The sequence below is a fragment of the Arachis stenosperma genome, chromosome 4 (genome assembly GCF_014773155.1).
Source record: "Arachis stenosperma cultivar V10309 chromosome 4, arast.V10309.gnm1.PFL2, whole genome shotgun sequence".
In the NCBI taxonomy this organism is placed as follows: Eukaryota; Viridiplantae; Streptophyta; class Magnoliopsida; order Fabales; family Fabaceae; genus Arachis; species Arachis stenosperma.
Window position 1 is genome coordinate 64,408,575 of NC_080380.1, and position 72,089 is coordinate 64,480,663.

A 72,089-nucleotide genomic window follows, 5' to 3' on the forward strand; every position below is an offset into this window, starting at 1 on the left:
CAGCCCCTGAGGGGGATTTTTACACACTTAGGAACTTTTTGATCATTTTGCTACTTTTCATATTTTGTAATTGAATTCAGAGCTATGACTCACTAAACCCCTTTCATTGGGTTAGGGAGCTCTATTGTAATTCAATGAATCAATAATAGTTTTATCTTCTTCTTCAATCTTTTCTCTTGAATTTTGTTAGAAAGCTTCTCGATCTAATTCCATTGGGTAGTTGTCTTGGGAAAGAAACTACCCATAATTGGAATCCTTCGGAACCTTGGGAAAGGAATGGAGGATTCATGCTAGAGAAGCTTTCTCACAGTGAATTGGATTGGGGTTTGGATGGATATTGTGACATGTAATCCTACCAAATTGTGGTTCATGAAACTGTGTGGTATAATCAGTGATCGAGCATCATCTCTTCTTATGAACATTTAAACCAAGGGATTAGGAATTTTTTTGTTTTTAGAGAGAATTGGTGAGCCAAGGGATTGGGATCCAATCATATAAGATTGCCAAGCAAAATTCAATGAATGCATTGGTTGAGGAAGGGATAAAAGTTGTTTTGATTCGGAGATCTCAATATCTCCTAACACCCAATGAACTCCCCATTTCTGATCTACACTTTCTCTTTACATTCTGCAATTAAATTCATGCAATCACCCCCATCCCTTTTAATTTCAGCAATTTAGCTTCTCGCTCTTTAATTCATGCAATTTTACATTCCGTAAATTCTCATCTAAATCTTGATCCGCTCAACTAGAACACACTTCTAATCCGAATTGCTCATTCAACCAATCCTTGTGGGATTCGACCTCACTCTATTGTGAGTTTTTACTTGACGATAACCGGTGCACTTGCCGGAAGGAATTTTGCCGATCGTGCAATTTCCTAAATCGTAGCATAACAAGTTTATGCGCATCAAGTTTATGGCGCCGTTGCCGGGGATTGGTTTTCGATTGACAATTCTCCAATTGGAAGTTAACTAGATTGAGCAATTTTTCTTTTCTTTTGTTAATAGTTTTTGTTTCAGTTTATTACTGCTAATTTCTGCAAATTTTAATTTGTTTTCTTTGCTTATTCACTTGTTAGCATACTAACCACTAGCTGTTTGTGATATTGCCTCACTATGGAATTTCCACTATCTTTGGATGAGTATTGTTTGAGACTGAGCACATTGCAAAAAAGAAAGGAGTATCCATCATCTTTTGGTCAATCAAAATTCATGAGAAACTCTCCACCACCACAGAATGATTCATGTTATTATGCTCATGGTGGGTGGGAGTATCAGGAACAGGAAACGGGGTACTTCCCAGAGCCACAAAATGGTCCATGTTTTGGTGAATTTGATCACTACTCAAGTTGTGGCTGGGAAGATCAAAACCAAGGAGATTTCACTTATTCACACCCCATTCATCAAGAACCATCACCTCTGAATTATCCAACCTCACCTCCTAGTTTTACATATCCAAATTCTTCATCACTTGAGCATTTCTCAGCACAAAATTCCTTCTCAAATTCATACAATTCATTTCACTATCCACAAGACTCATTCCACTACACACAAGAGTCATACCACTACCAACACTCCAACCAAAGACCCTATCAGCCCACACAAAACACATACTCCCAGCCACCATATCACAGCCAAGATAATCAACCTCATCAACCCAATCCGAACCAACAATTTCAAGATCAATTAAACAGGATAGAAGGAATGCTTGCAACTATGAGCAGAGATGTGGCCGATTTGAAAGGCTTTAAGGAAGAAGTGATATCCAACTTACAAAATCAAGGTGCTGCCATTCAAAAGCTAGAAGCACAAATTGGATATCTATCAAGGCAAATCCCTACCCACAATTCTTCTAGTGATACCATGGCAAACCCAAGGGAGGAATCAGAAGAACAAGAAAGGGAGGAAGTCAATCAAGGGAGATCACACTCCAATGAAACAGAGAGTTGCAAAGAGGAAGGGTTCATTGAACCACAAATTCAGGAAGCTTTTGATGAACAGGATACTCCAACTGTCCAACAACAACCGAGTTCTGAGATCAAGGATGTGAAGGCAGTAGAAACAAGCACCAAAATGAGGATTGTGACCGAGAAACAAAGGACCATATCCATGAAGAAGAGAAGGTCAAAGAACAATCCAACTCCTGAGCCAACAAGCAAGTTCACTCAAGCCAATTACAAGGGAAAGCTTGCTGGAAAGAGGCATTCACAACAAGGGGCACTAACTAGCTCCTTTATCCACTTGAAGTCATTCCTCTTAACAAACTGGAGGAAGAGGAAGAAAGTCAGGAACAGCATGTCAAGCTAATGACAGTAAACGAGCGCTTGTTGGGAGGCAACCCAACCAAAGGTAGTTTTTCTTTTCCAGTTATTTCAATAAAAGAGTTAAGTAGATTTATCTGTATTGCAAGGAGCTAAGTTTGGTGTTGCACACCAAAACAATTCAAGGGTGAATGTGAGATTCTAAGTTTGGTGTTCCACCAAAAACTTCATTAAAAGTACATTTCTACCTCAGCATGACTAGTCACTAGCTCCAACCAATCAGGGAAACTACTTAAACAATAGTTTAATTTCTAGTTCATAGTTTCTTTTTCTAGTTCATAGTTATTTTCTTAATAAAAGCACATGAGGTTTTCTGCATATGATACAAATTGCTGCATATGGCAAGGAACTAAGTTTGGTGTTCACACACCAATCTAAGTTCAGAGGCCTACAAACATACATGCATGCTAACCAATTCTCAAAGTGCTTGGGGAACAAGCAACTTCTAATAGCTTTGCAGGAAGACAATCAATCTCATGGAAGGAATATACATCATCATCAAAGAGAACACCAAGGCTAGGAAGGATGATGAACAACAAAGAAGATGCTAAAAGGTTGTATTGTCACTTAATTGCTTGTACTTTGAATTGCTGATATTGGAAGTTTGCATGCACCCCTGCTTTAAGTTTGAGTCATTGCAGTTTTTGTTTGTCTGTTTGTTTAATTTCCAAATAAGTGATAGTCTAAGTGTCTGGATAAACTTCACTTGCTTAAATGCATGCTTGCCCTGCTTGTTCTGTTTCCAAAAATAAAAGAAATGTTTGAACAAAAGTAACTCAATTCCATTTGGTAAGAAATCAAATAAGATTAAGTGGTGGTATACATGTTTGATTGAATAGTCAGCTCACTAAGAAATAAAGTTAGAATTGTCACTTTTAGTGGAAATTAGGATGTTGTCTATGGATCTTGATGAATAAATGTCTTTGGCCATGAAAAAGAAAGAAAAAGAAGAAGAAAAAGCCACTGAAAAAGGGCAACCAAAAAAGCAAAAAAATTGAGAAAATAAGCTAGACACCAATGGTTTGAACTTTTGAGACATATGCCTGTGGTGTTTATGTACTAGGATCTGCTTGGATGAATAGGTTCTGTGGAGTGTTTCAACACTTGGTAACTTGGGTTAACTAACCCGGGATTATCAACCAAAAGTCCATTATCAAGAGCAACCTAAATACAAAACATTTAGTCACACAAAGAGGTGCTGGGCACCAATGTCTCAAGAAGAAATGTGAACTAAAATGCCTGTAGTGGATATGTGTAGTGCACTGATAAGAAAAAGAAAATGCCAAAGGCTTGTGCAACACATGACACTGAGCAACAAGGAGCAAATAAGCTCAAAGAAAAAGAAAAACAAAGAAAAGAAACTTGCCAAGGATATGTGAATAACAAGGGGCCATAGCAGTGTTTTAGTGGAAACATAAAAAGTGACATTCTTACCTAAGAAACAATAAAGTGATGCTACAACAACTTTCTGCATGAACACTCCATTAATCAATGTCAATTACTTACTGATATGGCTAATGAATTTACTTTCTGTTTCATTCTTTCTTCTCGAATAATTCAGAACTTGCTTGGGGACAAGCAAGGATTAAGTTTGGTGTTGTGATGCCAAGGCATCTTAGGCTAGTTTCACTAGCCTTTTTCTTTTATTTTTAGTTGTTTTATGCATTTTCTTGAGCCTTAAGTAATCATTTGGGCCAAATAGTCATGCTTGTCTTAAATCATTCAAACATGAAGATTTTGATGCAAATTCCATGAGTTTTAGTTATATTACTTGAATGCTATGAATGGATGATTTCTCATGAAATTTTGCAAGACTTTGATGCAATTGTTTGGATGATTTCAGGGAAGAAGAGGCTAGGCAAGGAGGCAACAAAATCAATAAAGGAAGCTTGAAATTCAAATGGGACGTTTAAGCTCCAGTTTAAGCCTAAACTGGAGCTTAAACGCCAAAATCATGAGAAGAAAGGAAATGCTGTAACTGGCGTTTAACCTCCAGTTTGACCTTAAACTGGAAGTTAAACGCCAGAATGAGAAAGGGCACTAAGAAGCATTCCACGTTTAACCTCCTGTTTAACCTTAAACTGGAGGTTAAACGCCAGAATGATGATTTGAACCAAGGGAGCATTCCACGTTTAACCTCCAGTTTGACCTCAAACTGGAGGTTAAACGTGTTCGACACTTTCTTTTCTCACCAAGAAGCATTCCACGTTTAACCTCCAGTTTGACCTCAAACTGGAGGTTAAACGCCAGAAGCAAGAGAGGCACCAGAAGAGTTCCACGTTTAACCTCCAGTTTAACCTCAAACTGGAGGTTAAACGTGTTCGATGGTTTTTCTCCTCCAGGGTGTGTTCTTCATTTCCAAGTTTAACCTCCAGTTTGACCTCAAACTGGAGGTTAAACGTGTTCGACCATTTCCTTCCTCCAGGGTGTTTTCTTCATTCCACGTTTAACCTCCAGTTTGACCTCAAACTGGAGGTTAAACGTGTTATATGGAACAGCTTGACCATGCCTTCTTCAAACATAAATAACTTGAGCTACAAAACTCCAAATGAGGTGATTCAAAATGCATTGGAAAGAAGACATCTAGAGCTTTCCAAGCATATATGGCATGCATGGTGGATACTAAAAATTGAGGGAGAAAACAGCCCCGTAATGTGCATAGAAGAGCATAGTACCAACATGCAATCAGGCCAGCTGACCTCTTCACCTTCCATGGAGTATAACTTGAGCTATAGAGATCCAATTGAGGTGCTTCCAGTTGCGTTAGAAAGCTGACATCCATAGCTTTCCAACGAGGTATAATAGTCTATATTTGGCATCAAATTGGCAAGGTTGACAAGAGAACAAAGTGACGACTCAAGAAAGGGGGGTGCAACGTTTGAGTGTAGTTTAATGGATCATTATCCTTTTTGGATCAATTATGTCACTCTACCCTTCAAGCAAGCAAGGCCCATCAACAACACCAAATCAAGGCCACAAGAATCATCTAGAATAGTTTATTTTCATTTGATTGTAATTTGCTTTTAATTTCATTTTCATTTTGTAATATAGGGAGCCTATTTAAAGGCCTTAGTTTCGGCATTTGAGAGGGGGGATTGAAGGGGAATCCAGCCCCTGAGGGGGATTTTTACACACTTAGGAACTTTTTGATCATTTTGCTACTTTTCATATTTTGTAATTGAATTCAGAGCTATGACTCACTAAACCCCTTTCATTGGGTTAGGGAGCTCTATTGTAATTCAATGAATCAATAATAGTTTTATCTTCTTCTTCAATCTTTTCTCTTGAATTTTGTTAGAAAGCTTCTCGATCTAATTCCATTGGGTAGTTGTCTTGGAAAAGAAACTACCCATAATTGGAATCCTTCGGAACCTTGGGAAAGGAATGGAGGATTCATGCTAGAGAAGCTTTCTCACAGTGAATTGGATTGGAGTTTGGATGGATATTGTGACATGTAATCCTACCAAATTGTGGTTCATGAAACTGTGTGGTATAATCAGTGATCGAGCATCATCTCTTCTTATGAACATTTAAACCAAGGGATTAGGAATTTGTTTGTTTTTAGAGAGAATTGGTGAGCCAAGGGATTGGGATCCAATCATATAAGATTGCCAAGCAAAATTCAATGAATGCATTGGTTGAGGAAGGGATAAAAGTTGTTTTGATTCGGAGATCTCAATATCTCCTAACACCCAATGAACTCCCCATTTCTGATCTACACTTTCTCTTTACATTCTGCAATTAAATTCATGCAATCACCCCCATCCCTTTTAATTTCAGCAATTTAGCTTCTCGCTCTTTAATTCATGCAATTTTACATTCCATAAATTCTCATCTAAATCTTGATCCGCTCAACTAGAACACACTTCTAATCCGAATTGCTCATTCAACCAATCCTTGTGGGATTCGACCTCACTCTATTGTGAGTTTTTACTTGACGATAACCGGTGCACTTGCCGGAAGGAATTTTGCCGATCGTGCAATTTCCTAAATCGTAGCATAACAAGTTTATGCGCATCATTAGGTACGTTATGCTTATGCCTTAATAACATGTTAATCCTTAATTGTCTAATTTTGTGCTCTACACATACTTAAAACTATTCATTTTGGCATAATACTTCATTTGTGAAATTGGATTATAAGCTCACCTAAGGACATCTTTTTGAAATTCTTAAGCTATAGGGATCATACTTGCTATGTGATCGATTTCACCTTATATCTCTCTTTTCCTAAGTGCATAGACGCTTCCCGGTTCATATCAATTAAGTGATGCAAACATACTTCAATGTGTGTCATTATTTGATGTGTGAGTTCCATACTTTATTTGGTCCGTTAGATTCTCTTGCACATCAACCAATGGCCATTCAATATCCATTTCACAATTGCTTGATTCTTGCTTGAATGCTTTCTTGCGTCTTTATTACTTTTTTGCTTGACTTAGCCAACAAGTTTCCTTAAAGCATTTTAAGCACACTAGAATGAGTGAAGTGAATGCTTCTTTTGTGTAATTATGACATTGCTTTTCATGCTAGCGCGTGTGTTCTAAGTTGTGCGCAAACTTAGAACTCACACACTTGTTTCATTCATGTCACAAATCGATTTACTCACTTCATTTTAGTGATCACCTTACTCCAACAATCTATGCTTCCTTACTTTTGTATTTACTAGTCTTACTATCCTGTTTTCTATCTTTCAGGATGATTTTCCATAAGTAAAAATGGAAACAGAAGAAAGAACATGCAGCAGCCGGTTGATCCACCAGCTGAAGGTGACAATCCGTGTACTCGCCTTACCCCCTTGCTCATCTTTGAATGCACCGAGGATGGTGCAAACTTTTAAGTGTGGGAGGTCGTCAGACCAATTGGCCGGTTTTTTGGTGAAAATTTTTAATCACAACACTTTCATATTTCATTTATTTTTCTTCTATCACTAGGTCTTTAAGAGTTCTTAGTTGCATTTTTTTGGTTTGCATATATATAATAAGCTTAGTCAAAATAATAAAATTTTTCAAGGATTTTGTCAATAGAGCATTGATATCCTAATTGACTTGAGTTGGAATATTTTTTATTGAAACTTGCTTGAATTATATATTGTGGAAAAATATTTTTGAGCTAAGAACATATAAGTATGTGAGTTTTGAGCCTAATTGTGTGGTTGCATCAAATAACCACTATTTTCATTCTTGTGTGTATTATTCTCTTTCTATGATCGTAATCTTTGATTAGTTTGATTCTTTATGTCCATTATTTTGTGTATGAATGCATTTATATGATTGAGGCCTTTATTTCATTAAAGCTCACTTAACCAAATGGCCTTACCCTTTTATCTACCATTGTTAACCAATTTTGAGCCTATGTTAATCCCCTTTTGTTCTTTATTTGAGCACATCACTACCCCTAAGTGAAAAATAACAAATGTCCCTTATTTAGATCTTTGATTAGCTTAGGCTAGTGAGAATGTGTATCAATCAAGTGTGAGGAAGTTTGGGAACATCGGTAGAAATAAAAGTGTATTTTGTATTTTTATTGAAGATCTTGGGAATTAAGTACATACTCATGCGATAAATGTTTAAACCATATGCATTGATACTTTTGTATATATCTTATTGTAAAAAAATGAATGAGAAAAAGAAAAGGAAAATAAAAGAAAAATAAAAAGAAAAGAAAAAGAAAGCAATAAAAGGGACAAAATTTTCCAAAGTAAAGTAATAACACAATGCCTATGTGTTGTGATAAGAAAGAGAATGCATGAGTATGGGAAAAAGTGAAGAATGGGTAGTTAGGTTTTCTTTGAATTGTATAGGTTGTTGTATGTATTAGGTGAGAGCTTAAGTTAGTCAAAGATTCAAATATCAAGCTCACTTGCCCAAATACAATCTTATCTTGACTCTAGCCCCATTACAACCTTTAGATAAGTCCTCATGATACTTGTATGCATACATTTAATAATTGTTGATTGTTAGATGAAAAAAAAATCTTGGAAAGCATGATTAGAGGAGAATTGAGTAAATCAACATTAAACACTTGAGCGATTAGAGTGTATACACATCCGGTGAGGGTTCGATTGCTCAAGTCTATGTTTGCACCGATTATTATCTCCCTCTTGCAAGTTGTTAAATTCTTTTCAATTGCGGATTTGATTTGATTATGATTGCCTTAGCCCTTGTGTTCATATATGTATTCTTGGAAATTGATTTATTTTGATCAAGTAGTTGCATGCATTCCATATAGATAGTTTGCATTTGGACATTTTTCATTGAATAAGTAATACCCCTTTCTTGTCATTCTTGAGTTTAGCATGAGGACATGCTTGGTTTAAGTCTGGAAAGGTTGATAAACCCTAATTTTAGGGTTTATCTTGTGTTAAATTTAGTAGATTTTAGGGTCTTATATTACATTTATTCAATAAAATAGCATGGTTTTGTAAATTCTCCCTATATTGTGTTTAAGAGTAAAAACATGCTTTTTAGGCCTATTTAATTCACTTTAATTCTATTCGATGTCTGATGTGTTTGTTAAGTGATTTTTGGTTGATAAGGCAAGGATTGGATTGAAGAAATGAAGAAAAAGCATGCAAAGTGGAGAATTGATGAAGAAATGTGGATTTGGGAATTTGCCATGTGACGCGTATGCATGACAAGCAGCATGTGACTTCATTAAAGAACATGCTGGGGGCGATTTCTGAGCTCATCCAGACCCAAATCCAACTCATTTTTGAAGCTATTAGTGGCCAAATTCAAGATGGATCAAGGGGAGAGCAATTAGGGATAGTTTAGAAAAATCCTTTAGGTCATGTTCTAGAGAGAGAAGTTCTCTCTCTTCTCTCTAAAATTAGGTTAGATTTAAGATAGGTTCCTCTTAGATTTAGGTTTAATTGGTGCTTTGATTTAGTTTCTCTTGCAATTTCTTGTTCTTACATCTTTACTTTCCTAGTTTTACTTATTTCTTCTATTTTGTTACTTTCATGTTTTGTGACACTCTTGTTGATTTTAATTTCATTTAATGAAATTTATGTTTCCATGTTTCTTATTGTTTAATTGAGTTTTTATTGTCATTTTCTTGCAATTGGTAGTTGTTAGATTTTATATTTCTTGTTATTTTATCATGATTTCATTTTATGCCTTCTAAGTGTTTGATAAAATGCTTGGTTGGATTTTAGAGTAGATTTTTATACTCTTGGCTTGTGATTGAGTAATTGGAGACTCTTGAGTTATCAAATTCTCTTATTGATTGGTAATTGAAGGTTGCTAGTTGGCTTGAATTTCACTAAATCTAGTCTTTCACTATGAGTTGACTAGAACTTGTGAACTCAAGTTAATTGTGCTCATTTGACTTTTCTTCAATTGTTAGACATTGACTAAGTGAGAGCAAAAGACAATTACCATCACAATTGAGGATGATAATGAGGATAGGAATTCCAATTCTTATCTCTTGCCAAGACTTTTCTTAGTTGTTAGCTTACTTTCTTGTCATTTACATTTCTTGTCTATCATTCTAAAAACCCCAAAATATACCCATAACCAATAATATGCACACTTCCCTAAAATTCTTTGAGAGATGATTTGAGGTTTAAATACTCTCAGTTTTTGTTGGTTTGACTTAAGTGACAAACAATTAAACTTTGATTGAGGGTTAATTGTTGGTTTTGAACTATACTTGCAATGTGATTATTCTAGTGAAAATTCCTAAACGACGATTTTCCTCCATCAAAGACTAGGGACTATTGTAACCAAAAGGCATGGTAGCACCGATTAAAACAAGAAAATGAATCTAAAACATGGTTGAACAAATTTTTTATGTTTGCATTCACACAAAACATTTTCTATAAGAATAAAACCCCTTTTTAACCCCTATCATTTTTCAATTTAGACAACTTACATATTAATTATTTGAAAATGATAATCCGCCCTTTATCCTTCCTTTTCATTAGATGCATGAGCCTTTCTGTGAGAAATTTTGGCAAACGATGATAGAAAATACTTACGTATAACATAACTTGTATGACCTGATCTTTCGTCAGTCCTATGTGAATGATAATCATTTGAATGGGATTGTTTAGCTCCTAAATAATCATCAAAATGATGTTTCAATAAAATGGTTATCAACTCTCTGCAATGTTGTTTTGATGATTGTATAGGAGATAAATAGTCTCAATCAAATGGTTATCATCCATGTAAGATAGGTGAATGTCATATCATATAAGCTAACGTCACATGTAAACATTTTCTACCACTTTTTACTGGAGATTCTCAAAGAAGGGCTCATGCGTCTAATAAAAAGGAAGGATATGGGATAAATTTCCATTTTTCAATCATTAACATGCGAATTGTCTAAATTGAGAAAGGACACGGACAGAAAAGGAGTTTTATACTTTCTATAATTAAATGAGAGTTTTTTTCTTTTTAGTATTTCAATCTTTTTAACTAAGGTAGTAATTTCATTAATAGAAAAGGTCCACAAGAGACTACATGCACAAGGGATAAAAATGGAAAGGTTCTAATGAGCGAATAATTTATATGCTTTTTGGCATTGGTTTTAGGTAGTTTTAGTAGGATCTAGCTACTTTTAGGGATGTTTTTATTAGTTTTTATGCAAAATTCACATTTCTGGACTTTACTATGAGTTTGTGTGTTTTTCTGTGATTTCAGGTATTTTCTGACTGAAATTGAGGGACCTGAGCAAAAATCTGATAGGAGGCTGAAAAAGGACTACAGATGCTGTTGGATTCTGACCTCCCTGCACTCGAAATAGATTTTCTGGAGCTACAAAACTCCAAATGGCACGCTCTCAAATGCCTTGGAAAGTAGCCATCTAGGGCTTTCTAGAAAAATATAATAGTTCATACTTTATTCGAGTTTAGATGATGCAAACTGGCGTTCAACGCCAGTTCCATGCTGCATTCTAGAGTAAAACGCCAGAAACACGTCACAAACCAGATTTAAACGCCAAAAACATGTTACAACTTGGCGTTTAACTCCAAGAGAAGCCTCTGCACGTGTAAAGCTCAAGCTCATTCCAAGCACACACCAAGTGGGCCCTGGAAGTGGATTTCTACATCAATTACTTATCTTTGAAACCCTAGTAGCTAGTTTAGTATAAATAGGACTTTTTACTATTGTATTTGGAATCTTTGAACGTCTAGCCCTTAGACCTACATCTTTGGATTATCTTTTGATCCTTTGATCACGTTTTGGGGGCTGGCCATTCGGCCATGCCCGGACCACTATCACTTATGTATTTTCAACAGTGGAGTTTCTACACACCATATATTATGGTGTGGAGCTCTGCTGTACCTCGAGTATTAATGCAAAGTACCATTGTTTTTCTATTCAATTCATGCTTATTCTCATTCTAAGATATCCATTCGCACCTAAGAACCTGATGAATGTGATGATTATGTGACACTCATCACCATTCTCACTTATAAACGTGTGCCTGACAACCACTTTCATTCTACATGCAAATAAGCTTGAATGAATATCTCTTGGATTCCTTAATCAGAATCTTCGTGGTATGAGCTAGAATCCATTGGCAGCATTCTTGAGAATCCGGAAAGTCTAAACCTTGTCTATGGTATTCCGAATAGGATTTAGGGATTGAATGACTGTGACGAACTTCAAACTCGCAACTGTAAGGCGTGGTGACAATGCAAAAGGATAGTAAATCCTATTCTTACATGATCGAGAACCGACATATGATTAGTCGTGCGGTGACAGCGCACCTAGACCATTTTCACTAAGAAGACGGACGGTAGCCATTGACAACGGTGATCCCCTAACATACAGCTTGCCATGGAAAGGAGTAGGAATGATTGGATGAAAGCAGTAGGAAAGCAGAGATTCAGAAGGAACACAGTATCTTCATGCGCTTATCTAAAATTCCCACCAATGAATTACATAAGTATCTCTATCTCTATTTTATGCTTTATTTATCTTTATATTCGAAAACCATTATAACCATTAAAATCCGCCTGACAGAGATTTACAAGATGACCATAGCTTGCTTCATACCAACAATCTCCGTGGGATCGACCCTTACTCACGTAAGGTTTATTACTTGGATGACCCAGTGCACTTGCTGGTTTGTTGTGCGAAGTTGTGAAGAATGTGTGTGAACCATAGTATTGTGCACCAAGTTTTTGCAGCCATTGCTAGGAATTGTTCGAGTTGTGAAAAGTATGAGTCACAATTTTGCCTATCAAGTTTTTAGCGCCATTGCCGGGGATTGTTTGAGTTTGGACAACTGACGGTTCATCTTGTTGCTCAGATTAGGTAATTTTCTTCTTGTTTCAACCTTTATTTTATTTTCAAAAAGTTTTCAAAAAATCTTTCAAAATTTTTCTTATTTTTCGTTTTTTTTTCAAAAATAATTTTCAAAAAATCCAAAAAAAATTAATAAAATCATAAAAACCAAAAATATTTTGTGTTTCTTGTTTGACTCTAGTGTCAATTTTTAAGTTTGGTGTCAATTACATGTTTTTAAAATTTGTGCATTTTTTGAAAAACTCATGCATGGTGTTCTTCATGATCTTCATGTTGTTCTTGATAAGTCTTCTTGTTTGATCTTCATATTTTCTTGTTTTGTGTCTTTTGTTCTTTTTCATATGCATTTTTTAATCCATAGTGTCTAAACATTGAAAATTTCTAAGTTTGGTGTCTTGCATGTTTTCTTCTCTTGAAAATTTTTCAAAAATAAGTTTTGATGTTCATCTTGATCTTCAAAGTGATCTTGGTGATCATCTTGACATTCATAGTGTTCTTGCATGCATCATGTGTTTTGATTCATAATTTTTATGTTTTGAGTCATTTAGTTGTTTTTCTCTCTCTTCATTAAATTCAAAAAAATTCAAAAAAAATATCTTTTACTCATTTTACACATAAATTTCGAAATCTTTGGGTTGACTTAGTCAAAAATTTTTAAAATAAGTTGTTTCTTGTTAGTCAATTCAAGATTTCAATTTTAAAAATCTTATATTTTCAAAACTTTTTCAAAAATCAAATCTTTTGCATTTTTCTTTTGTATTTTCGAAAATTTTTTTAAAAAAAAATTGATTTTCAAAATCTTTTTCTTAATTTTATTTCATAATTTTCAAAAACTTTACTAACAATTAATGTGATTGATTCAAAAATTTGAAGTTTGTTACTTTCTTGTTAAGAAAGGTTCAATCTTTAAATTCTAGAATCATATCTTTTAGTTTCTTGTTAGTCAAGTAATCCATTTTAATTTTAAAAATCAAATCTTTTTAATTTCCTTTTCAAATCTTTTTCAAAACAAATCTCAATCATATCTTTTTTCAAAGTCAATTTCAAAAATCTTTTCTAACTCCTTATCTTTTCAAAATTGATTTTCAAATCTTTTTCAACTAACTAATTGACTTTTTGTTTGTTTTACTATTTCTTATCTTTTTCAAAACCACCCAACTACTTTTCTCTCTCTAATTTTTTAAAATTGCCTCCCTCTTTTTCAAAATTCTTTTAATTAACTAATTGTTTCAAATTTTAATTTTAATTTTATTTCTTCTCTTAATTTTCGAAAATCACTAACCATTTTTCAAAAACAATTTTCGAAAACTCTCTCTCTCTCATCTCCTTCTATTTATTTATTTATCTACTAACACTTCTCTTCTATTCATAATTCGAACCCTCTTCTCCCCTCTACCTGTGTTTGGATTTTCTTCTTATTTTTTTCTACTCACATAAAGAAATCTCTCTATTGTGGTAAACAGGATCCCTATTATTATTTTCTGTTCCCTTCTTTTTCATATGAGCAGGAGCAAGGACAAGAACATTCTTGTTGAAGCAGATCCTGAACCTAAAAGGACTCTGAAGAAAAAACTAAGAGAAGCTAAAATATAACAATCTAGAGAAAACCTTACAAAAATTTTCGAAAAAGAAGAGGAGATGGCAGCCGAAAATAATGACAACAGCAATAATGCAAGGAGGATGCTTGGTGATTATACTACATCTACTTCCAATTTTTATGGAAGAAGCATCTCAATCCCTGCCATTGGAGCAAACAATTTTGAGCTGAAGCCTCAACTAGTTGCTCTAATACAACAGAACTGCAAGTTTCATGGACTTCCATCAGAAGATCCCTATCAGTTTTTAACTGAGTTCTTGCAGATCTGTGATACTGTTAAGACTAATGGAGTAGATCCTGAAGTCTACAGGCTCATGCTTTTCCCTTTTGCTGTAAGAGATAGAGCTAGAACATGGTTGGACTCACAACCTAAAGATAGTCTGGACTCTTCGGATAAGCTGGTCACGGCCTTCTTGGCCAAGTTCTTTCCTCCTCAAAAGCTGAGCAAGCTTAGAGTGGATGTTCAGACCTTTAGGCAAAAAGATGTTGAATCCCTCTATGAAGCTTGGGAAAGATACAAGCAGTTGACCAAAAAGTGTCCTTCTGACATGCTTTCAGAGTGGACCATCTTGGATATATTCTATGATGGTCTACCTGAGTTCTCTAAGATCTCACTGGACCATTTGCAGGTGGATCAATTCACCTAAAGGAAACGTCTGCAGAAGCTCAAGAACTCATTGACATGGTTGCAAATAACAAATTCATGTACACCTCTGAGAGGAATCCTGTGAGTAATGGGACGCCTCAAAAGAATGGAGTTCTTGAAATTGATGCTCTGAATGCCATACTGGCCCAGAACAAAATATTGACCCAACAAGTCAATATGATATCTCAGAGTCTGAATGGATTGGAAAATGCATCCAACAGTACTAAAGAAGCATCTTCTGAAGAAAAAGCTTATGATCCTGAGAACCCTGCAATGGCAGAGGTGAATTACTTAGGTGAAGCCTATGGAAACACCTATAATCCATCACGGGAAAATCATCCAAATTTCTCATGGAAGGATCAACAAAAGCCTCAATAAGGCTTTAATAATGGTGGAAGAAACAGGTTTAGCAATAGCAAGCCTTTTCCATCATCATCTCAGCAACAGACAGAGAATTCTGAGCAGAGCCCTTCTAGCTTAGCAAACATAGTCTCTGATCTATCTAAGGCCACTTTAAGTTTCACGAATGAAACAAGGTCCTCCATTAGAAACTTGGAGGCAAAAATGGGTCAGCTGAGTAAGAAAATCACTGAAACTCCTTCTAGTACTCTCCCAAGCAATATAGAAGAGAATCCAAAAAGAGAGTGCAAGGCCATTGATATTATCGAAATGGCCGAATCCAAAGAGGAAGGGGAGGACGTGAATCCCAATGAGAAAGACCTCATGGGACGTCCCCCAGACAGAAAGGAGTTCCCTATTGAGGACCTGAAGGAATCTGAGGCTCATATAGAGACCATAGAGATTCCATTAAACTTTCTTCTACCATTCATGAGCTCTGAGAACTATTCTTCCTCTGAAGAGGATGAAGATGTAACTGAAGAGCAAGTTGCTCAATATCTAGGAGCCATCATGAAGCTGAATGCCAAGTTGTTTGGTAATGAGACTTAGGAAGATGAACCTCCCTTGCTCATTAGTGAACTAAATACATGGGTTTAGCAAACTTTACCTCAAAAGAAACAAGATCCTGGTAAATCCTTAATACCCTGTACCATAGGCACCATGACCTTTGAGAAGGCTCTGTGTGACCTGGGGTCAGGTATAAATCTTATGCCACTCTCTGTAATGTAGAAACTGGAGATCTTTGAGGTACAAGCTGCAAGAATCTCATTAGAGATGGCAGACAAGTCAATAAAACAAGCTTATGGATTGGTAGAGGACGTGTTAGTGAAGGTTAAAGGCCTTTACATCCCTACTGATTTCATAATCCTAGACACTGGGAAGGATGAGGATGAATGCATCATCCTTGGAAGACCCTTCCTAGCCACAGTAGGAGCTATGATTGATGTTGACAGAGGAGAGCTAGTCCTTCAATTGAATGGGGTCTACCTTGTGTTTAAAGCTCAAGGATCTTCCTCTGCAACCATGGAGAGGAAGCATGAAAAGCTTCTCTCAATACAGAGTCAAACAAAGCCCCCACAATCAAACTCTAAGTTTGGTTTTGGGAGGCCCTCATCATGCTCTGAACATCTGTGAAGCTCCATGAGAGCTCACTGTCAAGCTATTGACATTAAAGAAGCGCTTATTGGGAAGCAACCCAATTTTTAATTATCTATATTTCTATTGTTCTTTTATGTTTTATTAGGTTTATGATTATGTGGAGTCACAAAACAATTGCAAAAATTAAAAACAAAATAAAAAATAGCAGAAGAAAAAGCACACCTTGGAGGAAGAGCTGTCTGGCGTTTAACGCCAGAAACAAGCATCATTTTGGCGTTAAACGCCAAGATTGCATACAGAGGGCGTTTTATACGCCTAAAAGGTGCAGGGATGAGAAATCCTTGACACCTCAAGATCTGTGGACCCCACAGGATCACCTCAGGATCTGTGGACCCCACAGGTTCCCCACCTACCCCACCTCTCTTTTTTCTACACAATCCAATAACACTATACCCTTCACCAATCACCTCAATCTCTCTTCCCATTACCCCTTCACCAATCACCTTCATCCACTCTTCCCCATAAACCCCACCTACCTTCAAATTCAAAATCTCTTTCCCACCCAAACCCACCCTAAATGACCGAACACAAACCCCTCTTCCTCCACTATATAAACCCCTCCATCCTTCTTCATTTTCACATAACAATATCCTCTCTTCTCCCCCTTGGCCGAAACCCACACCTCTCTTCCTCTCCTCCATATCTTATTCTTCTTCTTCTATTCTTTCTTCTTTTGCTCGAGGGCGAGCAACATTCTAAGTTTAGTGTGGTAAAAGCATAGCTTTTTTGTTTTTCCATAACCATTGATGGCACCTAAGGCCAGAGAAACCTCAAGAAAGTGGAAAGGGAAGGCAATTGCTTCCACGTCTGAGTCATGGGAGATAGAGAGATTCATCTCAAAAGCCCATCAAGACCACTTCTATGAAGTTGTGGCCAAGAAAAAGGTGATTCCTGAGGTCCCTTTTAAGCTCAAAAAGGGCAAATATCCGGAGATCCGACAAGAGATTAGAAGAAGAGGATGGGAAGTTCTCTCCAATCCCATTCAACAAGTCGGAATCTTAACGGTTCAAGAGTTCTATGCAAACGCATGGATCACTAGGAACCATGATCAAAGCATGAACCCAAACCCAAGAAATTGGCTTACAATGGTTCGAGGAAAATGCTTAGATTTCAGTCCGGAGAACGTAAGGTTGGCGTTCAACTTGCCTATGATGTAACAAGATGCCCGCCCCTACACTAGAACGGTCAACTTTGATCAAAGGTTGGACCAAGTCCTCAAGGACATATGTGTGGAAGGAGCTCAATGGAAAAGAGACTCAAAAGGCAAGCCAGTTCAATTAAGAAGACTGGACCTTAAGCCTGTAGCTAGAGGATGGTTGGAGTTCATCCAACGCTCCATCATCCCCACTAGCAACCGATCCGAAGCAACTGTGGATCGGGCCATCATGATCCATAGCATCATGATTGGATATGAAGTAGAAGTTCATGAAGTCATCTCTCTAGAACTCTACAAAGTAGCCGAAAAGCCCTCCACCTTGGCAAGCCTAGCTTTTTCTCATCTCATTTGCCATCTATGCAACTTAGCTGGAGTTGTCATAGAAGGAGACATCCTCATTGAAGAGGACAAGCCCATCACTAAGAAGAGGATGGAGCAAACAAGAGAGCCCATTCATGGATCTCAAGAGACGCATGAGGAAGCTCATCATCAAGAAATCCCTGAGATGCCTCAAGGGATGCATTTTCCTCCAAACAACTATTGGGAACTACTCAACACTTCTCTAGAAGGATTGAGTCACAACATGAACTAATTAAGGGTGGAACACCAAGAGCACTCCATCATTCTCAATGAGATTAGAGAAGATCAAAGAGCTATGAAGGAGGAGCAACAAAGGCAAGGAAGAGACATAGAGGAGCTCAAGAACACCATTGGTCCTTCAAGAAGAAGGCGCCACCCTCACTAAGGTGGACTCATTCCTTAACTTCCTTGTTCTTATCTCTCTGTTTTTCAGTTTTATGCTATATGTTTGTCTATATTTTGAGTCTTTACTACATGATCATTAGTATTTAGTAACTATGTCTTAAGGCAATGAATAATTCCATGAATCCTTCACCTTTCTTAAATGAAAAATGTTTTTAATACAAAAGAACAACAAGTACATGAGTTTCGAATTCATCCTTGAAATTAGTTTAATTATATTGATATGGTGACAATACCTTTTGTTTTCTGAATGAATGCTTAAACAGTGCATATTTTTTATCTTGATGTTTATGAATGTTAAAATTGTTGGCTCTTGAAAAAATAATGAACAAAGAGAAATGTTATTGATAATTTGAAAAATCATGAAATTGATTCTTGAAGCAAGAAAAAGCAGTGAAAAAGAAGAAGATTGCGAAAAAAAAAGCAGAAAAAGCAAATAGCCCTTAAAACCAAAAGGCAAGGGTAAAAAGGATCCAAGGCTTTGAGCATCAATGGATAGGAGGGCCCAAGGAACTAAAATCCAGGCCTAAGCTATCCCTAACCATGTGCTTGTGGCATGCAGATCCAAGTGAAAAGCTTGAGACTCAGTGGTTAAAGTCGTGATCCAAAGCAAAAAGAGTGTGCTTAAGAGCTCTAGACACCTCTAACTGGGGACTTTAGCAAAGCTGAATCACAATCTGAAAAGGTTCACACAGTCATGTGTTTGTGGCATTTATGTATCCGGTGGTAATAGTGGAAAACAAAGTGCATAGTGCCACGGCCAAGACTCATAAAAGTAGCTGTGTTCAAGAATCAACATACTTAACTAGGAGAATCAATAACACTATCTAAACTCTGAGTTTCTATGGATGCTAATCATTCTAAACTTCTGAGGATAAAGTGAGATGTAAAAACTGTTCAGAAGCAAAAAGCTACAAGTCCCGCTCATCTAATTAGAACTAATATTCATTGATATTTTGGGATTTATAGTATATTCTCTTCTTTTTATCCTATTTAATTTTTAGTTGCTTGGGGACAAGCAACAATTTAAGTTTGGTGTTGTGATGAGCGGATAATTTATACGCTTTTTGGCATTGGTTTTAGGTAGTTTTTAGTAGGATCTAGCTAATTTTAGGGATGTTTATATTAGTTTTTATGCAAAATTCACATTTCTAGACTTTACTATGAGTTTGTGTGTTTTTCTGTGATTTCAGCTATTTTCTGGCTGAAATTGAGGGACCTGAGCAAAAATCTGATAGGAGGCTGAAAAAGGACTATAGATGCTGTTGGATTCTGACCTCCCTGCACTCGAAATAGATTTTCTGGAGCTACAAAACTCCAAATGATGGGCTCTTAATTGCGTTGAAAAGTAGACATCCTGGGCTTTCCAGCAATATATAATAGTCCATGCTACATTCTGGAGTAAAACGCCAGAAACACGTCACAAACCAGAGTTAAACACCAAAAACACGTACAACTTGGCGTTTAACTCCAAGAGAAGCCTCTGCACGCGTAAAGCTCAAGCTCATCCCAAGCACACACCAAGTGGGCCCCGGAAGTGGATTTCTACATCAATTACTTATCTCTGTAACCCTAGTAGCTAGTTTAGTATAAATAGGACTTTTTACTATTGTATTTGGAATCTTTGGACGTCTAGTCCTTAGACCTACATCTTTGGATTATCTTTTGATCCTTTGATCACGTTTTGGGGGCTGGTCATTTGGCCATGCCCGGACCACTATCACTTATGTATTTTCAACGGTGGAGTTTCTACACACCATATATTAAGGTGTGGAGCTCTGCTGTACCTCGAGTATTAATGCAAAGTACCATTGTTTTTCTATTCAATTCACGCTTATTCTCATTCTAAGATATCCATTCGCACCCAAGAACCTGATGAATGTGATGATTATGTGACGCTCATCACCATTCTCACTTATGAACGTGTGCCTGACAACCACTTTCGTTCTACATGCAAATAAGCTTGAATGAATATCTCTTGGATTCCTTAATCAGAATCTTCGTGGTATAAGCTAGAATCCATTGGCAGCATTCTTGAGAATCCAGAAAGTCTAAACCTTGTCTGTGGTATTCCGAGTAGGATTCAGGGATTGAATGACTGTGACAAACTTCAAACTCACGACTGTAAGGCGTGGTGACAACGCAAAAGGATAGTAAATCCTATTCTTACATGATCGAGAACCGATAGATGATTAGCCATGCGGTGACAGCGCACCTGGACCATTTTCACTGAGAGGACGGACGGTAGCCATTGACAACGGTAATCCCCCAACATACAGCTTACCATGGAAAGGAGTAAGAATGATTGGATTAAAGCAGTAGAAAAGTAGAGATTCAGAAGGAACATAGTATCTTCATGCGCTTATCTGAAATTCCCACCAATGAATTACATAAGTATCTCTATCTCTATTTTATGCTTTATTTATCTTTATATTCGAAAACCATTATAACCATTAAAATCCGCCTGACTGAGATTTACAAGATGACCATATCTTGCTTCATACCAACTATCTCCGTGGGATCGACCTTTACTCACGTAAGGTTTATTACTTGGACGACCCAGTGCACTTGCTGGTTAGTTGTGCGAAGTTGTGAAGAATGTGTGTGAACCATAGTATGTGTGTGAAAAGTATGAGTCACAATTTTGCCTATCAGGTTCCACCAAAGAAAAAGTAAAGAAGCTTATTACAATAAAGAAGTTTGAAGGAATTGAAAAAGTTATCTCGTGTTCTTCCTTTCTTGTAGCATAGCTCGAGCTTCTTGGACATAAAGGTATGGGGACTTCCAACATCAGTCAAATGAAACTGTTCTTGGCCTTCCAAAGCTGCCATAGGAGGTTTGCCATAAGCTCTAACTATTCTGATTTGTCGTTGAAAGCTTCCAATTTCTCTGTAATTTTCTTCAAGCATTGCCAAGGGTTTTCATCTGCTTTTGGCATGGGACCTCCATTAATTGCCACGCGTCCAACAAATCAGAACAAGACCATAAACAATGGTGGATGGACTGTTTCATTGAGCAACACGTGGGGCAAACTGAGCTTACAGATTCAATTCTAATGCTGATTTTAAACTTCACCATTAAGGTATTATGCAGTAATCTCCAAAAAACAATTCTGATTTTGGTTGAAATTTCAACTTCCAGATACCAGACTAGAGGATTTTCGAGTAACATTGCTCTGGTAAAAACTCAAGCGGCAGGTGCTTGAATTGGAAGGCCACTCTGTATCTAGACTTAACTGAGAATGCATTATTTCGCTTCAACATCCAAGTAACCTTGTCTTTACCTCCCTATATAATTGTATTTAAGATTGTTGCTACTATTGTAGGGTTGAATATCTCTGTTATTTTTTGTTGTTTCCACTAGCCATTTGATTGAACTAGTTCAAACACCTATTTTGGAACATAATTTGTATGTGGTTATGGGTAATAGTCCTCCTTTATTCTGATTGAACTTCCGCTGCCAATTTCCTAGAGAATACATTTTTTCAAAACCTTTCTATCCATTAAGACGCTACGCCATCCCTAAGAGGGATTCATTCCCGTCCCAACACTCAGAAATGTAGAAGATCTAAAGTACTTGCTTTTGATAACCATTTAGCTTAATGGATGAGGTCTAGTCAAAAGCCTCCACCCTTTGCTTTGCAAGCATTGCAAGGTTAAAGCTTTCAAATATTTAAAATTTGAGTCATCCTTGTGCTTTTGGCCTATAGGTTATCTTCCACCTTACCCAGTGCATCCTTTGTTCACCCCTCTTTTGTTCCCACCAAAATTGTAAAATAGCGCTTTGAATTTTTCTTGTAGAGTTTCTAGTAGTTTGAAACAACTTAAAGTATAAATCAGAACCGTTGTTGCAACGACTTTAACTAGGATTTCTCTTTCGGAAGAAGACAATAGAAACCTTTTCCATTACTGGAGCTTCTGAGTAACTTTGTCTTTGATATAATTAAAGGTAGCTCTTTTTAGATCTCTGAACAACCGCTGGAAGTCCCAGATACTTGTTCTAATTCCCTACATAAGGCACTAAAAGAATATTAGCTAGGTGATCTCCAGTAGGTTCCAGGGCATTCTTGCTAAAGAATACAGAGGATTTATTTAAATTCACCACTTGACCACTAACTTCCTCAAAGAACTTAAGTATTCTAAAAAGACTTTAAGAATCCTCCTTGGAGTCTTGGACAACTGTGATTGAGTTTCAATCTAGAAAATTCCTGTCTCCGTTCTCCTTTGTAGAGCAGATGGGAGAGTTCCTCTGCACACAAAAAAATAGATATGGAAAAAAAGGAGATCACCTTATCGCAATTCCTTACATGATTTGAAAAAATCATGAGGTTGTCCATCCACAATAACAGAATAAGAAATCATCATCACACATTCCTTGATCCAGTTTAACCATTTTTTTGCAAAATTCAAGTTTCCTCATTATCTCCCAGAGAAAGGACCATTCAACCCTATCATACACCTTACTCGTATCTAGTTTCAAAGCCAAATCATACTATTCATACTCTTATTCTTCAGAAAATGCATAAATTCATGTGCTAGCAGAACATTATCACTGATCAGACAACCTTTGGTAAAAGCACTTTAAGAATCACTAATAACTCTATTCATAACCAACTGTAATCTATGCACCAGAATTTTAGAAATGATTTTGTAGAAAACACTGCTAAGACTTATGGGTCTGATATTTATCATAGAGCTAGAATTATCAATCTTCGGAATGAGACAAATATCCGTATGATTAAAACTTTTAAAAGTTTGCCTCCAGGAAAAAAGCTCTTAGCCACCTATACTGCATCCAACTTAATTATTTCCCAAAAAAATTGAAAAAATTTGGCCATGAAACCATCATCATTGGGAGCTGAGAATGGGTTTATAGAAAAAACATCTTTTATCTCTTGTTCCATGACCGTTCTGACTAGCATATGATTGGTGGTAGTGTTGATCTTAGTTGGAATATCACATATTTCCTCTGTAGGGTCTTGCAGGTAACTGGTTGAGAACAGTTTTATAAAGTAATCCTAAGCAATGGCATCTATCCCTCTGCATCGATTGCTATTTACCCTTCTTTATCCTCTAATTTATAAATATACTATCTTTAAGAACTGAAAACTGATTTTCTTCATCACTCCCTCCACAAACAAAATATTGTTCTTAGTTTCACAATTGAACATTACTTCGGGAGAATGGGATTTAATAGTCCCTTGTATGTTGTGAATTGTTAAGAGTTTTTCCAAACCCTGACAATTTCACATCAACATTTTCATACCTCCTTGGATGCCGCTTGTTGGGTGGCTCCCTCTCCTATTATGGTTGATGTGATATTTTCTTGGCAATATTTCTTATTGTTCCCAGAAGCCCCTGAATCTTCCAAAGTTCATTTCACTCTTAGGATCGATTTTGGTGTAATCCCCCTCCTCGCCAACTTCTTCAAAATATGTCTTTTGTCTTCTTTTTTGTTAAACCTCTCATCTAAACTCCATATAGAGAATTGAAGGATCATATTCTTGTCAATGTTAAGTCTAGCCTGCTCTCTACCTTGCTTCCTCCCTTATTCTTTGTTACTCCCATTGTCTACCACTTCTTCTCCTATCTCCTCATCCCCATTCCTCTGATTTCATCTTTTTCTTTACAACAACAACAACAAAGCCTTGTTGGTAGGGTCGGCTACATGAATCAAACGACACCATTAAACGCTATCATGTATCATGTCTACAGGGGGACCGTTTACTTGTAGATCTCGTTTGACTACCTCATGAATGGTCTTCTTAGGTCTTCTTCTGCCTTTCAACCCTTGTCCATCTTCCATCTCATCCACCCTCTTGACTGGGCGTTCTGGCGGTCTTCTTCTCACATGTCCAAACCACCTGAGATGCAATTCTATACCATCTTTTTCACAATAGGTGTTACTCTAACTCTCTCTCGTATATCTTCGTTTCTTATATCATCCAATCACGTATGACCACTCATCCACCTTAACATCTTTATCCCTGCCACACTTAGCTTATCTTCGTGTTCCCATTGGCCGCCCAACACTCTGTCAATAGAATTTACCTTTATGTTTTAAAGGCACTTTTTTGTCATATAAAACCATACGCACTCCGTCATTTTGACCAGCCTACTTGGATCCTATGATTTACATCTTGTTCAATCTCTCCATTATCATGTATGATGCACCCAAGATATTTAAAACTTTTAACTTTTCGTAGGATGTTTTCTCCAATCTTCACCTCTGTGTTAGGGTTTTTCTTTCGGCGACAATTTACATTCCATATATTCTGTCTTGCTACGGCTTATGTGCAAACCATACACTTATAGAGCTTCTCTCCATAAATCCAACTTCTTATTTAGGTCTTCTCTTGGCTCTCTCATAAGAACGATATCATCGGCAAAAAGCATGAACCGTGGTACAGGGCCCTGCATATGCTCAGTGAGTACTTCCAAAACTAATGTGAAAAAGTATGGACTTAAGGATGATCCCTGGTGTAATCCTATACCAATAGTTTGAGAATTATTGACTTGGACTGAAAGACTCACAAGACTTCTTATTAGGCTCACTGGCGTAGGCTTTTTTTGCTGCTACCTCTATTGCTCTTCCCTCTCGACATTATTGGGGTTTCTAATCTCGTTCATATTTGCAATTCTCCAGCTATCTTGTTCAGCCCTTAGCCATGGCTCCCGTTGTTTTTCTTTAACATTACCTCCCATCGAATCCTCTAAATGCAGGTTACAAGTTTTGATTTCATGGCCTATATGACCACAAGAAATTACCAATGCACTCATATTGGAGTGTAAGGTCTATCACTTTTCCATTGTTGCCCGCAATTTTAAGTGACATGTGCAACGATTTGGTAATGTCCATCATAATCTAGATTTTCAACACCTTTTCCTCCTTTCCTCTCATCGCAAATAGATCTGAATCCAAAACTTTTCCCAAAAACTCTCCTGTTCTTCCCAAACTAGTTTTACAATGTTCGGAAAGCCCCCACAACTGCAGCCATACGGGAACATGGGCAAATTCTTCCTCTTTAATTGCAATATCCTCATTCCATCTTCTCAAATTAAAAATTTAGTTTTTAAATAGCCATGGGACACCTTTTCAATTCTTAGAAGATCAATTTCACTATCAAAGACGAATTGAAAGAGGTTTCTTCCATGATCTATCACCTTGAACCCCTCTGGTTGTCTCCATATTGCAAATAGCGCCGTTTCTAAAGTTCTAGTACTAGAATCTCTGTCAGTGAGAAGTCTCCCGACCAAGTTTTGTGAAAATCTCTCAATACCCTCCCTATATCCTCGTCAATAAATTGCACTATCTGATCTTCCTCAGATCATGTTGCACGGCTGTTATCCAACTTGGGAGCAGTGTTCACTGCCATTTGGTTGATCACCCATGGTGAAAATTCTCACAATTAGGATTCCTCAAAAAACTATAGCAAAGCACTAAAAAAAACCCGAATAATAGGTCATTAGATAGATCAGTAATCAGTGTGACCCCTTTTTAGCTGCACCGGGTTTCTTGTGAATTGGGCATCTAGATCCTCTTTTCAATAAAACAATTGTTGGTTACTCAGGCAATACATTATTAGCATATGGAGCATGACAAGCCACAAAATATAAAACAAATTTTCAAGCCAACGTAGTATGCAAGTTAAAATTACTTGGCAAGAATACCCAAATATCCAATGTACCTATGCTAGATAACATGAGACATAAATACACATTAAAGGTTTAAATCTAGCCCCAAACAAATTGAAGTAAAATTCCATTGGATACATCGTACACATCCAACAATTGAGTTTGTTAACATTTAAAAAGAAGTCAACATGTATCGCATTGCAAAGGGTTATCATGTAAGAGGATAACGTGACACTGGCTCTTCTTTTAACATTACCGGAACTTAATTGACGAATGGATGAATATATCCACTGAAATTTAACTTTAAGTGTATTAGACTGTTTCTAAATCCGAGAAGTTCTTGTCTTCCGTGTCATCGTTGGCGGGAATATTTCTGTATCCTATAAGCTATGATGCACAGACACTAGCACGAACAAGGGATACAATACAACACAGAACAAGCCAACATGCAAATTTTAAAATTTTATAAGACATAAAAACACACATACATATAAAATATAACGTATTTTTTAGATAAATTGTAATAATATTTTAATATTTTATTGATATTAAAATATATTTTTTAATTTTTTAATTATTTTTAATATTTTATTTTAATTAAATCAAATATTTAAAATATTTTTTATATTAATAAATAATAATATATATTGTATCTAAATTTATTTTAAGAATATATGTTAAGAATAAAACTAGACGTGTCCAAAATATATTGTAATAATATATTTTTTAGATATATCCAAACGTGTCCAGAGAAAATTTTTTATTTTTTATTAAGACACAATTGGACACAACAAACACGCGTGTCAGATGAGTGTATGAGAGTGTCGTATCCAAAATGTGTACACGACAGCGAAGTTACTTCATAGCCCATAAGTTATACAAAGGTATGCTTACCGTATGAATTAAATGCACACGGGGCCAGACAGGTTGGACCATCAAGATCAGAGCAAAATAATAGTATCAATTGATAAATATGTTATTAGGTCAACGGTTTAGAACTGATAAAGCACACAAACTATCATAACTCTGCCTCTGAGGAAACAATATTTTTCATTTACCGGTAAAGAAATGTTCATACCGACAACTTCACCCATATAACATATTAATATATAAATTCAACAATCCCGATTAAAAAATCTAATCTACAACATGAATCAAACATGTAATAGATAATTTGATTAAGACAATTGGACAGCAGACAGCATAAGATAGAAGTCTAAACCACATTAGTTATCAGAATATGCAACATTTCATGTCTACCCTAACCTCAAATTCCACAACGACAATTCAAAATTGTACTTGGATATTGCTGATTCTGATATTTTTCAGTGATTCTAAGAATTTCATTTGCAATGAAAAATGTATAAACACAGGAACAGATAGTCTTTCCCAATTCAACGACAATAACATACTTGGAAGAGAACACAACATCATTACAAATACTAATTTTCCAAGCTAAGATAAAAATCAATTGCTCAACAGATAACATCAGCACCTTCTAAGAAACCACCAAATTGTTTATTAATACATCACAGATGTTTTTTAATTCACATCTCAAATGACGTAAGTAAACATTTATGACTCTAAACTAAAAACTCAATTCAAATCATGCAGCACAAATGTTCCATAAACTCCACATCTACACTCAACAACTCAAATTAACCATTCTTGCCTATTTTTTGTTTCCACTGCCGCCTGCATTGTTCCCTCCTGCATCCTGACCTGCGGCTTTCTTAGCTGCCTTCTCCTGCAGCGCCTTTGCATCTCTACACATTAAAAAATTAGACATTTCAACAAAAAAACATCAATCAATCTCAATCTCAATCTCAGTTCATCGAAATTGAGTTCTGAAAAAGAAAATCAAAACAATGACCAAAATACATATGAACACGGTTGACAAGTTTGAGTAATGAAACACATTAGCCAACCTTTCCCTGCGTTGCTCAGGGGTCAACCCATCACTCTTTCCCTGCTTTGCTTTTGAACCGGCTCTGGCCTGAGCCCTTTCACGATCCTTTTCCCTCTGGTTACCGCGTTAGCTATAGAGTTAAGCCAAACAATGGAATAAACGGCATCACAGAAACACCAACGTACCAATACATGGTTGGATTGTAGGAAAGGAAACCATGTGCCATAAAGAAAACTCTTAAAATTTTGATATTGTGTTCCACTTGTTTTCTTTCTGCAGATCCAAATCTAACGTAACTACTGGTTCCGGCACACACAATTGATATCAGAGCAAAATTGGCTCAAATTTTCACTAGAACCTTTATTTGTGAGGAACATAACAAAAAGTCAACCTAAACCAAAATTTGACGAGTATCCGTGAAATAGCAGCAATAAATTTGCAACAGATCAAAGGATATGAGTCATTGTTGTTGGTTGATTTTTCGATGACAAAGCAAGATCGAAGATGACGAAAAAACCCTAAAAATTTGATATCAGGAAAAGTACAAAATCATCAAAATTAACGGTTAAAAAATTTAAACAAATAAAACAAAATTAAAAGTAAACCAAAAAGATCGGAGAGGGAAAGAAATAGCACGCACCTGATCGAGAAATCAAGCTAGATGATTATGACTGGAGGCGAACGGAGGGATGTAGAAAGGGGAGAAGAACCGGTGAACATCTGCTGACTCTGTATTCCGTAAGCTTAGGATTTTTTAAATAAATAAAATAAATTTAATATTTGGGTAAATTTTTTGGATATTGAAAATTATATGGTGTTTTTTATAATTATTTTTCGGCTGATGTGTTTTTTATGGGAAATTTTATAATCTATTTTATTTATCCATAATCAATAACAATATATAATAACAAAATATGTGTCCAAATTTTTTTTTATTATATGTCAGTTACTCAACATTAAATTTCATCGTTTCTCTTATCTCATACATTCATATTTACTATTTCTATATTTATATTTTTTCTATTTTACTATCTCTCACTTCACATTATTATTATTATAGAATAGAAATATTTTTTTTATTCTCTTGTTCATCTTTTGTTTGTCTTCTTCTCATTTCACTTAAATATAATGTAAAGCCTATTTTCATTTATTTTTTGTCATTAAATAAAAGTATAACACTATATTTATATTGTTGTTTTGGTTAATTAAAGTGATAGTATACTAATAGAAGGATTCACGTAAAACTCATCAACCAACTTGATAAGATTATGCCAGACATGAACAAAAAATAGAACAGCAACCTGTTAGTGAGAGAGTATTAGACAAAAAAAATGCAAAAGATTCGACTACCCATAATGTTTGAACTACTAAATCGTCCTTAGAAATAAAACATATTTTATAAATTTTTTAATAATTATCAAATAGTTCTTATTTAATTTTAATTACAAATTAATATTTTATATATTATTTAATTATAAAATTTATCCTCTATTTTATAAATTATTATTTCATTATTCATCGATCATGTTTATTAACAATTAGAAATAAAAACAACAAAAAATAGATCTTCCATTAATAATGACTTCCATAAATATTTTGACAATGTGAGTTTTTTATCCCTTAAACAATTGCATCCATAAAAGCCAGGAAAAAAGTGTGCTTGTTGGTAATTCAATGGATGGAAATGACAATTGTTAGTAATTCAATCGATGGAAATAACAATCAATCGAGTGAATTTTGCACCACAATCAAGATTTTTCCAAAATTCAATTATTGAAAATGTAATACAATGAATTGAATTTTGTACAACAATATGAGTTTTTTCAAAATTCAATCAAATCAATTGATTAGAAGTGTTATGCAATCGATTGAATTGCTTGAGTTTTTTTTATCAATTAATTGAATTTCGCACCTCAATATGTTTTTTTTTAATTCAATGAATTAAAAATATTACAGAATCAATTAAATTTCGCACCGCAATATACATTTTTTTAAAATTCAATCAATTATAAGTGTTACATAATTACACAATAGATTAAATTTTAATTATGCCATTAGGAATTAACCACCATTCAGCAAAAGAAAATTATTCTTTTTTATTTGTACGGAATGAAAAAGAAAATAATTTTTATCCCAAAAAATAAGGATAAATTCATTGATAAAATATAAAATAATTTAAAAAAAATCAATTGAACATTTTTTGATTAAGTAACCGAAGTCTTTTTTAAAAATCTAATTTGTATATTTCTTAATATTTATCCTTTTAAGGTTGGTAAAGATTATATTCAACCAAAATGCCCTTTTTATATAACGAATTTTTTTGTCCCTTTTATATCACCAAATTTTTTTATTCATTTTAACTAATATTTATCTTAAGTGCTATACAGTACCCAGTACACAACTAAGCATTCAATCCTTTTGCTGCATTAATTTTTGCAATGTGTCCGAGAGTTAAATTGACATGATTCAACAGTAAAAAAAAATCTTTCCTTTAGAGGGACACTTAATTCATTTGTAGAACTAGTTATTACTTATTAGCATCATGCAAATAAAAATGAATTTACATCTATCTATCTATCATTTAATTGATTATGATAATCCACCTATAAGTTTTCTATAGTAACGTTTCGGTCATTTTAAATTAAGATTTTTTATTAGAAAAACAATTACGATGGTGTATTTAAATAGTAATTACATAGAACCGCTTCATTAAATTAAAGAACTGACAAACATTTAATCCAAAGTATCAAAAGATTCGTCTATAAAATTCTTAATAAAAAATTGGAATGATAAAATAAAAAATATTGAAGCATTTTCATATTGTATAACATAATTTAATTGACTGTATAACACTTTTAATCGACTAAATTTTGAAAAATTGACCGGTGTTACACTTTAATTTCAATCAATTGAATTTTAAAAAAATTAATATTGTAGTGTGAAATTCACTCATTTTACTTTTATCGATTGAATTACTAATAAACACATTTTTTAATTTGTATGGATGAAACGAATTAAAAGATAAAAAATTCATTGATTTAAATTCCCAAAATATTTATGAAAATAATAATTAATGGAAGATTTATTTTGTTATTATTTTTGTTTCAAATTTTTAATTAACATGATAGATAAATAATAAAATAATAATTTATAAAATAGAAATAGATTTTATAATTAAATAATATATAAAGAATTAATTTATAATTAAAATTAAATAAAAATTATTTGACAATTATTAAAAAATTTAAAAATATATTTTGTTATTAAGACTATTTAATAGTCCCAACATTATGAGACTGTAGAATTCTTTGCTAAAAAACAAGTTATACATTGAGTGATCCAACTAATATGAACATTCTATTAGAAAATATCACAAATACATCTAGAATCAATATTCTGGATGAGATACTTTATCTAATTAAATATACTTACGTACCATTTATTTATCTATAATAATTTATCTAATTTAATGTATCTTTAATTTTTCAAAATACATTATTTTCATGCCAAATATAAATTTTTAAATGTTTAACTATTCATAACAATCCAAGAAACAAATTGAATGGGATAACATTGTTAAGAATTTTGTATATTTAATTAATAATTTATTGTTTTAAGCAAATTCAAATTATGTTTAACAATTTTTCAACTAATAAATTTATATTGTTAATTTATTATTTAATTTGAATTATTTTTACAATATATCTATCTTAATGTACTTTTAATATCTATCATTTATTTATAATTTACTTAACTGAATGTACTCTTTCATTTTTAAAATATATTATTTTTATGTTAATAATAAATTTTTTAAATATTTAAATACTCATAATAACTGCGAAGTTGATCTAAATAATAAATTGAATAACGATAATATGAATAAAAATTCTGTATATTTATTTAGTTAATAATTTATTTTTTCTTAAGTTTTGATTCAATCAACTTTTAATTACTTCCAAAATAATATTGTTATAGATACATTATGATATTATCTTAATGTACTTTACTTATCATGCATATATAATTTTAATGACAATCAGCCTTAGAATAATTTATATTTCAAAATTTAAATTAATTTAAAAAATATTATTTATGGATTAATAATCGATTTTTTAAATATTCAGATATTAGTTCAAATGTGTTTTATTAGTTTCAATAAATTTTATATGTAAAACTTTGGTACATAAAGGTAAAAAAATCAATTACATCTAATAATGCACAAATATAGCAAGTACTTCTACAATGCTGTAAATTATAAGTGACAATTGTTTCTTTAATAAATTTGAACTATTTAATTTATTATTCGGGTAATACAAATTTATAATTATGTTACCGTTTGAATGTACTCTTCGTACCTGCAACATATTAAAAAATTTAACGATAGTTATTGTTTATATTCTGGTCTAAAGCAAAGCCAGGCCCATTAAGAATAAACGTCAATTAAAGGTGGCCTCTTTCACTTATCTGATCTCTTAAGAGGTTGGAAAAGATAAGAGAGGCTCAGCCTCACTTATCTAAATAAGTAACTGCTGATACGTGAATATTTTATACCCTTTTTCATAGTATTTTTTAGTTATTTTTAGTTAGATTTTAGTTAGTTTTACTTGATTTTAGTGCAAAAATCCTCTTTGGATGCCACTTTGAGTTGTTTTGGTGTTTTTATGATTTCAAGTAAAATTCGGACGAATTTGGCAGAATTTTGTGCAAAAACAAAGAAAGGATAGTAGATGTTGTTAACCTTGACCTCCTTGCATTCCAATGAGCATAACTTGAGCTACAGAAATCTAATTGATACGGTTTTGATCGCGTTAGAAAGCTAACTTTCAGAGCTTTCCAACGATATATAATAGTCTATACTTTTTTCTAGTATCACTGTCAAATCTGGTGCTAAACACCGAGCCTGGCGTTTAACGCCTAACAAGGACAGAACTAGCGCTAGAACTCCCCCCTCTAGGGCGCTAAACGCCCAAACTGGCATTTAGCGCCAGCAGGGGAGCCAGAATCCGAATACTGATGCTCCTCCCGGGGAGTTTGATGTCCAAACTGGTGTTAAACGCCAAGAACAGGCCGAAGACACCTTCTCTTTGGGCTTCCAATTGGACTTAGCACTTCTTAGTTTTATTTTAATTTCCTTTTATAATATTTATTTTCAAACAATATCTTTTTTTAGATCTAGCATTTATTACTAGGTTAGTATATAAGGAATAGGATGCACCCTTTCTAGGAATCTTGCATCAAGCATCATTAAGGAATTGCGTTTTCTCTGTAAGTATGAGCAACTAAACCTCTCTTGGTTAAGGTTAGGAGCTCAGTTTATTTCTATGCATTAGAACTATTATTCTTCTATTTTAATTTATGTTTGATTCTATTATAAGGATTATTTTCGTTCTTAATATTATAAATTGGGTGGAACGAGAGTATGACCCTTGATACATGATCAGGAGGGCATTTTCATCATCTTAGAGCTAAGGGACGTGATGACCGAATTTCACTCCCCATATAAAATGAATCCGTTCTTTGGCAAGCGTACCAAATTATCGTCAAGTATTAACTCACAGTGGAGTGCGATCGTATCCACAGAGATTGGTTGATTGAGCAATTTTAGTTGATGAATGAATTTAGTTAAGCTAAGCAATAGAAAGAGTATCGGATGTAGAAAATGAAACAACAGAATTGTAAATGGCTCAAAAGTAAAAGAAAGTAATAAAGTGCAGAAAAGTAAATGGCAAGAATGTAAAGAGCTAAAACATAAATGGCTAAATTGTAAATGGGAATGGGGAATAATAGAATGTAAAGAAAGCTATAAAGAATGTGGAAGATAAGAATAGGGGGGATTCATTGGGATTGGGAGATGTTGATCTCTTTGGATTAAATTCAATTCATCTCATCTTCAATCATGCAACTCATTGACCTCTTGGCAATCATGAGTGATTGAGTCCCAATCTCTTGGTAACCCAATCTTTCAAATCTTGATCAATTGCCAATTCTTTGGTCTAATTGCTCATGAGAAGAGATGAAGAATGGTCCTTGATTATACCACACACCTTCCTAGATCCAAGTATTGGGAGGATTAATGTCACAGTATCCAACCCAAATCCAAATCTATTCAAGTGTGAGAAGGATTTTCAAGCATGGTTTTATGATTCCTCTTCCAAGGCTCACATAAAACCCAAGATCATTCAATCTCTTTCCCAAGATCATTGAATGATAGAATGAAAAACGAGAATCCTTCAAGCAAATCAAAGAGAAGATGAAGAGAAAATGAAATTTCACTATCATTAATCCATCAAGTACAATAGAGCTCCCTCTCCTAATGAGAGGGAGTTTAGCTAGTCATAGCTTAGAGAAAAGTACAAGAGATGGAAGAGATGAACTGTAAAGTAAAACTAAAACAAGACTTGGCAATACAACCCCCTTTTTTAGTACTTCTAGGGGTTATTTATACTATTCCTATTACTAGAATTAAGAAAATACAAAAGAGAAAAGAAAATTACAACTAGAGGGAAAGGAAAAACCCATGAAAATGATGCATGTGACTGGCGTTTGCTTGGCATTTGAGTGGCATGGCACGCCTAGCTACTAAATTTGGCTTGGTGCGCCACACCCAGCTCCTCAAGTGGCACGACCCTTGCATTGACATCCCTGGTGTGCCACGCCTTCGAGCTCAAGTGGCATGCCAAGGGTCGTCTTTAGCTTGGTTAACCTGACGTGCCACGCCTTCGAGCTCAAGTGGCACGCCCAGGGTCTTCTCTTTGCTTGGCTAACCTGGAGTGCCACGTCTTTGAGCTCAAGTGGCATGCCTAGGGTCTTCTCTTTGCTTGACGTGCCAGCCTTCAAGCTCAAGCAACACGCCCGGCTCTTTCCTCTCACTCCTCTTCTCTGGACTTTTAAGCTGGCGTGGCACGCCCAAGGTCTGGCGTGCCACGCCCATTGTGCGCGCTTTATCTTCCTCTCTGGAAAACATAACTGGCGTGCCACGCCCATGTGTTGTGTGCATGGTTCTCTTGTTTCAGTAGCTGGTGTGTCACGCCCAGCATTCAAGTGGCACACCCATGGTCTTCTGGTCTTGGCGTGCCATGCCTTAAGCTTCAAGTGGCACGCCCAGTCTTCTTCTGGTCCTGGTGTGCCACACTTTAAGCCTCAAGTGGCATGCCCAATCTACTTCCCCTTTGGATGATGGGATTGGCATGCCACGCCTTCGACATCAAGTGGCACGCCCAAGGTGGGTGCTTAGCCTTCTTCAGCATTGGCGTGCCATGCCTGGAACACAAGTGGCACGCTCAAGTCAAGAGTGATAGCTGGCGTGCCACACCTTCGACGCCAAGTCGCACGCCCGCTGGCGTGCCTCGCCTTCGATACCAAGTGGCACGCCCAAGTGTTGGACCTTCACCTCCTTCTCTGGAAACTTGAACTGGCATCTCATGCCTACAAGATCAAGTGGCACGCTCATAGTAAATGATGGGATTGGCGTGTGACGAATGAATTTTTTTGTTGGTATAGAATTTATCAAGTGATCAATCGTAGTATAGTCTAAACCAACGCGAAATCCATTATCAAACAAATTTACAATCTATATCCGAGAGTATTAATCTCCCGAGTCGTTCTCCCTTGGAATTGCCAAAGTATGCATCTTATTGATTTAGTAAGCTTTGTTTGAGTTCTTTGAAGGTCTTAGCACAAGTAATGAGGGACAAACAATCAATTATCAAAAGGACTTGACCTAGGGTTGGCATTAGAAATCTTTATCATTATAGTTCACTCAATGTTGATAACAATTAGGCCTTGCTCCATTTAGTCATCCCCTAAGTATAGAGGAAAATCAAATGAGAACAATCAACTTGAGTCACAAGTCCTAGCTTCACCTTATGGGAATCTAGCTTTAGTGCACTCCAAGTCAATTAGCAATCCCTAACTTTCAATCAACTATTGAGATAGCTATTCAATTTCTTCCAATGACCAAACCCTATGCCAAGTGCAAAAATTCTACTCCATAGCTAGTGTTGACATTTTATCAAACATGTAGTGAGCAAGAAGGAAGGTCATAGTAAAATGAAGAGAAAAGTAGAATTGAAGATATTGCAATACAAGGAATTAGCAACAAGTATCAAGGAGCAACAATGAGGATCAAAATCTCAAATTATCAATGAAATCCAAAATTCATAGAGTTGAATCCTAGATCCAAGGAACTTTAGCAATTAGAACTACAACTTGAAATTGGAAAAGAAAAACCTATTACATGAACAAAGTAAAATGAAAGTTGCAATGGATCTCACCAAGGAATGGGTAAAAATCCAGAATTTTGATGAAGAAGAACCCTAGTAAGAACTTGAGTTCTCTCTCCTCTCTCCCCAAAATATCTCCCAAAACTAGAAAATATGAACTAAGTCTTCTCAACCTTTGCCCCCTTGGTCCTCTTATGCCTTTTCCCGCCAAAGCACTCCTCAAAAGTTAGGATCTCTAACCAACTCCACGCCTAAGTCACGTGACTTCTAAAAATATCATACTCGAACATCGGCGCGTACGCGCAAGGTACGCGTGCGCGCCATGGATGCGGTTTTAGAGTGTGCGCGGAGGCGGAACGTACGCGTGCGCGTCCATGAGGATCCTGGCTCGGCCGCTACCCCAGCCGGCTCGTGGCTTGGCTCTTAGTCTCGGCTTCACGTTGCTCTCGTCTGCGCGGGCGCGTCAGGTGCGCGCACGCGCCCATGCGGAAATCTCCAATGCTCAATTCTCATGCTTCCTTCCTTTGCACCCTTCTTCCTTATCTTTTCCTGTCCATTCCTAGTCTATGTCCTGAAACCACTTAGCACACGAGTCACGGCATCGAATGGCATCAAGGAGAGATTAGAAATGTATCTATTTTAGTGCAAAATAAGCATGTTTTCCTTTATGAGGCAAAACTAGGAAAAGAATGCAAATCCTTATATTTCCATGCAGAAAGTGTGTGAAATCATTGATAAACCCTTTTGAAATTAGCACAAGATAAACCCTCAAAATGGGGTTTGTCAACCTCCCCACACTTAGATTCTAGCATGTCCTCATGCTTAGGAAAATGCAAAGAAACACAGAAGACCGAGGAGTTGCAAAGGTATAAGACTCATGAAATGCAACCTACTTATATGCATTCAACTATGACTATTGCTATTATCTACTTGGTTAGGAACAAATCAGCTTTCTTATGACATATGCGAGCACATGGGACACGATGGTGGTCAAGGCATAGGACTTGCCAATTTCTAGGCGTCAAATACGATATATGCAACTTTACATGAGGAATGCTCGCGAGAGCCGGGAATCAACGGATTGAGCATCGAACCCTCACCGGAAGTATTTGTACTCTCGTCGCTCGGTGTTTGGGGTTGATTCTCTCAATTCTCTCCTAATCATACTTTCCAAGATTTGTTTTTCTTCTAACAGTCAACAATTATTCAATGCACGCATACAATTATCATGAGGTCTTCTCCTTAGGTTATAATGGGGTTAGGGTCAAGGTAGGATCATATATGGCTAGTGGGCTTAGAAATTGGATCTTTGATGAACTTAAACTTCCCCACCTAACCTATATAATGACCTATACAATTAAGTGCTAATCTAACTACACATCCCTCACTTTTTCACATACTCATGTATTTTCTATTCATTTAACAACATTTATGCATTGATTCTTATTGAGCTTCACTTTGGGACATTTTGTCCCCTTTATTGCTTTTCTTTTCCTTACTCTTTTTTTTTTTATTTCATTTTTTTTTCATATTATTTTGTTATATTTTTTTTTTCACACTATACACAAGAACCTCAATGCATAAAGTCTATACATTTAATCAAACATGAGCATGTACCCAATTCCTCAATATTCAAAATCAGAGCAAAACTACCCTTTTATTCACCCAATGTCCCAAAGTTCCCACACTTGAATGATACTCACACACGCTAGCCTAAGCCAATCAAGGATCCAAATTAAGGACTTTCATTGTTTTCCGCTTTAAGGCTTGTAATGTGCTAAATTAAAGAACAAGTGGGTTAATCGTAGGCTCAAATTGGTTAACAATAGAAGATAAAAGGTAGGCTTTTTGGGTAAGCGGGCTAATGAAACGATGGCCTCAATCACATAAATGCATGTGTACACAAAATAATGGACATAAAGAATCAAGCAAATCAAAGATTACAATCATAGAAAGAGAATATTGCACACAAGAAGGAGAATAAGTGGTTATAAGATGTAACCACGCACTTAGGCTCAAAACTCGCTAGCTTGTGTTCTTAACTCAAACCCATGTTCCAAAATATAATTCTTCATACAATTTTGGCATCAAGGCATTTAAAATTTGCAATGCCCCCACGGTTGCCCCAAGGTATTGGTTTCCTAAGAAAGACTTTCATTGTTTCAACCAAGTAAATTTATCATGCAGATGGTGTCAACTAAAACCTAATCATGCAACCTATCCTAATGTATTCAGATTTATTCAGATGTTACCTACAGAGATCGGTCGGCCGACCTCCCCACACTTAAAACTTAGCACGGTCCTCCGTGCTATAGGTTAGGCGCAGTGGTTGGTCGAGCTCCGAGTGGCCCGCATCTCCGATGTCAAAGCTCTCGCCGCTTGAAGTTGCGGTGGATGTGGAGATATCGGGTTCCTCCATAGGTGGGGTGACTACGCTTAGGAGTTTCTTCACATGAGCATAGCGGCGTTGGTTACGCCACTCATAACGGTCCAATTTCTTGTGAAGGTCCTCAAGGCGTTGGGCGGTCGATTTCTGTGATGTAGATGAAGGGGTAGTGTTGCGAGTCGGTGGGGGTGGTCCAAAGTCCTTGGTGGCTTCCGGAGGCTTGAGGCATCTCTTGGTCGGAATTATATCACCATCGACCGGAATTGGGGTTCTCCTATCTTTAGCCTCTCGGTTGACGCCGACTTTTGCAACCAAGTCGGTCACCAAAGCGGGGAATGGAAGATTTCCTTTGGCATGAATGCGCCCCATGGATTGGCGGATGACATGCGAAATGTTGACCGGCTTCTCGGTTAAGATACACCATATCAATAAGGCTAACTCGGCGGTAATGGATGACCCATGTGTACTTGGGAGCACATAGTGAGCTAGAATTTGGGCCCATGCCGTGGCTTCTTGAGTAAGGTGACGGACATCTAAACCCTTGGGTCTTTGCTTGATGGTCCCCCGAATCCAATATGCGTCGGGTAGAGCAATGACGCGGAGGATCGCGCTCCAATCGAATGCGCGGTCATCGCATGCAGCCAAGACTTCTTCGTAGGCGTCATATTCATCCGTTGATGGTTTAAGCCCAAGGACTTCTTGGATGGTTTCTACTGTGACCGACACTTGCTTTCGGCGCACAAAAATTGATGTGAGAAGGGGGGAGTGGTAGTTGGAGTAGAATTCCACTACCCACGAGAGATTTGCCTCCTTTGGTTGCCTCAAAAGGAACTTCCATTGCCTCCGGTCAATGTGTGGCATCACAATCGGATGGAGGTGAGCCGGTAGGACTAGGAGGGGTTCCGGATGATAGTTCCTCTCAATCATTGTCGCGTAAACAAGTTCGCAGTAGCGGTTGGGAAACTTGTTCGAATCCTTAGGAGGATTGTCCTTCTCAATAGCATCAACGGGGCCTTTAGTCCTCTTTAAGAGTGGCTTGGCCGTTAGGTCTTGGTGCGCTTTATTGGAAGCTGGCTTCTTGGGGGCTTTCCCTTTGTTCTTTTTGATGACCATCCTATGAAAACAGAGAACGGGAAAACATGAGACCCAAATAAGTGGAAGTAAAGCGATTATGCAATAAAAAGGTATGCCATAAAATATGGGTATCATTGTCACATGACAGCTGCAGCATGTAACTAGGATAACATGAGAAAAGCAAGGCAAATCATCTTCATATGGTGTAAGGGAAATTTAAGCACGCAAGTAAGGAGCGTGAGAGGCACACACCCTTAGGGACCATAAGTAGAAAGCAAGCTAAGAAAATGTGAGTGAATGGATTGTGGAAAGTAGGGATGCACTCAAAAGTGATTGGTTGAGAGGCAAGGTAGTCATAATGAGTCCAAAATTCAAGTTTGCCTTTCATCGAACACCTGGCGTGCATCCTTGAAGAAGTATGTGATTATGTGAAAATGAGAGGAATGTAATGGTGCACGAAATTGCAATAACACTTTTGCAATCCCGCACAACTAACCAGCAAGTGCACTGGGTCGTCCAAGTAATACCTTGCGTGAGCAAGGGTCGATCCCACGGAGATTGTCGGCTTGAAGCAAGCTATGGTTATTTTGTAAATCTTAGTCAGGATATCAGAAATTATCAGGATTGATTGTAAAAAGCAAAAGAACATGTAATGGTTACTTGTACTGCAGTAATGGAGAATGGGTTGAGGTTTGGAGATGCTCCATCTTATGAATCTCTGCTTTCCTACTGTCTTCTTCATCAAACACGCATGTCTCCTTCCATGGCAAGCTCGTGTAGGGTCTCACTGTTGTCAGCAGCTACCTCCCATCCGCGCAGTGAAAGCTAATGCAAAGCACTCTGTCACAGTGCCGCCAATCACCGGTTTGGTTCCCTCCCCTACCGGAATAGAATCACTCTTTTGCGTCTGTCACTAACGCCCAGTAGGTTACAGGTTTGAAGCACATCACAGTCATTCAATCATTGAATCCTACTCAGAATACCACAGACAAGGTTTAGACCTTCCGGATTCTCTTGAATGCTGCCATCAGGTCCTGCCTATACCACGAAGATTCCGATTAAAGAACCCAAGAGATAACTACTCAATCTAAGATAGAACAGAGGTGGTTGTCAGGCATATGTTCATAGTTGAGAATGATGATGATTGTCACGGATCATCACATTCATCCGGATTAAGAACAAGTGTTATCTTAGAACGGAAGCAAGCATGATTGAATAAGAAACAGTAGTAATTGCATTAATCCATCAAGACACAGCAGAGCTCCTCACCCCCAACCATGGGGTTTAGAGGCTCATACTGTGGAAAGAACGTGTATGAAATGTTATGAGGTCATGAGGTTCTGATTACAATGTCAAAAGGTCCTATAAGTAGTAAAACTAGTATCCTAAGGTTTACAGAAATGAGTAAATGACAGAAAAATCCACTTCCTGGCCCACTTGGTGTGTGCTTGGGCTGAGCAATGAAGGAAATTCGTGTAGAGACCTTTTCTGGAGTTAAACGCCAGTTCTCATGCCAGTTTGGGCGTTTAACTCCAACTTTTAATCCAGTTCCGGCGTTTAACGCTGGAATTTCTGAGGCCGGATTGCTACGCGGGTTTGGGCCATCAAATCTTGGACAAAGTATGGACTATTATATATTGCTGGAAAGCCCAGGATGTCTACTTTCCAATGCCGTTGAGAGCGCGCCAATTGGGCTTCTGTAGCTCCAGAAAATCCACTTCGAGTGCAGGGAGGTCAGAATCCAACAGCATCTGCAGTCCTTTTCAGTCTCTGGATCAGATTTTTGCTCAGGACCCTCAATTTCAGTCAGAAAATACCTGAAATCACAGAAAAACACACAAACTCATAGTAAAGTCCAGAAAAGTGAATTTTAATTAAAAACTAATAAAAATATACTAAAAACTAACTAAAAGATACTAAAAACATACTAAAAACAATGCCAAAAAGCATACAAATTATCCGCTCATCACAACACCAAACTTAAATTGTTGCTTGTCCCCAAGCAACTGAAAATCAAAATAGGATAAAAAGAAGAGAATATACTATAGACTCCAAAATATCAAAGAAACATAGCTCCAATTAGATGAGCGGGACTAGTAGCTTTTTGCCTCCGAACAGTTTTGGCATCTCACTCTATCCTTTGAAGTTCAGAATGATTGGCATCTATAAGAACTCAGAACTCAGATAGTGTTATTGATTCTCCTAGTTAAGTATATTGATTCTTGAACATAGCTAATGTATGAGTCTTGGCTGTGGCCCAAAGCACTCTGTCTTCCAGTATTACCACCGGATACATACATGCCACAGACACATAATTGGGTGAACCTTTTTAGATTGTGACTCAGCTTTGCTAAAGTCCCCAATTAGAGGTGTCCAGGGTTCTTAAGCACACTCTTGTTGCTTTGGATCACAACTCTATTTCCTTCTCTTTTTTTTTTCTTTTCTTTTTCTTTTTTTTTTTCTTCTTTCTCTTTTTTTTTCGAAATATATTTTTTTTTTTTCACTGCTTTTCTTGCTTCAAGAATCAATTTGATGATTTTTCAGATCCTCAATAACAGTTCTCTTTCTCCTCATTCTTTCAAGAGCCAACAATTTTAACATTCTTGAAACAACAAATTCAAAAGACATATGCACTGTTCAAGCATTCATTCAGAAAACAAAAAGTATTGTCATCACATCAAACTAATTCAACTAGTTTCAGAGATAAATTTCGAAATCCTGTACTTCTTGTTCTTTTGTGATTAAAGCATTTTTCTTTTAAAAGAGGTGATGGATTCATAGGACATTCATAGCTTTAAGGCATAAACTTTATTAATTTTATTAATTAAGAACAAGACTCAATTATAGATATAAGATGAGACTAAAAATAAAGGAAAGAGATAAAAAAACGAAAAACAGAGGCCTCTAATGATAGAGGTTTCACAGAGTTAGGACTCAACAACCTTGATTTTGAGAAGTGGATGCTCCCCCAGCTTGAGAGGAGAGCTTTTGGCGTTTCAGTTCCTTGATATCACGCCCCTGCTTCTCTTGTTCCTTCAGCAATTTGCAGATCATGCAGTTCTGATTCTGCTGTTCTTCCTTCAGTTGCTCCATAGTCTCTTGCAGCTTGTTGATGGATGCTTCTAGGCTGGCCCAGTAGCCAATTTCAGGGAATTCAGGGAGGAACTCACGCGCCCTCCTTTTGATGGAGTTGTCTTGCACTTGTCCTTCCATTGACTTCTTGGTGATTGGGTGTTCAATGGGTATGAACTCATCTACTCCCATCTTTACCCCAGCCTCTTTACAGAGCAAGGAGATCAAGCTTGGGTAAGCCAGCTTGGCTTCAGTGGAATTCTTGTTTGCAATTGTGTAGATCTCACAAGCAATCACATGATGCACCTCCACTGCTTTTCCAAGCATAATACAGTGAATCATCACTGCTCTCTTGATGGTGACCTCAGAACGGTTGCTAGTGGGCAATATGGAACGCCCGATAAAGTCTAGCCAACCTCTTGCAATTGGTTTGAGGTCTCCCCTCTTGAGTTGGTTTGGGACACCCTTAGAATTGGTTATCCACTTAGTTCCAGGGAGGCATATGTCCTCTAGAACTTGATCCAACCCCTTATCTACTCTCACCATCCTCCTATTGAAGGAATCAGGATCATCTTGTAGTTGAGGTAAATTGAAGATTTCTCTTATTTTGTCCAGATGGAAGTACATAACTTTCCCTCTGACCATAGTTCTGTGGGTAGGAAAAGCGGTTCCAGTCATTCTTTGCTTATCTGTGAGCCACAGATTTGAGTAGAACTCCTGAACCATGTTCCTTCCAACCTTTGTCTCAGGATTGGTCAGAACTTCCCAACCTCTGTTTCGAATTTGCTCTTGGATCTCCGGATATTCATCTTCTTTCAGATCAAATTTAACTTCCGGGATCACTGACCTCAGTCCCATTATTTTGTGATAATGGTCCTCATGTTCTTTGGTTAAGAACTTCTCTTCATTCCAAAGATTCTTTGGATTGGTCTCTTTCCTTCCTCTTGAGTTGGTTTGTTTTCCCTTGGGAGCCATGATATTGATGAATCTTGGCTTAGTGATCACGGAAAAGCACACCAAACTTAGAGGTTTTGCTTGTCCTCAAGCAAAAAGAAAAGAAATAAGAGAAGAGAGAGAGAGAGAGGGAGAGAAAATTCGAATGGTGTGAGGAAGGAGGGGTGAGGAACGTTCATTTATAGAGTGGGGGGGAGGAGAATTTCGAAAACAAAAGAGAGATTTGAAAGGAAATTTGAAAAGATATGAAAGATTTTTGAGAAAAGGGTGAGTTTTTGAAGAAGAATTGGGATTATTTTGAAATAGATTTGAAAAGATTGTTTTGATTTTTGAAGATTTGAAAGTGAATAATGAATGATTGAAGTGTGATTTTGTAGAAAAGCATGGGTGAGAAAAGGAAAGTTTGAAAAAATCTGAGTTGAAAACAAAAATGTGGTCCCCCCACCTTTCTGGCGTTAAACGCCCAAAATGGTACCCATTCTGGCGTTTAACGCCCACTTGGCACCCCTTTTGGGCGTTTAACGCCCAGCCAGGTACCCTGGCTGGCGTTAAACGCCAGAAAACCTTCCTCACTGGGCGTTTTTCTGAACGCCCAGTGATACTGCACACCTGGCGTTAAACGCCCAGAATGGTGCCCATTCTGGCGTTTAACGCCCAGAATGGTACCATTACTGGCGTTAAACGCCCAGAATGGTGCCCATTCTGGCGTTTAACGCCCAAAATGCCCCTTACTGGCGTTTTTTCGCCAGTAAGCTCATTTTCTCTGCTTTTTGAGCTGAATTCTTCTGTAACTCTGTGAATTCCTTCATTTTTGATACTTGCCTCTGTAAGAACTAATCATACAACTTCCTAATGACTGGGTTGCCTCCCAGCAAGCGCTTCTTTACTGTCTTTAGCTGGACTTTCACTGAGAATCACTCAAGTCTCAGTTTTGAGCATTCCTGCTCAAAATTTCCTTCAAGATAGTGTTTGATCCTCTGTCCATTAACAATGAACTTACTGTCAGAATCAATATCCTGAAGCTCAACATACCCATATGGTGACACTTTTGTAATCACATATGGACCCCTCCACCGGGATTTGAGTTTTCCTGGAAACAGTCTGAGCCTAGAGTTGAAGAGCAGAACTTTTTATCCTGGTTCAAAGACTCTGGTTGACAATCTCTTGTCATGCCACTTCTTTGCCTTTTCCTTATAGATCTTAGCATTTTCAAAGGCATTGAGTCTGAACTCCTCTAGCTCATTTAGCTGGAGCAGTCTTTTCTCACCAGCTAACTGTGCATCCATGTTTAGGAATCTGGTTGCCCAGTAGGCTTTATGTTCCAGTTCCACAGGCAAATGGCAGGCCTTTCCATACACCAATTGGTATGGAGAGGTGCCTATAGGAGTCTTGAATGCTGTTCTGTATGCCCACAGAGCATCATCCAAGCTCTTTGCCCAATCCTTTCTTCGGGACATCACAGTCTGTTCCAGGATTCTTTTTAGCTCTCTGTTAGAGACTTCAGCTTGCCCATTTGTCTGTGGATGATACGGAGTTGCCACTTTATGGCTGATTCCATATCTAACCATAGCAGAGTATAGCTGTTTATTGCAGAAATGAGTACCCCCATCACTGATTAGTACTCTAGGGACGCCAAACCTGCTGAAAATGTTTTTCTGGAGGAATTTCAGCACGGTTTTGGTATCATTAGTGGGTGTAGCAATTGCTTCTACCCACTTAGATACATAGTCCACTGCCACCAGAATGTAAGTGTTTGAGTATGATGGTGGGAATGGCCCCATGAAGTCAATTCCCCATACATCAAACAGCTCTATCTCTAATATCCCTTGTTGAGGCATGGCATATCCGTGAGGCAGGTTACCAGCTCTTTGGCAACTGTCACAGTTACGCACAAACTCTCGGGAATCTTTATAGAGAGTAGGCCAGTAGAAGCCGCACTGGAGAACTTTAGTGGCTGTTCGCTCACTTCCAAAGTGTCCTCCATACTGTGATCCATGGCAGTGCCATAGGATCCTTTGTGCTTCTTCTCTGGGTATACACCTGCGGATCACTCCGTCAGCACATCTCTTAAAGAGATATGGTTCATCCCAAAGGTAGTACTTGGCATCTGAAATTAGTTTCTTTCTTTGCACATGACTGTACTCCTTGGGTATGAACCTCACAGCTTTATAATTTGCAATGTCTGCAAACCATGGAGCTTCCTGGATGGCAAAGAGTTGCTCATCTGGGAAAGTCTCAGAGATCTCAGTAGAAGGGAGGGACGCCCCAGCTACTGGCTCTATTCTGGACAGATGATCAGCTACTTGGTTCTCTGTCCCTTTTCTGTCTCTTATTTCTATATCAAACTCTTGCAGAAGTAACACCCATCTGATAAGCCTGGGTTTTGAATCCTGCTTTGTGAGTAAGTATTTAAGAGCAGCATGGTCAGTGTACACAATCACCTTTGATCCCACTAAGTAGGATCTAAACTTGTCAATGGCATAGACCACTGCAAGTAATTCTTTTTCTGTGGTTGTGTAATTCTTCTGTGCATCATTTAGAACACGGCTGGCATAATAAATGACATGCAGAAGTTTGTTATGCCTCTGTCCTAACACTGCACCAATGGCATGATCACTGGCATCACACATTAATTCAAATGGTAATGCCCAATCTGGTGCAGAGATGACTGGTGCTGTGACCAGCTTAGCTTTCAGGGTCTCAAATGCCTGCAAACACTGTGTGTCAAACACAAATGGTGTGTCAGCAGCTAGCAGGTTACTCAGAGGTTTAGCAATTTTCGAAAAATCCTTGATAAACCTTCTGTAGAATCCTGCATGCCCCAGAAAGCTTCTGATTGCCTTAACATTGGCAGGTGGTGGTAATTTTTCAATTACTTCCACCTTTGCCTTATCCACCTCTATTCCCCTGCTTGAAATTTTGTGCCCAAGGACAATTCCTTCAGTCACCATAAAGTGACATTTCTCCCAGTTTAAAACCAGGTTGGTCTCTTGGCATCTTTTCAGGACAAGTGATAGGTGGTTAAGACAGGAGCTAAATGAGTCTCCATATACTGAAAAGTCATCCATGAAGACTTCCAGAAATTTCTCTACCATATCTGAGAAGATAGAGAGCATGCACCTCTGAAAGGTTGCAGGTGCATTGCACAGACCAAAAGGCATTCTCCTATAGGCAAACACGCCTGAAGGGCAGGTGAATGCTGTCTTCTCTTGGTCCTGAGGGTCTACTGCAATTTGGTTGTAGCCTGAATAGCCATCCAAAAAGCAGTAATAATCATGGCCAGCTAGTCTTTCTAGCATTTGGTCTATGAATGGTAAAGGAAAATGATCCTTTCTGGTGGCTGTATTGAGCCTTCTGTAGTCAATACACATGCGCCACCCTGTGACTGTCCTTGTAGGAACCAGTTCATTTTTTTCATTATGAACCACTGTCATGCCTCCCTTTTTGGGAACAACTTGGACAGGGCTCACCCAGGGGCTATCAGAAATAGGATAAATAATCCCAGCCTCCAGTAATTTAGTGACCTCTTTCTGCACCACCTCCTTCATGGCAGGATTTAGCCTCCTCTGTGGTTGAACCACTGGTTTGGCATTATCCTCCAACAGGATCTTGTGCATGCATCTGGCTGGGCTAATGCCCTTGAGATCACTTATGGACCACCCAAGAGCTGTCTTGTGTGTCCTTAGCACTTTAATCAGTGCTTCCTCTTCCTGTGAATTTAAAGTAGAGCTTATAATCACTGGAAAAGTATCACCCTCTCCCAGAAATGCATATTTCAGGGATGGTGGTAATGGCTTGAGTTCAGGCTTAGGAGGCTTATCTTCCTCCTGAGGAATTTTCGAAAATTCCTTTGCCTCTTCTGGCTCTTCCTGATCAGTTGGAGCATCTTTGAAGACGTCCTCAAGCTCTGATTCTAGGCTTTCAGCCATATTGATCTCTTCTACCAGAGAGTCAATAATGTCAGCGCCCATGCAGTCCTCTGGTGTGTCTGGATGCTGCATAGCTTTTACAGCATTCAACTTGAACTCATCCTCATTGACTCTCAAGGTTACTTCCCCCTTTTGTACATCAATGAGAGTTCGTCCAGTTGCTAGGAAAGGTCTTCCTAGAATGAGAGTTGCACTTTTGTGCTCCTCCATTTCCAGCACCACAAAGTCAGTTGGAAAGGCAAATGGCCCAACCTTGACAATCATGTCCTCTATTATGCCTGATGGGTGTTTAATGGAGCCATCAGCAAGTTGGAGGCATATCCTGGTTGGTTTGACTTCTCCAATCAACCCAAGCTTTCTGATAGTGGATGCAGGTATTAAGTTAATACTTGCTCCAAGATCACATAAGGCTACCTTGGTGTAAGTGCCTTCCAATGTGCATGGTATCAGAAAGCTTCCAGGATCTTGAAGCTTTTCTGGTAAGCTTTTTAGAATGACTGCACTGCATTCTTCAGTGAGAAATACTTTTTCAGTTTCTCTCCAATCCTTCTTATGACTTAAGATCTCTTTCATGAACTTAGCATAAGAGGGTATTTGCTCAAGTGCCTCTGCAAAAGGAATCTTTATTTCAAGAGTCCTTAAATAGTCTGCAAAGCGGGCAAATTGCTTATCCTGTTCCGCTTTGCGGAGTTTCTGAGGATAAGGCATCTTGGCTTGATATTCTTCAACCTTAGATGCTGCAGGTTTATTCCTTACAGAAGTGGTTGAAGAAGCCTTGTTAGAGGGATTACTGTCAGCACTCTCAGGTGTCTGATTCTCCTGGGGCGTTTGAACGCCAGGAGTGGATGAAGTTTGGGCGTTAAACGCCAACTTCTCCCCCTTTTCTGGCGTTTGAACGCCAGAACTGGGCAGGGAATGGGCGTTTAACGCCAGCTTTCCTCCCTGTTCTGGCGTTTGAACGCCAATATTGGGCAAGGAATGGGCGTTTAACGCCAATTTTCCTCCCCTTTCTGGCGTTTGAACGCCAATAATATTCCTCTCTGGGCTCTTACTGTCCTCAGAGGGATTTTGAACAGTGGCTTGGTCATCCTCTGTCAACTGTTCCTTAATTGACTTCTTGCTCTTTTGAGCAGTGGCATTCAGTGTTTTCCCACTCCTCAGTTGAACTGCTTGACATTCTTCTGTTATTTGTTTAGATATTTGCTGTTTTGCTTGATTCAACTGCAGTTCTATGCTCTTGTTAGCAACCTTAGTATCATGGAGCATTTCTTTAAATTCTGCTAACTGTTCAGTCATCAGGAGTAGTTGTTGATTAAGCTCATTCATCTGTTCTTGAGGATCAAGATCAGTGACTACTGCCATGACCTCTTCTTGTGGAACGAATTCCTTGCTAGAATATAAGTATTGGTTTCTAGCAACAATGTCTATAAGCTCTTGAGCTTCTTCAATTGTCTTCCTCATGTGTATAGATCCACCAGCTGAGTGGTCTAAAGACATCTGAGCTTTTTCTGTGAGCCCATAGTAGAAAATGTCTAACTGTACCCACTCTGAAAACATTTCAGAGGGACATTTTCTTAGCATACCTCTATACCTCTCCCAGGCATCATAAAGGGATTCATTATCCTCTTGTTTAAAGCCTTGGATGTCCAGCCTTAGCTGTGTCATCCTTTTTGGAGGGTAAAAATGATTCAGGAATTTTTCTGATAACTGTTTCCATGTCTTTATGCTTGCTGTAGGTTGGTTATTTAACCACCTTTTTGCTTGATCTTTTACAGCAAATGGAAACAGTAACAGTCTGTAGACATCCTGATCTACCTCTTTATCATGTATTGTGTCAGCAATTTGTAAGAACTGTGCCAGAAACTCAGTAGGTTCTTCCTCTGGAAGACCGGAATACTGGCAATTTTGCTGCACTATGATAATGAGTTGAGGGTTTAGCTCAAAGCTGCTTGCTTTGATGGGAGGTACACAGATGCTACTCCCATATGCAGCTGTACTGGGGTTGGCATAGGACCCCAGAGTCCTTCTGGACTGATTAATTCCACTTAAGTCCATAATAGACAAAAGGGAAATGAGAATAATTGCAAAGAGATGAATTTTGTTTATTTTTTATTATTATTATTTTTTTTTGAAATAACCGAAAAATTAAAATAAAATAAAATAAAACAAAAGGAAAATAAAATAAAATTCGAAAATTAAGAATAGAATAAGATCAAAGCAAATTGGGAACTGAATCAATTAGTAAAGAAAAAGATTTTGAAAACAGCAATTAAGAAGATATGATTGAAAAATTTTTTTGAAAAAGATTTGATTCTTAAAAAGAGGAAAGAGAAAAACACAAAAAGACACCAAACTTAAAATTTTAGAAAATCAAACACTAATTTTTTTTCGAAAATTTTAAAGGAAAAACACAAAGAGGACACCAAACTTAGAACTTTTATGAATCAAAAAGGGCTAAGAACATGCAAGAACGAAAATTTTAAAAGAAAAACAAACGCATGCAATTGACACCAAACTTAGAATATGAAACTAGACTCAACTAAAAAGACTCTAAACCAACAAAAATAAAAAAAAAATCCTAATCTAAGCAACAAAATAAACCGTCAGTTGTCCAAACTCGAACAATCCCCGGCAACGGCGCCAAAAACTTGGTGCACGAAATTGCAATAACACTTTTGCAATCCCGCACAACTAACCAGCAAGTGCACTGGGTCGTCCAAGTAATACCTTGCGTGAGCAAGGGTCGATCCCACGGAGATTGTCGGCTTGAAGCAAGCTATGGTTATTTTGTAAATCTTAGTCAGGATATCAGAAATTATCAGGATTGATTGTAAAAAGCAAAAGAACATGTAATGGTTACTTGTACTGCAGTAATGGAGAATGGGTTGAGGTTTGGAGATGCTCCATCTTCTGAATCTCTGCTTTCCTACTGTCTTCTTCATCAAACACGCATGTCTCCTTCCATGGCAAGCTCGTGTAGGGTCTCACTGTTGTCAGCAGCTACCTCCCATCCGCGCAGTGAAAGCTAATGCAAAGCACTCTGTCACAGTGCCGCCAATCACCGGTTTGGTTCCCTCCCCTACCGGAATAGAATCACTCTTTTGCGTCTGTCACTAACGCCCAGTAGGTTACAGGTTTGAAGCACATCACAGTCATTCAATCATTGAATCCTACTCAGAATACCACAGACAAGGTTTAGACCTTCCGGATTCTCTTGAATGCTGCCATCAGGTCCTGCCTATACCACGAAGATTCCGATTAAAGAACCCAAGAGATAACTACTCAATCTAAGATAGAACAGAGGTGGTTGTCAGGCATATGTTCATAGTTGAGAATGATGATGATTGTCACGGATCATCACATTCATCCGGATTAAGAACAAGTGTTATCTTAGAACGGAAGCAAGCATGATTGAATAAGAAACAGTAGTAATTGCATTAATCCATCAAGACACAGCAGAGCTCCTCACCCCAACCATGGGGTTTAGAGGCTCATACTGTGGAAAGAACGTGTATGAAATGTTATGAGGTCATGAGGTTCTGATTACAATGTCAAAAGGTCCTATAAGTAGTAAAACTAGTATCCTAAGGTTTACAGAAATGAGTAAATGACAGAAAAATCCACTTCCTGGCCCACTTGGTGTGTGCTTGGGCTGAGCAATGAAGGAAATTCGTGTAGAGACCTTTTCTGGAGTTAAACGCCAGTTCTCATGCCAGTTTGGGCGTTTAACTCCAACTTTTAATCCAGTTCCGGCGTTTAACGCTGGAATTTCTGAGGCCGGATTGCTACGCGGGTTTGGGCCATCAAATCTTGGACAAAGTATGGACTATTATATATTGCTGGAAAGCCCAGGATGTCTACTTTCCAATGCCGTTGAGAGCGCGCCAATTGGGCTTCTGTAGCTCCAGAAAATCCACTTCGAGTGCAGGGAGGTCAGAATCCAACAGCATCTGCAGTCCTTTTCAGTCTCTGGATCAGATTTTTGCTCAGGACCCTCAATTTCAGTCAGAAAATACCTGAAATCACAGAAAAACACACAAACTCATAGTAAAGTCCAGAAAAGTGAATTTTAATTAAAAACTAATAAAAATATACTAAAAACTAACTAAAAGATACTAAAAACATACTAAAAACAATGCCAAAAAGCATACAAATTATCCGCTCATCATGTAACATTCCACAATCCATTATTAATGATTATAGTGCATATTGATTGCAATGAAATTAAGCAACACCATTCATCTACTCATGTAAGTGAGTTTGAGACCCAAATGCCCATGAAGAGTTAAGTTGAGGGAGAGAAAGAAGGAAAAAGAAAACAAAACAGAACCCTCCTAAAGAAGTAACTAAAATAAAAGAAGAAAGAAGCTAACTAAAAGAAGGTAAGACTAAATGAATAAGAATCACAAGAGATGGTGGCTTAGTATAGTACCTTGTGAGATGATGAAGAAAATGGGAGAGGAGGATGTGGTGTGGGTTGATGGGGAGTGTTGGAGAAGGTAGTGTAGAAGAGGGAATGGGGGGATGAGGGTGAAAGGGGGTGTGCCCCTTTTTCAAGTTGGATGTGTAGTAGAAGGTATGGGAGGGGGAAGAAAATGTAGAGTGAAGTGAAGGGGTGAGTGTGCCCCTTCTTACATTGGCGCCGAGCATACGCGCGTGCGCGCGCCGTGCGCGCTCGCGCAGGGAGGCGAGGTGGAAAGGGACGCGCACGCGCACGTTGCGCGCGCGCGTCCATGCGCTTGAGCTGGGGGCATAAGGGAGGCACAGGGGTGGCACAACTCTCTGGACGCAGTACCAGAGATTGCGTGAGGACCTTCGGCGCGTGCGCGCATAGTGCGCGTATGCGTCAACGCGGTTGAGCCCCGAGCATGAGAAGGGCCTGGAGGGGGCTCAACTCTCTGTGAAATGGCTCAGAGAGGAGTGCAGGATCAAAGGGCGCGTGCGCGGCTATGGCGCGCGCGCGCATATTGTGCTCGCAGTGTATGGACGCGTGCGCGCCAGGTGCGCGCACGCGGCAGAGGTTTTGGGCTGGTGGCTTGGTATAGGCTTGAGAATGGCTTAACTCTCTGGAATATGTACCAGGAGTGCAGCAGGGTGATCGGCGCGGACGCGCACAGTGCGCTTGCGCGTCGATCGGTAGATTTCGCCTATGTGCGCAGGCGCGCCATGTGCGCGCGTGCGGGAGCTTCCTGTGCTTCAGGCATAGTCTTGGCATGGTGTGGGCGCAACTCTCGGATAAATGTATGGGGGGCTATTATTCGCACTCCACGCATCCGCGCACGGTGCGTGTCTGCGTAGATGACCGTCGAGTGCTTTAAGGGCGCGTATGCGCCAGGTGCGCGCACGCGCGGAAGGGGTTGCTTTTCCTAAATTTGCATGTGTTTACATCTCTTTTGATATTGCAACTTCCCTTCCCCACACAGCTGCTTAAGCACTATAGCAGAGCATTTTGCTTGGTAAACCATCAATGAATTTAACACAAAACAAGAAAGAAAAACAAAACGGGGAATCGACATTAAAATCTATCTAACAAACATGAAGTCAAGTGTCTATGTACAAAGCTCAAAGGAAGATCTTACCATGGTGGGGTGTCTCCCACCTAGCACTTTTGTTTAACGTCCTTAAGTTGGACTTTCAGTAGCTCATAATGCTTGTTCAAGAGTTGCATCCCTCAAGAGGAACACTTCAACTTCCTTGGAGTTCTTTCTTTGCTCACCATGATACAATTTGAGACGGTGCCCGTTTACCTTGAAGATGTCCGGGTTTGTTGGGTGGCGCAAGTGGTAGACCCCATAGGGTTCTACTTTCTCCACTTGGTAGGGTCCATCCCACCTTGATCTAAGCTTTCCGGGTAGTAATCTCAACCTTGAATTGTAGAGAAGGACTAGGTCACCGGGTTGGAACTCTCTTCTCCTAATGTTCTTGTCATGGATGGCTTTCAACTTTTCCTTGTAAAGCCTAGAGTTGTCGTAGGCTTCTAATCTCAAGCATTCCAATTCCGCCAATTGAAGCTTTCTCTCTATTCCGGCCCCACTCAAGTTCATATTACATTCCTTTACGGCCCAATAAGCTTTGTGTTCAATCTCCACCGGTAAGTGACATGCTTTACCATATACAAGCCGGAAGGGGCTCATGCCAATGGGTGTCTTGTAAGCCGTTCGATAGGCCCACAATGCATCGGAGAGTTTAGTGCTCCAATCTTTCCTATTTGGCTTTACAATCCTTTCTAACACATGCTTGATTTCCCGGTTAGAGACTTCGGCTTGGCCGTTTGTCTGAGGGTGGTAAGCCGTGGCGACTTTGTGGATGATGCCATATTTCCTCATGAGGCCGTCTATTTTCTTGTTGCAAAAGTGTGAACCTTGGTCACTTATGATTGCTCTTGGGGCTCCAAAACGGCAAATGATATTATTCCTCACAAAAGAATACACCACATTAGCGTCATCCGTTCGGGTGGGGATTGCCTCCACCCATTTTGACACATAATCGACGGCTAACAAGATGTAGAGAAAGCCATTGGAATTTGGAAATGGTCCCATGAAGTCGATTCCCCACACGTCAAAGATTTCACAAAAAAGCATATTTTGTTGGGGAATTTCGTCCTTCTTGGAAATATCTCCAAACCTCATACATTGGGAACAAGATTTGCAATAGAGAGAGGCATCTTTGAGAAGGGTTGGCCACCAAAATCCGCAATCAAGGACCTTTCTTGCCGTTCTTTGGGGCCCATAGTGACCACCTCCTTCGGAAGCATGGCAAGCGTCCAAGATTGCTTGGAATTCGGTTTGAGGTATGCACCGTCGCACTATTTGGTCCGCTCCACACCTCCACAAATAGGGATCATCCCAAATATAGTATTTGGATTCGCTTTTCAGCTTATCCTTTTTGTTTTTGTCGAGATTGGGAGGGAAAGTGCGTGAAACCAAATAGTTTGCTATTGGGGCATACCAAGGAACCACTTCCGAGATTGCGTGCAAAGCATCTAAAGGGAAGGAGTCATTGATAGGAGTGGTGTCGCCTTTTGTGTGTTCGAGGCGACTTAAATGGTCCGCCACTAGGTTTTGGGAACCGCTCCTATCTTTGATCTCCAAGTCAAATTCTTGTAATAGAAGCACCCAACGAATTAATCTCGGTTTTGATTCCTTTTTGGCCAACAAGTACTTTAGTGCCGCATGATCCGAGTACACTACAACCTTGGAACCAAAGAGATAGGCTCGGAACTTGTCCAAAGCAAAAACAGTAGCTAGGAGTTCCTTTTCGGTAGTAGTGTAGTTGGATTGGGCTCCGTCTAATGTTTTGGAAGCATAAGCTATGACATAGGGAATCTTACCCTCGCGTTGTGCTAACGCGGCTCCTACCGCATAATTCGAAGCATCACACATGATTTCAAAAGGTTGAGTCCAATTGGGGCCTCGTACTATAGGAGCTTGTGTCAATGCCACTTTAAGTTTGTCATATGCTTCCATACATTCCTTGCTTAGCTCAAATTCCGTGTCCTTTTGTAGTAGACGAGAAAGAGGTAAGGCCACCTTGCTAAAGTCCTTGATGAATCTCCGGTAAAATCCTGCATGTCCAAGAAAAGAACGGACTTCCCTCTCCGAAGAGGGGTAAGGTAAACTAGATATGACATTTATTTTTGCCGGATCCACGGAGATGCCTTCTTTTGAGACTATGTGTCCCAAAACAATACCTTGTTTGACCATGAAATGACATTTTTCAAAATTTAAGACAAGGTTTGTTTTGGTGCATCTCTCTAAGACTTTTTCAAGGTTACCTAAGCAATGCTCAAATGAATCACCATACACACTAAAATCATCCATGAAAACTTCCATCGATTGCTCTAGAAAGTCCGCAAATAGGCTCATCATGCATCTTTGAAACGTTGCCGGTGCATTGCATAGGCCAAATGGCATACACTTGTAAGCATACGTTCCAAAGGGGCAAGTAAATGTGGTTTTTTCTTGGTCCTCTAGAGCAATATGGATTTGGAAGTATCCGGAGTAGCCATCAAGAAAACAATAATATGATTTACCGGCTAATCGATCAAGCATTTGATCGATAAATGGTAGTGGAAAATGATCTTTTCTTGTGGCCGCATTCAATCTTCGGTAGTCTATGCATACTCTCCAAGAGTTTTGCACTCTTGTTGCTATGAGTTCACCACTTTCATTTTTGATTTTTGTCACCCCGGACTTCTTTGGTACTACTTGGACCGGGCTTACCCATTCGCTATCCGATATAGGATAGATGATGTCCGCTTCAAGTAGCTTAGTGACTTCCTTCTTCACCACCTCAAGAATGGTTGGGTTAAGCCTCCTTTGAGGTTGTCGGACCGGTCTTGCTCCTTCCTCAAGAAATATGCGGTGCTCGCATACTTGTGGGCTTATTCCCACTAGATCCGCCAAACTCCACCCAATTGCCTTTTTGTTCTTCCTCAATACATTTAGCAATTTTTCTTCTTGTTGAGGGGTTAACTCTTGTGCAATTATTACGGGTAGCTTTTGGGCTTCATCAAGGTATGAATACCTTAAGTGAGGTGGTAGTGGCTTCAATTCCATCTTTTGGTCATTCTTTGAAGTTTGAGTTTCCGGATGGTTTGTATGGTGTGTGGTGTTTAGTTCGCTTGAACTTCCATTTGCTTCTTCAACCATGTACTTCTCATTTAACTTTGCAAGGTGCACTTCGGCAACCATGTTATCAATTGGGTCACACCGGAATAGAGAGTGATTCTCTGGTGGATGCTTCATTGCTTCCTCTATGCTAAAACTCACAACTCTCCCATCTATTTCAAAAGAGTAGGTCCCCGAGTAGGCATCTAGCTTGAATCTAGAAGTTCTCAAGAATGGTCTTCCAAGGAGAATAGATGATGCTCTTTCGGTTTCGCTTGATGGCATTTCGAGGACATAAAAGTCAATCGGAAACACCAATCCTTTTATGTTCACCAATACGTCTTCCGCAACACCCATCACGGTTATTATGCTTTTATCCGCTAGGACAAATCTTGCCGTCGACCTTTTTAGTGGTGGCAACTTTAATACCCGATAGACGGAGAGCGGCATGATGCTAACACATGCTCCTAGGTCACACATGCAATCTATAGATTGAACTCCATTAACGGTGCAAGTGACCATACAAGGTCCCGGATCATCACACTTCTCGGGCAATGCTCCCATTAAAGTGGAAATAGAACTCCCCAATGGAATGGTTTCTAGTTCAAGAATCCTATCCTTGTTTATGCATAGATCTTTGAGAAATTTTGCATATCTAGGAACTTGATGGATAGCATCAAAGAGGGGGATGGTTACCTCAACTTTCTTGAACATTTCTACCATTTTGGGGTCGAGTTCCATGTGCTTCCTAGCTTTCTTTGCAAGTGTTGGAAATGGGAGTGGTTGAGCAATTTCCTCTTCCAATGTTCTTTTGGCCTTGGTTGTTTCCTTTGTTGGTTGGGCTTCACCCTCAACTATGACTTGTGGTGGTTCCTCTTCCACTACCTTTTCTATATCCATTCTTTCTTCCTCTTGGTCGGTTGTGATAGGACTTGAGTCTCTTGCTTCCTTCTCTTTTAGTTGTGTACCGGACCTAAGGGTAATGGCATTGATGCCCCCTTTGGGTTTGGTTGAGGTTGAGAGGGAATGACACTTTGGATTGGGGGTTGAGGAGTGGGAGTTGATGGTGTATCCATACGTGCAAGAAGAGCTTGTAGTGTAGAGGTGAGGCCGGTGAGACCGGAAGCAAGTGTGTTTTGTAGTTCCTTTTGGCCTTGGATAATGGTCCGGAGTGTTTCGTCTTGGTTGGAGGGGGTGGTTGCATATGTGAGTTGGGGAGCTTGTGATTGGTTAGGTGGTGGTCTTTGATGTGGTGGTTGATATGTTTGGTAGTTTCTTTGTGGGTTTTGTTGGTTGTATGGTTGATTTTGTGAGTTGTATGGTCGGTTTTGTGAGAAGTTTTGTGAGTTGTTGCCCCATCTTTGACCTCCTCCATTGTTGTTGTTGTCCCTATTCCCTTGTTGATGGTTGTCTCTCCAATTTTGATTATTGTGTCCACTTCCTTGGTTGTAGCCTCCTCCTTGATATGGGTGCCCTTGGTTAGGATTACCGCCTTGGTAGTACCCTTGATTGGGTCGGTCATAGAAATTATGGGTAGCCGCCAAGGTGTTGTCTTCTTGAAGGCTTGGGCACTCATCCGTGTAGTGAGAGTAGCAAGAACAAATGCCACATACTCTTTGAGGGACCAATTGTTGGTTGTGTTGTTGAGATGGTGGAGGGTGTTGTTGGTATGATTGAGGTTGTTGTGGTTGTTGTTGGTTCAATTGGAGTTGCCTCAAGATGGATGTCATCTCATTCAAGGATTGAGTTAGAGCGGTGGCTTCACTACTAGTTGATACCTCATTCACGGTCCTTGGACGGTTGACTCTTCGCCTCATATGTTGATTGGATTCGGCTAAGTCAATGATGAGTTGCCATGCCTCCTCCGCTGTTTTATATTTGAACAAAGAACCATTGCTAGAAGTGTCCAAGAGGGTTCTATCTTGCTCTCGCATTCCTTGACATATGTATCCAAGCAATACTTGAGTGTCGATCATGTGGTTAGGGCATGCATCCAGTAGTTTGCGGAACCGTTCCCAATACTCATAGAGTGATTCCGTCTCACCTTGCACAATACAAGACATTTCCTTCCTTAGCCTATCCATCTTCTCCGGGGGCAAGAACTTATCCAAGAATCCTCTTCTAAGTAAGTCCCAATCGGAGGTGACTTCACTAGAGAGAGTGTAAAACCATTCTTTAGCCTTGTCCTCAAGAGAGAAGGGGAAAGCAAACAACCATATAGCAACTTCATCGGACCCTTCCCGTCTAGTAGTTGAGCATATGCGATGGAAGTCTTTGAGATGTCGAATAGGGTCTTGTGCGGGAAGCCCGTGAAACTTGGGTAAGAGGTTGATCAAAGCGGTCTTCAATTCAAAGTTTGCATTCAAGTTAGGGTGAGTTACATGAAGGGGTTGAAGGACATAATCCGGGGCACCCGCTTCCTTGATAGTAACTCTCCTTGGAGCATCCATGGTATTAGTATCTTGAACACAAGAAGATTTGTTAGTGAAATTGATGGAAGTAGGATTAATGCCTTCTTTGAGTGACGGTTCAATGTTCACTTCTAGTAAGGTGGTTGAGGTGGTGAAAGCCTCTTCCCCTTTTCCGAACTTAAGCCGCCTCCGAGCTTGTCTAATATGAAACAAAGTTCGTTCTATTTCCGGATCAAAAGGGACTAAGCTCGGATTCGGTTGTGAACGCGTCATGCAATGAAGGGGAAATGAAATTCATTGCAACGGATGAGGGGTTAGTCACTTGAATTATTTACAATGAAATGCAACTATGTACATATATACATGCTTAATCCAAACAATAACATGGCACACTAAGCAAGATCCCCGGCAACGGCGCCATTTGACGAATGAATTTTTTTGTTGGTATAGAATTTATCAAGTGATCAATCGTAGTATAGTCTAAACCAACGCGAAATCCATTATCAAACAAATTTACAATCTATATCCGAGAGTATTAATCTCCCGAGTCGTTCTCCCTTGGAATTGCCAAAGTATGCATCTTATTGATTTAGTAAGCTTTGTTTGAGTTCTTTGAAGGTCTTAGCACAAGTAATGAGGGACAAACAATCAATTATCAAAAGGACTTGACCTAGGGTTGGCATTAGAAATCTTTATCATTATAGTTCACTCAATGTTGATAACAATTAGGCGTTGCTCCATTTAGTCATCCCCTAAGTATAGAGGAAAATCAAATGAGAACAATCAACTTGAGTCACAAGTCCTAGCTTCACCTTATGGGAATCTAGCTTTAGTGCACTCCAAGTCAATTAGCAATCCCTAACTTTCAATCAACTATTGAGATAGCTATTCAATTCTTCCAATGACCAAACCCTATGCCAAGTGCAAAATTCTACTCCATAGCTAGTGTTGACATTTTATCAAACATGTAGTGAGCAAGAAGGAAGGTCATAGTAAAATGAAGAGAAAAGTAGAATTGAAGATATTGCAATACAAGGAATTAGCAACAAGTATCAAGGAGCAACAATGAGGATCAAAATCTCAAATTATCAATGAAATCCAAAATTCATAGAGTTGAATCCTAGATCCAAGGAACTTTAGCAATTAGAACTACAACTTGAAATTGGAAAAGAAAAACCTATTACATGAACAAAGTAAAATGAAAGTTGCAATGGATCTCACCAAGGAATGGGTAAAAATCCAGAATTTTGATGAAGAAGAACCCTAGTAAGAACTTGAGTTCTCTCTCCTCTCTCCCCAAAATATCTCCCAAAACTAGAAAATATGAACTAAGTCTTCTCAACCTTTGCCCCCTTGGTCCTCTTATGCCTTTTCCCGCCAAAGCACTCCTCAAAAGTTAGGATCTCTAACCAACTCCACGCCTAAGTCACGTGACTTCTAAAAATATCATACTCGAACATCGGCGCGTACGCGCAAGGTACGCGTGCGCGCCATGGATGCGGTTTTAGAGTGTGCGCGGAGGCGGAACGTACGCGTGCGCGTCCATGAGGATCCTGGCTCGGCCGCTACCCCAGCCGGCTCGTGGCTTGGCTCTTAGTCTCGGCTTCACGTTGCTCTCGTCTGCGCGGGCGCGTCAGGTGCGCGCACGCGCCCATGCGGAAATCTCCAATGCTCAATTCTCATGCTTCCTTCCTTTGCACCCTTCTTCCTTATCTTTTCCTGTCCATTCCTAGTCTATGTCCTGAAACCACTTAGCACACGAGTCACGGCATCGAATGGCATCAAGGAGAGATTAGAAATGTATCTATTTTAGTGCAAAATAAGCATGTTTTCCTTTATGAGGCAAAACTAGGAAAAGAATGCAAATCCTTATATTTCCATGCAGAAAGTGTGTGAAATCATTGATAAACCCTTTTGAAATTAGCACAAGATAAACCCTCAAAATGGGATTTGTCAGCGTGCCACGCCCAGCCTGGCGTGCCATGCCCCCTTTGTTGCCTTCAACCTTGCTCTTTGGAAAGTATAACTGGCGTGCTACGCCTGGCCCCTGGCGTGCCACGCCCTTGTTAAAGCTTCAAGCACTCCTCTTTGGAGTTGTCAACTGGCGTGCCATGCCCATACAAATTCTTGGCGTTTGTTCCAAGTGGCACACCCAGCTTCACACACACAGCTTTCTTTATTGTTTCCTTCCCCTTTTTGTTGGCCTTTTCACCTGAAATTTAACACAAACTCATTTTAAAGTAATGTACCATAATAAATATCATTTAATTCATGAAATTGCATTGATTCAATGAGATTATGTTCATTTTATTGTCCTTTTAGATAGGAGAAAGAGGTAGATGATGCAAGTCATCACAACACCAAGCTTAAGCTTTGCTTGTCCCCAAGCAAATCAATGGGAGTTATTCTTAAATGGATTGAGATTTGACCTTTAAGAAACACATTCATTACCAAGGATAAGGGTTAAGTGCTAACTCATGCATGAATCTTATTATTTTAATGCCACAATGAATTCCTAGACTCTTGAGGATTCTTTCAAGCATTTACCTTAGGAGCCCTTTTTATTGATTGTCACCATGAAGTAGCAAGTATTGTTCCTTTTTTCTTTGATTGTTCTTTCCTTTTCACTTGACCACGACTCTAAATGTTTTGTCTCAAGACGACCCTTTAGATTAGGCTTTCAATTAGCACTCCCAAACTAGTTGGTTTTAGGGTACGAGGTGTTGAAACACCCTTAAGAATTTACTTGCCCAGGTCTCTCTTCTTGACACATCTTCACCACAAGCATCTACTAGGATCCTTGGCTCTTTTGAGCTATTTGTTTCTTTTTTTTATCCTAGTAGTTGATGCTCAGAGCCTGGTCTTTTTGCTTACTACTTCTTGGTTTTATGGATATTCAAGGGACTCCTTTAGCATCTACTTATCATATCTTCTAAGTTTAATTGTTCATTATGGCTCATTTTCTTTTAAATTCATTCAAGGTTCTATACTTTGTTCCTTATCTCTTAGTTTTGAATTATCTCACTTGGTCTTAGTCTCTTTTACTCTTGTTTTTGTAACAACTCACCATTGACTCATGTGGAAAACTGATAAACCCCAATTTTGTGGTTTATCTTGTGCTTATTTCGGGGGATTTTATCAACTTTTCTCACATTTATTCAATGAAATAGCATGGTTTTGGGTTCCTCCCTAAATTTGTGCTTAAGATTGAAAACATGCTTTTTAGGCCTTAAAATAGCTAAATTTAATTCACTTTAATTCCATCCAATGCCTTTATATGTTTGTTAAGTGATTTCATGTTCAGAAGGCAAAGATTGGATTGAAAGAATGAAGAAAATGCATGCAAAGTGGGAGAACTCATGAAGAAATGAAGAAACTGCAAAGCTGTCAATCCTGACCTCTTTGTACTTAACCGATCATAACTTGAGCTATAGAGATCTAAATGAGGCGGTTCTAGTTGCATTGGAAAGCTAACATTCGGGGCTTCAAAGTGATATAAAATTCGCTATAGTTTCCTGGCGTTTAAGAATGCGTACGTGTGCATCACGTGTACGCGTGGGAAGCTACACGTGATTCACTAAAGACAACTTGTGGCCAGTGATTTCTAAAGCATTTTAGGTCCAATCCAACTCATTTCTGATGCTATTTCATGCAGATTCAAGCTTGGGCAAAGGGGGGGAGCACTTAGTTAGTCATGAGGAGCCTTTAGTTAGTTTTCTAGAGAGAGAAGCTCCCTCTTCTCTCTAGAATTAGGTTAGGATTAGGTTAATTTCTCTTAGATCTAGATTTAATTCATTGATTTCATCTTGTTTCTTTTATAATTTCTTGTTCTAATACTGAAATTCTTCTTGGTTCTTTTGTTAATTTTACTTTCATGTCTCTTTTATGTTTATAAATGCTCATGTTAGATTTGAATCTCTTTTAACATAATTTGATGTTTGATGTCCCTTTTATTGTTGATTTGAGGTATGAATTTTACTTTCCTTGCAATTGATAGTTGGTAGATTTTACTATTTCTGTAAAACCCGGTTAATTAACGGCTAATTAACCCATAAATGAGAATTTATTCTAGAAAGCCTAAAATGTGATTTTTATGGCTAAATCTGATAGAGGAGACTGAGACGAGAATTTTGGTACCAATTTTATGGAATTCGGACCAAGATTGGACCGAACGGGCCAAACCGGGCCAACCAGACCCAAAGTGGGCCCTTGGCCCAACATAACTAAACCAAAACCCTAGTTTTCAGCACTCTCTTTCCTCACAACACTCAAAAACACGCTGAACTTAGAGAGAAAGGGAGGAAGAACACTCTCTCAAGTTCTCTCCCTTGGTTGATCTTCAAATCACCATAACTTTTGATCTAGAGCTCCGATTGCCGCTCCGTTTGCAGCCATGCGTTCACCGCGGAGAGCTCTACAAAACCCATACAACTAATCTTGAGGTAAGCCACGTGTTTCTGTTCGAAATTCCAGCCCTTATTTTCGAGTTTCATGGGTAAAATGTTGAGATTTTGGGTTCTTTGATGTTATAGGACCCAACTCTCTTGAAGGAGAAGGTTAATCTTGTCTCCTTGGACCTTGGATGTGGTAAGATTCTCAACCCTAGTGTAATTTTGTTGTTCTATGATGTTTGGGTTTTGAGATGTTGTGTATGGGTATGATGGTTGTGGCTTAGGTTGTGTATGAGTGGATTTTGGAGCTTGATTGGTGATTTTGAAAAGCTTGAAAAAGGGATTTGGTGGTGAAAAATCTGTTCTTGGAGGTGTTGAGGCCTTGAGAGCTTGTGGATAAGTGATTTGGAAGTGCTCCGGTGGAGCTTGGGAAATTCGGCTAAGGTATGGTTTCGGTTTCCCGTATCTAATATGTAATGTGGTAGGAAATACTTAGGCTAGAGGCCCTAAGATAGGCATTGAATGGTTGATGTTGTTGAATGATTGAGATATATGATGTGGTTATATATGTGATGATGATTATTGATGCCTTGGTGGTATGATGTATGAGAAATATGCATGTTGTGATATATGCTTGATGATTGGTTATGGTTGAATTGTGGGTTGAACCATGTTGATGGTGAGTATGATGTTGATTGTGTACAATAATGATTTATTGGGATTGGTGTTGTTAAGAATTGGCATGAGGAATAGTATATGATATGTCAATATGTTTGAGTTTGAGCCACTTGGGTGAAGTGGGTTAAAATGATGAGATAGTGATTTTGTAAATTGTGGTAATGTGTCAATGTGTGAGTTGAGGAGGCTTGATGTTGAATTTGATATATTTTGATTGATTTCAAAGAAAAGGGATGAAATTGGCATGTTTGATTGATTTTGAAAATAGTTGAAAATGGCTTGTTTTGAAAATGGCATATTGTGGTTTTATATGAAAATATGGTTTTTGGGCATGCTTTGGTGGGACATAACTTGGACTACGGATCTCCGTTTTGTGCCAAATCTGTTTAAAAATGAAATTGGATCCAGGATGTCCATGCCGTTCGAAGAACGGGTGAAAAACGATTTAAAATGAGGAAGTTATGTCCATTGGAAGATTGGGGGTTTAAATCTGTGAATTCTGCAGCTTTTAACTTAGAAAATTTTTAGCAGAATGACCCCTTGCGCGTGGGCGCACTTGGCGCGTACGCGCCGTTCTTCCGAAAAGTGCCATCCACGCGTGCACGTGATGTGCGCGGGCGCGCCGATTGTGCTGCACCCAATGCCCAGCCATTTTTCAGAGAGTTATGCCAGAACTGTGCCAGTGTTGTGCCTGGGGCACGAGAACACCCACGCGTACGCGTGGTTGACGCGTGCGCGTCGATTGGCAAATTTTGAATCCACGCGTTAGCGTGCATGACGCTTGCGCGTCGATGAGTTTTGAGGCCATCCACACGTGCGCGTGGAGTGCGCGTACGCGTGGCCCTGTTTTCATCCCAAAGTTGATTTTTGAGTTTTAAAAGCCAAATCTCATACTTCTAAGCCTCCGATCTCACCATTTATGTCTTAAATCATTATGACATGCCTAGCTATTAAAAAGGGGCTAGTGAATGAGGTAACTTGCGAGTGAAGCAAGGGAAAGATGAATGATCAATGAGGATCAAGATGATTTTGTGAGATGCGGAGGATGGTGGTGAAAGTGCCTGTTATGCCATGGGCCGAAAGGCTATAATTGTTAATGAAACGACTGGTTATGGATTTGACCGTGAGCCGGATAGCTGGTTATGGATTTAACCGTGAGCCGAAAAGGCTGTGTATGATATGAATATTGGCTGGTTCTGGACTGAACCGTGAGCCGGATGGCTGATATGGATGTTGATCCATGGATGAGAATTCATGCATGTTTATACTGAATTATTGATAATTGAGATTTGCACTTCCACTATCAGAGGCACGAGATCCCTGGGAGGAAGCAGTGGCTAGCCACCACGTGCTCCAGGTGGAGGCTCGAGACTCTATTGACCCTATGTCGTAAGTGTGGCCGGGCACTGTGAAAGACCCGGATGAGCTCGCCCCCGAAATATTCACCAGTGAGGGTGATGGATATGGATCATGTTTATGATCAAGTTTATAACGAGTATAACTCGAGTTGGGGATGCGCGACAGAGAGACAGTCCAATGGTTAGCGACCAGGACTTGTCGGGTTGGCTCTATAACCGACAAGTTGATATCATCGGCCACTAGGGACAGGCATTCATCATATGCATACTATGTGAATTGTTTGAGATTGCCTATTTGACTGCATATTACTTGCTAATTGTCTAAATGTCTTAGCTGCTCCTATTTGTATATTCTTTGTCTGATATAACTGTGTTTGCTATAATATACTCCTGCTGGTGGTTGGGAGGTTTGAAGGAATTGGAAAGGGAAGTATTAGTTAGACTGAAGAATCTTTAGTCAGATGTCCTTATATGGTTTAGCTTGTTTATAAGCTTTGATATTATCTGGAGGAAGTTCTAGGATTGCCTTTGGCTTTCCTCTATTGTTTTGTATTATATATGTGGAAGTTATTACCATGCTGGGGACCTCTGGTTCTCACCCATGCGGATTTTGTGGTTTTCAGATGCAGGACGTGAGGTTTCCCGCTGAGGCATGCTGGAGACTTCTAGACTTTGCGAAGATCCTTTGTTCTCGGGACTATGTTTTGGTTTATATATTTTGCTTAGATACTTTTATCTCCATTAAATAATACAAACTGTGATGACTCCTCTTATGGGAGATTTTGGAGAATAGGTTTCTGTATTTGTGTCCTTTTGGGTTTCCTTTGGGGTTTTCCTTATTTTATCATATGTATATATTGCTATGCTCGGACCGGTTATCTTTGCAGCCAGATCTTGAGTCTTGATATTCCTGTTTTTGACACTCCTTTGTATATATATAATCTCGCGTTGGTTTACCCTTGTTCGTTACGTTATCGATCGGAGTGTTGTGCTTTTGAGTTGCGATTTTTGTTTACCCCTTTTTCTACAAAGGCTCCTAGTTATAACCAATCATTCATACTACTATACGTACTAAATTTTTATTTTAGAGGTCGTAATACCTTGCCATCTCTGAATTATGACTTAAGCATAAGACTCTGTATGGTAGGGTGTTACAATTTCTTGCACATTTATCATGCTTTCCTTTTATGCCTTCCAAGTGTTTGACAAAATACTTGGTTGGATGTTAGAGTAGATTTTTTGAGCATTCTTGGCTTGGAAAGAGATATTGGGCAATCGTGAGTCATTAAGATCTAACTCACGTTGGCGATCTAGAATTGTTAGCTAATATTATTTCTATTGACTCTAATCTTTTACTAATTCAATTAGTAAGTTGATTAGGTCTTTTGGATTGAGATTAGCTAGTCTTATTAGACTTTCTTTTAGTGTGAGGATAACATGATACCTTCTTCTATCATCGGGGATGATGTAATAAGATAAATTCTTGTTTACTATTGTGATATGATTGATTAATCTTGTTTGACGTTCTCCCTAAGTAAAGATAACATGACACCTTCTTCCATTTGTTGGAGTTAACTAAATAAGATGAATTAATCATCGTATGACTAGGATAGAAAGCCTGTATTCTCAAATCTTGCCATGAATGTCTCTCTTTATTACTTGCTTTCCTTAATTGCTTACTTGATTTACTTTTTTGCCCCATTACTTTCTTGCACCTTTATCAATCAAGCCCTTTAATTGCTAGTTCAGTTTACTTTTGTTGCCATTTATTTCCTTGCCAATTACAAAATCAAACCCCTTTGCATCTTCATAGCCAATAATTGACCACTTCATTGCAATTCCTTGTGAGACGACCTGAGGATTAAATACTTCGGTTAATTTTTATTGGGGTTTGTACTCGTGACAAAACCAAACTAAATTTGATGGGAGAGTTGTTTGTCGGTTTGGAGCTATGCTTACAACGAAGTAATTCTTTTCTATAAGAAGAAAATCTAGACCGACGATAATTCTCGCTATCAAAAACAAACTACTCTTTTATTTGAACTGCCCTTGTTGCTCCTTCATGTACTCCATGCTCCCTTGGAGTTGTTGCATCCTCTCTTGCACATGGTCCCAGTGTTGTTGTTGTTCCCTCAATTGGTAGACATCTTATCTCAAGTGGTGTATGTCCCCCTTCATTTGGTGAATGTCTCCTTGCATTTGCACCCAGTTAAAACCTTCAGAAAATTGTGGATATGGTGGTAGTAGAAGTGGTAGGTACTCTGGTTGATCCTCAGCTTCTTCTTGTTGTTGTTGCCCTTATGGCTCTTTAACATGGGCTCTCAGCCCCTTTACCCTTTGTTACATTGGGTTGACAGCTACCACTTTAGCCATTTTCTTCACAGTTATAGGCTTTTCTTGCTTCACCAAGACTTCATCTATGATCTTCTCGACCCCAGCCTCATCACATAGCCTTTGAGTGATGCTGGGAAATGGCAACCTTATGTTATCCTTGGTGCTTTTCAGCACCCTATTGATGCACGAAAACTTGTATTGCTACAAATTTTCCTCGGCAAGTATACCGAATTGTCGTCAAGTAAAACTCACAATAGAGTGAGGTCGAATTTCACAGAGATTAATGGATTAAGAAATCAATGGTTAATTGATTATTCTAGTTAGACAAATCATTAAGGAGTGATGAGCAACAAGAAAAGTAAATGGCATAAAAGTAAAGAAAGCAATAAAGTGTAGAAAAGTAAATTGACATAAATGTAAAGTGCAGAAAGTAAATGACGACAGAAAGTAAATGTAAGAGCTAAAAATAAAATGAACATTGGGATCAAGAGATATTGAATTATCCGGATCAAGTTCATTCTCATCTCTTCCTCAATCAATGCATTCATTGATCTCCTTGGCAATCTTAAGTGATTGGATCCCAATTCCTTGGCAATCTAATCTATCTAAGCTTGAACAATTGCCCAATTCCTTGATTTAATTGCTCATGGGAAGAGATGAAATTTGGTCACTGATTATACCACACACATTCATAGATTAAAGTATTGGTAGGATTACATGTCACAATATCCATCCAACCCCCAACCTAATCCAACATGAGAAAGCAATTCTAGCATGGTTTCTGTGATTTCTCTCCCAAGCCTACCACAAAAACCCAAGTACATTCAATTTCTCTTCCAAGATAATTGAATGCTTGAATGAAGACCGAAAGCTTTCTAGTAAAATCAAGAGAAAAGAAGAAAGAAAAAGAATGAAAACTAGTATTGATCCATCAAATTACAACAGAGCTCCCTAACCTAATAAAAAGAGTTAGTCATTCATTGCTCTATCAAAACAGAAAAGAAATAAAGTGCAGAAAAAATAAAGATAATGATTAAAATTGAAATTAAAACTTCAAAGTTCATAAATGAAAAGTACAAACTGGAATTAAACTACTACTAAGAAAAGAAAAGAAAAGAAAAGGAAGAAGAGTGTAGGAGGGAGGTGAGTCCGAAGACCCCTCTTCTCTGGTGTGTCCAGCCCCCAGAATCCCATCCTTCTTGAATGTTAAAACTAAGGCCTTTATATAGGTTCTCCTAAATTACAAAATGAAATAAAATTAAAAGCAAATTACAATTAAATAAAAATTCCTATTCTAGATGCTCATTGTGGCCTTGACTGGTTGACACTTGTGGGCTTCCTTGCTTGAGGTTGGGTGGTCCTTGAAAGAGAAGGGAATCAAGTTAAGGTCCAGGTGCTAATCGTTAGTGCTACCGTTAGCCACACTAACACTACAAGTGTGGCGTTAGTGCTGAAGTTAGTGTGGCTAACGTCACACTTGCTACCCAGTTGGTGTTTTTGGGGCTTAAAAGATGCCTATTGTTTGTGCTCCAAATTCATGCCCACTATAGACCATTATATATCGTTAGTGTCATCTCAATTGGACCTCTGTAACTCAAGTTATGCTTCTTTGAAGGAGACAGGGTCGCTGGCGTTATTGGCAACGTTAGCCACACTAACGTCAGCGTTCAGGGGATTAATATTGCCAGGTTCGGAAGCTCAAACTTAATGTCCATCCCATACTATTATATATTGTTGGAAAGCCCAGGATGTCTACTTTCCAACACTTTTAGAGTTGCATCATTCAGAGCTTCACAGCTCGAGTTACACATCTTGGAATGTGAAGAGATTAGCCAGCCTTACTACAGGTTGATACCATGTTCATCATTGTACTTTCAAGACAGATTTTCTCCCTCAAATATAGTGTCCATGATGAGCGGATAATTTATACGCTTTTTGGCTTTATTTTTAGGTAGTTTTTAGTATGATCTAACTACTTTTAGGAATGTTTTCATTAGTTTTTATATTAAATTCATATTTCATGACTTTACTATGAGTTTGTGTGATTTTCTGTGATTTCAGGTCATTTCTGGCTGAAATTGAGGGACCTGAGCAAAACTCTGATAGGAGGCTGACAAAGGACTGCTGATGCTGTTGGAATCTGACCTCCCTGCACTCAAAATGGATTTTCTAGAGCTAAAGAACTCCAAATGGCGCGCTCTCAACAGCGTTGGAAAGTAGACATCCAGAGCTTTCCAGAAATTTATAATAGTATATACTTTATTCGAGATTTGACGATGTAAACTGGCACTCAACTCCAGTTCCATGCTGCATTCTGGAGTTAAATGCCAGAAACACGTCACGATCCAGAGTTGAACGCCCAAAACACGTTACAACTTGGCGTTCAACTCCAAGAGAAGCCTCAGCTTGTGGATAGATCAAGCTCAGCCTAAGCACACACTAAGTGGGCCCTGGAAGTGAATTTATGCATCAATTACTTACCTCTGTAAACCCTAGTAGCTAGTTTAGTATAAATAGAACTTTTTACTAGTTTATTAGGAATCTTTGGACGTTTAGTTCTGAGATCTTGGGGGCTGGCCACTCGGCCATGCCTGGACCTTCATCACTTATGTTTTTTCAATGGTGGAGTTTCTACACACCATAGATTAAGGGTGTGAAGCTCTGCTGTACCTCAAAGTTTTAATGCAATTACTACTATTTTCTATTCAATTCGATTTATTCCTGTTCTAAGATATTCGTTGCACTTCAACTTGATGAATGTGATGATCCGTGACACTCATCATCATTCTCACCTATGAACGCGCGTGACTGACAACCACTTCCGTTCTACCTTAGACCGGGCGCATATCTCTTGGATTCCTTAATTAGAATCTTCGTGGTATAAGCAAGAATTGATGGCGGCATTCATGGGAATCCGGAAAGTCTAACCTTGTCTGTGGTATTCCGAGTAGGATTCCAGGATTGAATGACTGTGACGAGCTTCAAACTCCTGAAGGCTGGGCGTTAGTGACAGACGCAAAAGAATCACTGGATTCTATTCCAACCTGATTGAGAACCGACAGATGATTAGCCGTGCTGTGACAGAGCATTTGGACCTTTTTCACTGAAAAACTAGAAGGAAGAAGTAGGAAAGCATAGATTCAGAAGGAACACAGTACCTCCATACACCTATCCAAAATTCCCACCATTGGATTACATGAGTAACTATATTTATTTGTTATTACTATTATTTGATTTCAAAATTCCATAATCAATTATATCCGCTGACTGAGATTTACAAGATGACCAAAACTTGCTTCATACCAACAATCTGTGGGATCGACCCTTACTCACGTAAGGTATTACTTGGACGACCCAGTGCAATTGCTGGTTAGTTGTGTGAAGTTGTGACTAAGTGTAATTCACGTGTGAGAGCTACCAAGTCATTGGAGCCATTGTTGAATGATCTTTTCAAAGTTTTCAAAAGTTCAAAAAATTTTCTTTTCAAAATTTTCGTTTTCTTTGTTTCGTTTTCCCAATAATTATTTTCGAAAAAAATAATAAAATAAAATACACAAAAAAAATCATAAAATCATAAAAAATAAAAAATAATTTGTGTTTCTTGTTTGAGTTTTGAGTCAATTTTTATGTTTGGTGTCAATTGCATGCTTTAAAAATCTCTTGCATTTTTCGAAAATTCATGCATTCATAGTTTTCTTCATGATCTTCAAGTTGTTCTTGGTAAGTCTTCTTGTTTGATCTTGATGTTTTCTTGTTTTGTATCTTTTGTTGTTTTTCATATGCATTTTTTGTTTGTTAGAGTCTAAGCATTAAAGAATTCTAAGTTTGGTGTCTTGCATGTTTTCTTTGCATAAAAATTTTCTCAAAAAGATGTTCTTGATGTTCATCATGATGTTCAAAGTGTTCTTGGTGTTCATCTTGACACTCATAGTGTTCTTGCATGTATCATGAGTTTTGATTCATAATTTTCATGTTGTGAGTCATTTTTGTTGTTTTTCTCTCTCATCATTAAAAATTCAAAAATAAAAAAAATATCTTTCCTTATTTCTCTCCTAATTTTCGAAAATTTGAGTTGACTTAGTCAAAAATTTTTTAAATTAGTTGTTTCTCATAAGTCAAGTCAAATTTTCAATTTTAAAAATCCTATCTTTTCAAAATTTTTTTTCAAAAATCAAATCTTTGTCATTTTTATCTTATTAATTTCGAAAATTTTAAAATTATTTTCAAAATCTTTTTCTTAATTTTATTTCAAATTTTCGAAATTACACTAACAATTAATGTGATTGATTCAAAAATTTGAAGTTTGTTACTTTCTTGTTAAGAAAGGTTCAATCTTTAAATTCTAGAATTATATCTTTTAGTTTCTTGTTAGTTAAGTAATTAATTTTAATTTTAAAAATTTAATCTTTTTCAAAATATCTTTTTCGTAAAAATCATATCTTTTTTTATATCTTTTTATCATATCTTTTATATCATATCTTTTTCAAAATTTTATCTTTTTCAAAAATTTGATTTTAAAATATCTTATCTAACCTCTTATCTTCTTATCTTTTCAAATTTGATTTTAATATCTTTTTCAACTAACTAATTAACTTTTTGTTTGTTTCTTATCTTTTTCAAAACCACTTAACTACTTCTCCCTCTCTAATTTTTGAAAATATCTCATCCCTTTTTCAAAATTCTTTTTAAATTAATTGATTGTTTTAAATTTTAATTTTAATTCTATCTCATCTTTAATTTTCGAAAATCACTAACTCCTTTTCAAAATTAATTTTCGAATTCTCTCTCTCATCTTCTTCTATTTATTTATTTATTTACTAACACTTC

At 38.1% G+C, this 72,089-nt stretch overlaps 1 protein-coding gene and 1 non-coding gene across 2 annotated transcripts; both read right to left on the minus strand.

The window, feature by feature from the left end:
- Positions 1 to 14,626: 14,626 nt before the first annotated feature.
- On the minus strand, positions 14,627 to 14,734 carry LOC130977683 (small nucleolar RNA R71). Its single transcript, XR_009085366.1, has one exon. It is a non-coding gene; the product is annotated as a small nucleolar RNA R71 (small nucleolar RNA).
- A 12,647-nt stretch (positions 14,735 to 27,381) lies between these two features.
- On the minus strand, positions 27,382 to 28,671 carry LOC130973619 (uncharacterized). The gene is made up of 4 exons (XM_057898240.1): positions 28,485 to 28,671; positions 28,302 to 28,362; positions 27,864 to 27,969; positions 27,382 to 27,701 (listed from the first exon to the last, which is right to left on the minus strand). Exons 2-4 carry the CDS (start codon positions 28,306 to 28,308, stop codon positions 27,608 to 27,610), a joined length of 207 nt encoding a protein of 68 aa, XP_057754223.1. The 5' UTR covers positions 28,309 to 28,362; positions 28,485 to 28,671; the 3' UTR covers positions 27,382 to 27,607.
- Between the last annotated feature and the right edge of the window lie 43,418 nt (positions 28,672 to 72,089).

Coding starts and splice junctions, on each gene's coding strand:
- LOC130973619 (XM_057898240.1), bottom strand. Junction 27,702..27,863: donor CCTGAGCAACGCAGGGAAAG/GTTGGCTAATGT, acceptor TTTAATGTGTAG/AGATGCAAAGGCGCTGCAGG.